This window comes from Populus trichocarpa, chromosome 1 (genome assembly GCF_000002775.5).
Source record: "Populus trichocarpa isolate Nisqually-1 chromosome 1, P.trichocarpa_v4.1, whole genome shotgun sequence".
Classification (NCBI taxonomy): domain Eukaryota; kingdom Viridiplantae; phylum Streptophyta; class Magnoliopsida; order Malpighiales; family Salicaceae; genus Populus; species Populus trichocarpa.
Window position 1 is genome coordinate 37239486 of NC_037285.2, and position 59147 is coordinate 37298632.

Genomic DNA, 59147 nt, shown 5'->3' on the forward strand with positions numbered 1-59147 from the left:
CTCTTAACAACTGATGCAGGACAACTTTGGCATCATGTCCTGCAAAGGGTTTGGTGAATTAGGGTTTGATAATTGTGGATTAGGGGATTGTTTTACAAGAATTAGGATTTGAATCGAGGCTGTAAATATTACCTGAGGCACTATAGCAATAAGAAAGAGAAGAAGAAAATAGCACACAGAAAAAAGAGAAGAACACTCAAGGCTGCAGCCCTCAAGCAAAACCAAAATACTCATAGTCGTGTTATCAAAATTCTTCCTATTACACTGAATATGTGCTACTTGTATATGCACCAAAGCGCTAATAGTTCTAACTTAAACAGTAAATAGAAAACCAAAAAAGAAAAGGAAATCACACTTAATAAAGAACTCCTAATTATTATTCTAATATCCTAAGAGAACAATATTCTTAAATATTACTAATACATTTTTAAAATAGAACTCTTGCTACAAGAAAATCTAAAATATTTGGGTTTTGAAGTAAAATGAAAATAAATTCTAAGCTTCTCTCTTGTTGATTGCATCAACAACGCTTCTTGAGGTACAGTTTGTTAAGCATGTTGTTTGCATTTAATTTGAGTGTGCTTAAATTACATGCTTGTTTCTTATCATAGGCTAACATTTGTTTGTTTCTCTAATTCTTAATTCTTTCAGAAGTCTATGATAGGTGTCTTTATGATTAGGAAAAGCAATAATTAATAACCATTTTAACCTGTAACTTAGTTAATCTTTTAAATTATTTTATGATTATTTGTGTTGTTGCCATCCTGATGCCCGAGTAAGAAATTAAGCTATCTTCCATGGATTAGCAATTCTTGATTCTGATTTTTTTTTTTGTCTATGGTGATCTGCGCTTGAATTTTGTAATGCGAAGTTTGCACTTGTGAACGAGTCTTTGATGCTTGAAGTGGTGTGTTGTGTGTATTATTCTTTAATTGCTCACCTTTATGCACTAAGATTGATGACGCAACTGATTTTTTCTCATATTCAGTGTCTTATAGTTATCTTCTGATGAGAAGTTCAGTTTTGCAATTTTGCAATTTTGCAAATCACTTGTTGTATGAAATTATGAATGTAACGTACAGGGTGGGGGGCCATATTACCTCATTGGTCGTGCCCTTGGTCCAGAGATTGGAGTGAGTATTGGATTATGTTTCTTCCTTGGGAATGCGGTTGCTGGAGCTCTGTGAGTAAATCTTGTCTTTTTTTCTGATGCCACCATGATATATATGCTTGATGCCCTTGACCTCAGGTTTTAGGAGTTGAGGCTCCAATTAGTTTTTATCTTTATAACCTTATTGATGTGTGCTAAGTATTTGTGTAACTTTTCGTTTGCCTTTTCTCATTTGTTTTAGTTATGTACTGGGAGCTGTTGAAACCTTTTTAAAAGCCGTGCCTGCTGCTGGGATGTTCAAAGGTAAAGATTCAGAATTTTCTGCTGGTATTATATATAATTGGTAGTTGGTAGCAATAGTGTAACCATAATCATCCCAAGATGTCAAAATGATTAATTGAACACTGCTGATTTATATGTTTGGCTGTTCATGTTTTCCCTGTAGAGACCATAACAAAAGTTAATGGCACAGACATTCCGCATCCCATACAAAGTCCAAGTTTACATGACCTCCAAATTTATGGAATTGTTGTTACAATCATCCTATGCTTTATTGTGTTCGGTGGAGTGAAGATGATCAATCGAGTTGCACCTGCTTTCCTCATTCCTGTTCTGTTCTCGCTGCTCTGCATATTTATTGGGATATTTTTGACGAAGAAGGATTACCCTGCCGGTGAGTGTTTAGTTTTATATAGATCCTTCTTCTTCTTCTTCTTCTTTTTTCAGAACATGGTCTCTCTCCCTGCAATGTTGTCCTATTACTTGTTATCGCCACTTGGGGTGATGTTATGAGCACTTAAATCTGAAAGAAGTCTGGCACTGGAATGGTGTATTTTAGTACATGTTCCAAAATCCATGACACTGCTCTTTGGACTGAATACATTCTTGGTGTTTTTTTAGATGACACATTTATCCGTTCTAACTTTGGAATAAAATAACTACATATGGTAGTTTTTTTTTTCAATTCACGGCTGTCTTTTTAAATCTAATTTTGATATATATGTGGCCCATTCAAACCCAAAATCAAAGCTTGGTACTATTAGAATCAGAAAAAAGACCTGCCATATCCATGATTTTTACCTAAATTGGTTTGAGTTTTGAATTGAACTGTTAAAGACATACCTAACAAGAAACTAAATTGGCCTGGGCAGACAGACCAATGAACCAGTCGAACTAGTGAACTATTGTTTTCCAAGTATTTTCAACTGTGTTTATGTTTTTAATAATTTGTGAAAGTGAATTTGACAATATAATATTCCATGTTTAAATGTACATATGATCTCAGTTAGTAATAGAGGTGACAAATAGGCGGGTATGAGTTAGATCAAAATGGGTATGGGTAATGTTTTACCCATTGCCATTTAATGACCCATTTATTTTTAAGATGGGTACCCACACACACTTAAACTCACCTTACCTTGCCCATCAACCCATTTAAATTGTTTAATCAAGTTTACTGTCTGATATGCAAGGACTTAATTATAATAAAAAAAATATGGGACTAAATTGTATTTAGTATAGATTATGAGGACATAAAAACTTCCAAATAAGGATGAGGACATAAAAACTTCCAAATAAGTACTTACTTGTTAAAAAAATGAAATAAATAAAAATCAATAAATCCATGGACTAAATGAACATTAACGAAAATTTCATTTACTCTCACAATGCTTTGAGCTATATCTTTGAATGGGTCACATGGGTAACCCTTACCCAACCCTGCCCAACCCATTTAACTTGGGGTATTTTTGGGTCAATCCATTAGTGACCCATTTAAATTATTTACTGACCCTTTTATGACCCATGCCCCTTTAAAATAGACAGATACAGGTTGGTTAATGGGTATGGTTGGATTTTTCCACCCATGGTTAGTAATTATGGAAAACATGTTAATAGTTCTACACGTACTTATGTGTTTTATCTGATTCACTGGTTCAAATAGTGACCTGTTATCTTGACAGCTTCACTATCTAGCTCAGTTTTGATAACTACGAAGTGTGGTCCTCAAAATTGTGTTTTGATATTAAAAACTTTCTTTAGAATTATCTACAGATAGGTGAAAACACTTGATGATTATTGAAAGTGATGGCATGAGATAGGGCTTTAGATCTTATGTGCATCTTTCACAAGGAGGAAATTGAATGCTTTAGTTATCAGCTCTGTGATTACCATAATGTATTTTTTTGTTCACTAAGGAGCTTTGTTTTGCTGGGATGTTCCACAACATTTAGTTGTCCGTCCATCTTTTGGATGTTTTTTTTGTGTTTTCACGGGAGGAATGAATTTTGTCTTGCCTAAAGGGGATTTACTGTGTCTGTGAAGTTGAAAGCATTTCTTATTTGTTCAGTTGTGCATCTTAATTATCAATCTAGAGGGCTTTGTATGGTATTGATTAACTCACTTAGAATGTTTCCATTAACCATCCTATTGGATCTTTCTTAAGACTCCTCCTACCTTGGGGTTTACCTATGTCTGCGAACATGAGGAGGAGGCCATTTTCATATCTTTGTTTCTCATATAGGGTGGTTTGCAACGAATCTTTATATAATGGATGGTGCTGCATTGTCAAAGAGTTGGAGATTTCTTTAGTGTTTACTGAGCCTTCTTCATATATATATCGCTTAGATACATTTAGTCCATGAATAAATTTTTATACTGACTAACAAAATTGTTTGAACTTGCATGATGAATGTTAGTGGTTTAGCTTTATAGGTTGGTGGCATTAGAGCTCTTTGGAACTTGATTATCCACTTGCATCTCTGCATAAAACATGGTGTAGCCAAGTATATTGCAGATTAAAGCTATCAAGGCATACAGTTTCTTTGATGGGCACCTCAGGATTCACTTTTAATCTTAACCTATATGCTAATCACGGTCAATTTTAGTTGTACATGTGTGCATGATGTTTTTATGGCCTTGCTTTCATTCTTGTTGCTTGTTCTTTCTTATTGTTTGGTGGAGGAATAAAACCAATTGCTTCTTTTTCCATGATTATAACAGATGGAGTCACAGGCTTGAGTTTGGAAAGTTTTAAAGAAAACTGGAGTTCTGATTATCAATTTACTAATAATGCTGGAATACCTGATCCTGAAGGAAAGGTCTTCTGGAATTTCAAGTAAGCCAGGGCAAGAATTTTCAATCTCATTAATATTTGTTTCTTGTTGAAGTTAATAACGTAAATGGATCTGATTGCAATATTATTAAGTGATATATCTCCCTTTTTATTGTCATACCAGAATACTAGGGGTCTCTGGTCCACATTAATTTCTAACTGTTGAATAAAGTTGCTGGAAGATGTTCCTTATAGTTTTGCAATCTGAACTTTGCTTTCTTTTGGGGGCACTTGCAACTGAATTTGAACAGATGATTTTTTTTGTACGTTGTTTGGATAGAGATATGCATGTTCCTTGTACAGTTCAAGGAATATAGAATAGAAAACCAAATTTGGAGCTTTATAACCATGGAGAAGAAGCTGGTACAATCGATTCTTCTACTTTACACTGGGTTTTTTTTCCATGTTCAAGTAACTAAACACAAAGTGTATTCCATCACTAGAAAAAGAGTAATGAACAACATCTAATGGTCCAGAAGTTGCCAATTAACATATCATTTTTTTGTCTAGTTTGTATCATCTTAGTTGCCATAGATAATGGATTTGAAAGTTCCTGGAATTAACTTTGAGCTTGATAGACTTTGCTTTTCTGCCACACCCACACCCTCCAAGTTAAACCCACCACTCTCTTTTTAATTACCATCATTGGAACCACTGGACATTATACAATCATGTATAGCTTTGAAGCATTTCGTAGTTTTCATGTTTCTGTTAGATAATACTTTGTCTAGATCTCAGTTCCTTGCCGAGAACACTTCTATTTCCTACAAAGTGTTCCTTTAAAGCATGTAATTGCATTTTCTTGAAATAGGGGGTGAGATGAAATCTTTGTTATACTTTTTCTATCTTTTTTCTTTACTTCTTTCAGTGCATTGGTTGGCCTATTTTTCCCTGCTGTAACGGGAATTATGGCAGGCTCTAATAGATCAGCATCACTTAAAGACACGCAGCGTTCAATTCCCATTGGTACACTGGCTGCAACTCTTACAACTACCGTTCTATATTTAGTTTCTGTGTTATTCTTTGGAGCACTTGCAACTAGAGACAAGCTCTTGACGGACAGGTATCTATCTGCATGGCCTTCTAAAAAGTTGCCTTCATACTTGTTGCAATTTTTTCTTCAACTATGGAATGAAATCTCTCAATATTTGCTTGAAACTGTATCACAAACTTCCTTTTTCTCTAGTACCTAACCATATTCATCCTTTAGTCAAGTGATAGGACATATACAAGGCCACCTATAGGTTATATACCAATACTAATAGCTGGCAAAGCATATCTGCAGAAATATATCATCACTTAACTGTCTACTGGAGTAATATTGTCATCTAGTTTCTGTTTATTATATCATTGACTCGCAGAGTGTTCTTCATTCATATGATGGGTTTTCTGACGGGATTGTAGGCTGTGTTCTCTATTTGTATTTTCTTTAGAGGCTTCCACCTATAGCCAGCTTGGATTGCATCTTTATGCTTTGACTCAGGATTCATTATATTTCTTATGTGTTACATGCAATAAATGCTTCTACTAAATGCTCTTAATGAATTGTTTGATTTCTAAAGTGTTACTTATCATATTTTAGTTTTAACTGTTTAGGTTTGATGCATTAAATATAGAAAGTGTTTCTAGTCCTATTTAGTTCTAAGCCTTTTATCACAAGTACATACTGATTATTCGATTGTTCAAATAGTATTACTGTAGCATTAATCTCTGTTTTAAAAACTTTACTCATTTATAGAATTGGGGCTGTTGTGAAAATTTAGAGAAAGATGTTGTTACCAATGTCTTAATGCAGATTATCTTTCATTATAATCCATTTTTTCCCATACTTGTATGATTAATAAAAATTGTAAAATGATGCTTGAAATTAATGATTTTATGAAAAAGTAAAGTTCATTTTTATAATTAAAGATTTTAAGAATTTTGAATCATACTGATTCATGGATTATGTTGTCATGCTAGAAAAAAAGAAGATATGATGTGAGAATGCATTGTTATGGTTTGGGAATTCCTCAATGCTTTCAAAATGACCAAGTAGCCTTTGTCTTCAATTGCGTTATTAGCAAGTCACTGTTGGTTCTTCTTGTACACTTCCAATAGCATCAATATACCCATGCATGCAGAACTTGTAATACCTTTTCCTTCATTCGGTGATGCTTTCATCCCAGTTCCTTACTGCCTCCTTTTTGCTTTGAATAAAGATTATGCATCATGGTCTACGCACACAATTGGGTGAAAATCTTGAATTAGATTGTGCTGATTTGAAATGCAGTGGTGTTTTTCATAGCAGTCCAAGGAGTTGGTTAGGACATGCCCCATTTGCCCTTCTCGCTGATGAATATGTGTAGCTAATATTCTGGTTTGAGTTGTAGAGTTTGAAGGACTACATCAAAGCCCTCTACTATACTTCTGAACTGTACTTTTTATGCAGGCTACTTACAGCTACAATTGCCTGGCCTTTCCCTGCCATCATCTACATTGGTATCATTCTTTCAACCTTGGGTGCTGCTCTTCAAAGCTTGACAGGAGCCCCACGCCTGCTTGCAGCCATAGCCAATGATGACATTCTGCCAATTCTTAACTATTTCAAAGTTGCAGATGGACACGAGCCTCACATTGCTACTCTCTTTACTGCATTTCTCTGTGTTGGGTGTGTCGTTATTGGGAATTTAGATCTTGTCACACCAACTGTAACTATGTTTTTACTTTTGTGTTATATGGGCGTGAACTTGTCTTGCTTCCTCCTGGATCTTCTAGATGCTCCCAGCTGGCGACCACGGTGGAAATTTCACCATTGGAGCCTTTCTCTTCTTGGAGCATTACTATGCATAGGTATGCCACTTACTTTTCCCTTTTAAGAAAATATCTATATAAGGTCAATACTGGTCTTAGCAACAGAGGACTTGGTGTTGCTGCACCTTATAGCTTCTCCTTTATGAGTTCTTAATAGTGTCCTGAAAGAACAAATATACAGTAATAAGCCCTGACATTAACACACTTATTTGATGCTTTTGGAAATGTGATATCCTTTCCAATAGGTGGAAAATGCAGAAAGAGTTCTTTTACAATCTTTTGGCTTTGTTTGTTAAAAGCTGAAATGCTGTCTGAATTAAATTCAGTTAATTTTCTGGAACGTCGTGCTAATCAGTGTAGTGTGTGAGGTTAATGCCCATGTGTATTAAAAATGGATTGCTTTAGGTGTATGCGCATATAAATGAACCTCAACGTCAATCCATGCTTTTGGCTGGCTTTGTCAAAATCGTGAATGCTTTGGGCTGGGACAGAACTACTTTGATTGATGGGGGGGCCATGGCACCCCCAATCTTTGAAAAAAATTACATTTTAGTCCTAAAAATTTGAAAATGTTTAATTATACCCTTCAATTTTACATTTTTTGCACCCCCAAAAATCAATTATTTTCTTACCCCCAATACTAAATTTCTAGCTCCACCCCTAGCATTGGGTGCACTAAATTAAGTGAGATATATGCTGGAATATTATGCTACTCGTTATGGTGTGCGATTATCATGCCCATGCCTATAAATAGTAGATTACTTTGACACATATATATGAACACTTGAACCTCAACTTGAAATTGATGGAGTTGCTATGTTATACTTAAAGAACTCTCTCCTCTTTGGAAACTGAGTGGTCCTTCATCAAGCAACAAATCGTTTTGGTCTAAGAATAATGTCTGTGGTGGATTTCTTCATTTGGACCTAGTTTTTTGAATCATGGATTATTCTATAAGCAGGGGGGAAATTGTATTTTGCACATTCGTGTAAAACAAGAGTATTTTGGTTATTTTGATATTTGGTAAAAGGTCTAGGAATTAGTGTGTTAGTCTTTAATTGTTTATTCCTATTTAGTTGCTTTCCTCGTCAAGTTGGGATTAGTTATGCCAAGTTTATTTTCATATTCCTATTTTCTAGCCGTAGTTTAGCTAGGAATTCTAAGCAAACACCCTTAGGGGAAAGATCATCATGATGTACTATAACTGTGGTTCACAGACTAGTTTGGTGTCCATAAACTAATTTGCATGCCTAATTTCTGCTCAGGCGCTTGGTTTTATACATTCAATATCATTTTGTATATGTATGCATGCATGCTTGCAAGTTGTTTGTGTTTGTTTCAGGATCTTACCTGCTGTCTTTGATTTGCTGCAGTCATCATGTTCTTGATTTCTTGGTCATTCACTGTTGTGTCTCTGGCACTAGCAAGCCTCATTTATTATTATGTCAGCATTAAAGGAAAGGCTGGGGACTGGGGTGATGGCTTCAAGAGTGCATATTTTCAACTAGCTCTCCGCAGTCTTCGATCACTGGGAGGTAGATTTCTGTACTATATTCGCTATACGACAACTTTTAGAGTTTTTGAGTTGTTGCATCTTACTGGTGAATATTGAAAGCATTGTGTGCTGTGTGGTTGGTGGCCTATTATGGCAATTTGCTATGAGCAGTGGTACTGCTTCTAGCAAACATCTTGCATCCAAGGAGTTCATTTAATATGTTTTTAGCTGGTTCCACTTCTCTTGTAATTCTTCTCATTACCTATTTGCCTATTTGTGTGCATGCATGCCTTGTCATTGTGATTGACATATCTCACCATTATTTACAGCTAACCAAGTGCACCCAAAGAATTGGTATCCAATCCCCCTTGTATTCTGCCGGCCATGGGGAAAGCTGCCAGAAAATGTTCCTTGCCATCCCAAGCTTGCTGACTTTGCAAACTGCATGAAGAAGAAAGGCCGTGGGATGTCCATATTTGTCTCTATATTAGATGGAGACTACCATGAGCATGCTGAAGATGCTAAGGCAGCTTGTAAGCAACTAAGTACCTACATTGATTACAAGCGTTGTGAAGGTGTCGCAGAGATAGTTGTAGCCCCCAATATGTCTGAAGGTTTTCGTGGAATTGTCCAGACTATGGGCCTTGGCAACCTGAAGCCCAACATTGTGGTGATGCGGTATCCTGAAATTTGGCGTCGTGAAAATCTAAAAGAAATACCAGCCACCTTTGTTGGAATAATCAATGACTGCGTTGTTGCAAACAAAGCAGTTGTTATTGTCAAGGGTCTTGATGAGTGGCCCAACGAGTATCAAATGCAGTATGGAACCATTGACTTGTATTGGATTGTAAGAGATGGTGGTCTAATGCTGCTTCTTTCCCAGCTCCTTCGTACAAAGAAGAGTTTTGAGAATTGTAAGATTCAGGTCTTCTGCATTGCAGAGGAGGATTCGGATGCAGAAGAACTCAAAGCTGATGTGAAGAAGTTTCTATATGATCTTCGGATGCAGGCTGAAGTGATTGTAATATCTATGAAATCCTGGGATGCACAAATAGAGGGTGGATCTCAACAAGATGAATGGTTGGAATCACTTACAGCTGCTCAGCAGCGCATTGCTGGTTATTTAGCTGAGAAGAGGTCGGTTCAGGGGGATGGGGATAAGCTGATGGCTGATGGGAAACCTGTAGTCGTGAACGAGCAACAGGTAGAGAAGTTTCTTTACACAACCCTGAAGCTAAATTCTACGATATTGAGATACTCAAGAATGGCTGCTGTTGTGCTGGTGAGTCTACCCCCGCCTCCAGTAAACCAACCTGCTTACTTTTACATGGAGTACATGGATCTATTAGTAGAGAATGTGCCAAGGCTTTTGATTGTAAGAGGTTACCGTAGAGATGTTGTAACTCTATTCACATAGTTGCCAGTGGTTTGCGTTCAGGATGGTAGATGCAGCATCCCTACTTGTTCATATCTTTATATCTTTCCAATTTTTGTAGTTTAAATGTCACATTCATTCTTTTTACGGCCATTCTTGCAGAAGTGGCAATTTTTCTGCCTGTGTAATAGTCACGGTAGAAACTTGGTAGTTTTTTCAACCCTTTGGGGACGTGCATTTTAAATATACAAGGTAAAATTGTGGGGTTGAGAGATCAATTTTTTTTATTTTTTTATTTTGTGAACAGAAAAAAGAAAAAGAAAAAGGGAGTAATCTCAATTTGCCCTTTTCATTTCTGAACTTTTACACGCGCGCGCGCACATATATATATATATATGCTTAAATCCATTCCTTAGCTAAAAGATATGATTGTATTGTAGGAGTGATGCCAAACAGAGCAAACAATCTCACCCTCATAAATTATAGCTTGAAACCCACGAACAACAGAGCAAACAACATAATCATTTCTCTCTCAAGTCTCATGAACTAGATCTGCCACTCTCCTTCTTTCTCATATCGAAACCATTATTTCGCCTGCTCCATAAAATATCAAGCTAGATTTTTATTTCATGGGGTGGGAAACTCTTGAAAATCTCATCGGTGCAGCGTGGCTAATAAAACTTTGATGGTGGAAATTCGTCGTTGCTTTCATCGGAGAGTCCAAAAACAGGTAATCTCTAAAAAAAAACTGCTTTGATAGCTATTGAAACTTTAATAATTAATTCCACCTGTTGATAAGGAAGAAAAGAGTGAAAAGATTCATCAATTATGATACTTTAGATTATATATATGGTATTGTACAGCTTCAGAATTTTATTGTTTTTTTTTCTTAGTGGAAAAATATTTTAACTTTGCTGAAAGTAAATGGATAGCTTTATGCATTTATGTAACCTGGGTATTAGAAAAATGCTTGCTTTATTTCCATCGCAAGGGAAAATCCTTAAATCTGTAATGTGACCCATTGTTTATTAACATGCTCTATAGGATTGATGCATGTTGTGCCTTTTTTTTTTTTTTTTTTGTGTCTAATCTTGCATTCATCCTCGTGGCCGAGGAACATCCTTAAAGCTAGATTTACTCATATTTTATTTGAAAATTATTTTTTTAATAAACCCTTATATCTTATCTTGCAAGTTGCAAAATGTCAAGTGTGGGTGATAATGTTGGTGCTTCTAGTATAGTTGTTGTTTGTGTTGAATTTAATAAACAAAATTGCTCCTGCGGTGAATGGCAAATGAACGACATACTTCGTAGACATATGGTGCCGTGTGCACATCATAAAAGAGAGTTGACATAGAAGATTTATGCCATTTATACTACATAGTTAAGAAAATTAAAGAAGATATGCTATGAAACTGTTCATTTTTTTACCAAGAGTAGACCTAGATTCTACAAAGAAAGATGTCATAGTTCTACCACCAGACCTCTAAAGAAGTGTGAGTAGAACAATAAAAAACAAACGTAGGGAAGAAGAAGAAGAAGAAGATCTATCTGGTAATGTAAGGGAAATGATTGTCACGCTCAGGTGCAACATTTGTATTCAAGAACATGTCATAGGGATATTGCTAAACAGATTGTTGGTTTTAGAGTATCTGTGGTAAAAAAGGATTAATAGCTTTTACAAGAGAAAAAAATATTTTTAGAAGATGATAAAAGGTGAAAAATCTAGCATGGGTGAAAGTAATGGTGCTGACACATCTCCTTTAAATACACAAGATAAACACGGGTGATTCATATAAATTCTTAAAGTGATTTACCTTTATTATTCAAAATTTTACATTGACTTATTAATTTTTTTTAAAAACTATAAATTGGTGTATCCTCTCAGCAATTAACCTAATCCGGTTGCATTCCGCGAGGAATATAAATGAACATTGTTGCATTTTAAAATTTAGAATTAATTTGTTGATACTTTATACTATTAAGGATTAAATGATTGTGGATTCTTATTGTCGATGTTTATTGTGTGCATGCTTATGATATTTACATGTCAATTGTAAATGATTATGCATGCTTTTATATGTCAAGAAGAGATGCTTTTATTCAATTTTAAATGCTTTTATAGTGTTTCATATGATATATTAGATGAATACATTGGAAATAGTGAGGGAAGTGGTTGGAATTTATTTCCCTAGAATTTGACAAGGGAAATGTATGTAAATTGTTTGTGATAGTGGCTGGAAAAGGTTTGGGAATGGATAAAATTTATTGGGAAAAAGGCTGGAAAAGGTATGGGAAATGGCTATAATTTTTTTACGACAGTGACTGGAATTGAAAGAATGTTTGTTGGTTATGGAAATGTGATGTTTGTTGTTGCTGGTAAAAGTGCGGGGGAGTTGGAGTGGAATTTTTGTTATCTTTTTTCTTCAAGGTTTTTTCAATTATTTTTCAAATAATAATGGAAATTTTATAAATATTTAGACAACTTTTTTTGACTATTTTTTTAGGATGATGTAAAATGTTATTCAGATAAGATGTAATTCATACTAAACCATAAAAAATTAAATATATTTTTTTAAAAAAAAAAATTTAAGCTTGGTTAGGGCGAGGCCCAACCAAGCTCCTTCTCTCTTTATGAAGAGAGAGATGGTGTTGAGGCTATTTATTACTATTCATAAAGAGTACTTTTTCAACCCAACCAAGTTCTGGTTGGACTCGATTTAGCTGAGTTACAAATATAGAATAATTTACTATTCTATCATATTTTTTAGCTAGAGCTACCGGTGGAAATTACCACAAAATAAAATTATCGCTTTGAGCAACTTCAAATATTTTTTTAGATATTTTTCAAGATTATATATTATCAGATTTACAGGGAAAGAAAGAAGGGAGATGATTCATCTTAATAACACTACACATGGAACTCATAATGAGACAAAAAACACACTTCATCATAACTTATGTAACTATATTTATATTTGAATAAAAAGAATACAAGTAAGATTATACTTTACTATAGATACAAAAACATGTGGGTGTTTTTTTTTTCATTTTAATCCTCAAATTTTTTTAAATATGATTTTATCTTTCTAAATTATAGAATGAGATTATTTTATTTTATTTTTCCATGTGCATAAAGTATTTAGAGATTTTTCAAATTGAATTGAAGACCAATTTTGTAAAATAAAAAAAATATTGAAAGTTAAAAATAGAAATTAAAAGAATAAGTACCAAAGTTAACAAAACAAACTGCATTTTGATATTGGCAAGGAAAATTGCTATTCTCTTTATACTTCCAACTTATCTATTATTTGTCTTTTGATTTTTAGCATTTCATATTTAGGTACAAAACTTTATTTTTCATACATTTCAGTCCTTAAAAGTTGAGAAGGGAGAGAGGAAGTGTTTGGTTGTCGACATTTAGACCACCAAAAAGAATAATCTTGATGTCAATAGGTTGAGCTTTGCAAAGTGAGTTCGATGGAGGTGGTTTTCCCCTCACACAATGCCAAAAAAGTAGACCAGGGTCGTTGAAGTTTTTTTTATTCGATTATTTTTTGTTTCTAAAAGTGATTTGAAGTCATTTTGTGATTGAAAATGAGTTTGTAGAGGTTCCAGGGTGTTTCTAGGTGTTTCTAGGTAAAATAAGTAGAAAAATAAGTTATTAGATCTCAAAACTTTGAACCTTGAGTTTTCAATCACTAGAGATGAATAAATCATCTGTTATAATAGATGACTTGTTGTCCATTGAAAAAAAAAACAAAAAAACAAAACAAAACAAAATAGAGTGGATGAAGCGCCATCCACTCCATCAATAGAAAAATAAATAAATAAAATCAACTCAAGCACACCCAGGCTCTTAGGCTGGCCAAACACGCGAGCTTGACTTTTCAAACCTAGTAGCGCCTGACAACGTTTTTTTAATTATGATTATTTTTTAAAAACCTTAATCAATACCCTACCTCTTTTATTTTTTTTTACTTTGCATAATATTTTTAGTTAAAACTTTCTAATGCTTTTAGAAATTGTTGTAATTAATCTTTCAATTTTTTTCCTTTGTATAAAAATAAATTGTATTTTCCTGATGTATTTATAATTTCATGTTAAAAAAAGTTGAAAATTAGAATTTTAAGCTCTTGAATCACAAACATCAATTTTCTGGTAACACAAGGTGGCAAGAAAATGTTGAAGGGGATGATAGATTGAGTGGTTAACGTTTAATAAAAAAATCAACCTAGACTCTCTAGATCGGCTTCCAAGCTCATCCACACTTAGATTTTTGGGTTGTTGACTAAATATGCGGCCTTAATTTGACAGGCCCCTCAATACCTAGCCTATTTTTATTTTTATTTTGATTATTTTTTAAAATATTTAATTAATATCATCCCTTTATTTATTCATTTATTTATTTTACTTTGCATTAGTTTCTTACTTTAATTTTTATTCATGCACTCTCTTTTATTTTTAAAAAATTATCCACTTCACCTTTTTAAATCATAGTTATTTTTTTAACAAAATTGTAATATTTGAAAAAGATTATAAAAATTTATATTTAATTTTTTTTCTTTGATAATTTAAATAAGTAAATTGTATTTACATGGTGTATTTATAAAAATAAAACACATTTCCTCTTGGTAAAAACATAACCTTTAACATAAAATAAAAAAATTGTTAAAATTAAAAATAAAATTTAGGGTTAAATATTTGAATATATACATGTCTTTTGCTTTTAAAAGAAAAAATAGATTTCTATTTTAGCTTTTAATTAGCATGAGAAATTATTTTTTGGTTTATTGGATTATATATATATATTAAGTGTAAAAACCATCTTTGTGTTTTTTAATTATAACAAATCATGATATTTGAAAACATATCTATATAACATTGGCCCAATTTTTTATTGCATTAAAAATTAACCTGAAATTTCACTTCCAGCGTAGCATGGGTAATAAGTCTAGTACAAACTAAAACCCTTCAAGGTCATACACTCCTTCTTCATTGTTCATGAACAGTGCAACAAGTTTCTATTTTTTCATTTATCTTTTTTCATTTTATCTTTTTTTTGTTAATTTTATCCTTAGACTTTTATTACCAGTCGTTCGGGTTGCTTTTGAGCCAATCAAGTCAACTAGATCACATTAAATAAAATCTCACGTGTGTTAATTTTAAACGTAGAATAGGAAAGGAGTTGGGTGGAGAGATTTTTTTATGTGAACCTAGAAGGTAAGAGCCCTTGAATCTCGAAAAGCTAAAATCAGATTTAAAGATACCAAAAAAACCTGACACGATGATTACTTGAACTAAGACATCAAATTTTTTGGATGAAAGAACTCGTGATATGATCCGTACAAAGGTTGGACAATTAAATTTGGTATTTAACTTAATGTTTTTTATTATGCAGTTTTACGCTAATAAGTATAACTCTAAATTTGACCATTGAAACATGCTGAAATTTTACTAAATATTTTTAAAGGTCTTTTTTATATTGGGCTAAAATCTTAAGTCACTCGAAGTTTGGGAAGGCATCTTGATATAGCCTATAAGTTCTTATATGGATTTTGCTATTTATTTCCTTATGATTTATGGACTTCTTATTTAGTAAGGATTTCATTTCTATAAGGAGAATATTTTGGCAAGGGTTCTCATGACAACAACTTGTTTTTTTCTTTTGTTTTATGGATTTTCTCATTGGAAAGGTTTTCTTTTCATTTAAAGACATTAGAGGTAGTTTTGGACTTATTTTTCTTAATACATAGTTTTACGTTGATAAATATAATTTTTTTATTTAGTTGTTGGATCAAGCTGACATTTCTTCATATGATTTTAAGGGCCTTGTTTTATACACAGTTAAATTTTTATAGCAATTGGACATCGAGAAGACCTTGTAAGACGATCTAGAAGCTATTGTGTGAGATTTGTATCAGTTTCCTAGTTGATTTAGAATTTATTTTATTTTATTTAGAACTCTTTTATTATTTTTCTAGACTTGTTTATGACCTTTTTATCTATTATAACTAGGGTTATTTAGCTTGCATTTAGTTTTTTTTAAAAAAAAAAACTTTAGTTTGTGAATAATATTTATGGGTGCGTGAGCAAAACTTATACTTTTTTTCTTCATTAAATTGATTTTGATTTATCGAATAATAATTGTCTTTGTTAGGTTGGTTCTTCATTGAACTACTCTTACTTATCAAAGAATTAACTAAGCTTTGTAGCGTCTTCTATACTTCTCGATTGCGTCTCTTTATAAGTGTTGGGTGGGGTTTAATTTTTATAGTCTCGGTGCCTTGATACAGGTTATAATTGTGTCAAGCTCAATAACAAGCATGAATTTAGCTTTTATAGGAAGGGTCAATTTGACTATCAGTTTCTGGATCTTTATAGTCACGAGGTTCACATCATTTGGTATCAGAGTAACGCTCTTAAATTAGATTATATCCCTTTATCTTTTAGTTTTTATGTTATTTCATCTTTGTCGTTGTCGCACCTGACATCGCGACGACCTTTAAAATATTCTTGTAAAAAGAACATATATTTAGCAACTTGTTCTTTAGAGGGGAAAATGTCTAGTTTAAGAAGTTATCACCTAGTATTATGATTACTAAGAACCCTAACTGGTCAACAGAAATTCTATGGTACATGACTAGTTACGCGAAATGGAAGATATCATCACCCCTTAAGAGTCCTACATGAAGTAGGATGCATTGCTGGTTTTGTCTCAAATATCTAAGGGTTTGTTTTATTTTGTTTTCAATTGTTTGTTTATAATATTCCTGACTCTGACACCAATGAATATTCGACTATAAATACTTCCAACTCTGGCGTTGATAAATATTACGTAATAAAAAAAATATGGTATTCTTGACTCTAGCGCCAATGAATAAATCAATAAAATTTGGATTTAAAAGAAAAACATATATTTTTTTTTAGAAAAAAAGGACAAATATTTATTGCATACTAGATTCGCATTTCACAGTAAAAGTCTACGACTCAAATACTCAGTAAAGTTATAAAAACAAAAGTGCGAGGGACCCATAAATAAATAAAAAAGGTCCCTGAATTTTTTTGGAATTTTCTGATATCTAAAAAATACTTGTTTGGCTAGATATCAATATAAATATAAAAAAAGGTGGAATAAAAGGGAAATGGCATAAAGGTGTGTTTTGCCTTAGCCCAAGGAAAATTAGGCCGGCTAGGACTAAGGCTCAACCTGATCTCAACTGTTGTCTTTTTGTTTTTAGGGTGGATCGAGCCAAGTCTTATGGGGTAGGCTGGATCCAGCCGACTCGGCCTAATTCAGTAATCCGGCTGGCCATTATCATTTATCAGCACGCGAATTGTTCATGCACGCTTCCTATAGGGTCAGGGTAATTAAAATGATAAGGGGCGAAACAAAAAGCTTACCTAGTGTAGCTGGACACAAAGCCAAAGACGATGGTGTATTGGCTGGACGATGCTCTCTCTATTCCTCTTTTCATGTGTTTTCTCTTTGGTTGTTCTTTTCTTTGGCTATGTTCTCTGGGTTTTTCTCTGTTTTTTTTTCTCATCCCCTAACTCTCTCTGTGTTTTTTAGTCTTATGTTCATCCTGGTCCCCCCTCTCTCTATTTTTGTTCCCCCCCTGGGTTCTCTGTTTTTGGGTTCTATCTCTGGTTTCCTGTGTGTGGAGTGTTAGTTTTTTGTTGGGACTAGGACACCAAAAGTCCTGCCATGGTCGGACTGTTGGTGATGGGTTTTAATCCGGACACCAGAGGTGTGTCACTGGTTGAAGGAGACAGGATTGGCTTGGGAATTGTGGTAGACCATTTGGTTTACATTCTGCATGGATTGAGATGATGGAGTCTTAGCTGGCCAGCATTTTCTCTTTTGTAGGTGGCTTCCTCTGTTCCAGGCGAGGAAAGGGATGAACAATAGGTTTGAAACTACACCGTTTTGAGATGGAAAGGGTCACATTTCAATTTGCCCCTTGATATTCTGACATTTAGCAATTGGGCCTTTATTAATGGAAATCTTTTTTTCGCCCTTGGATCAATTGCAATTAGACCCCTGGATTTTAGTGAAATTTACAAAATAGTCCTTGGTTTCCAATTTAATCAATTCAGTCCTTAATTAATTCTTCAACTTTTAATTCTTTCAAAATTACCCCTAGAAAAATCAATTAACCCCCTATAGCATCACCGCTTATTCACTTCGGTCCTTGGACTTTAATTTCTTGCAATTTTAACCCAAATCTCCCCCAAACTTTGATATTTCTTCAATTAAACCCTTGATTTCATTAATTAAACTAATTCAAAGTTTAATTAAGTTCTCAAACTTATCGATTCTTTCAATTTTTGACCAAATTGACTCTCAAATTTATAATTTCATCCTTATTAATCCTCAAACTTTCAATTTGTGTTGTCTTGACCCTAATTTCAATTTATTTTTCATCATTTCATTTTTATTATTATTTTACTTTATTTTTTATTAAAAATAAATAAATAATAAAAAATTGGATTACGACAATCACCATCTAGAATTTAGTTACGATAAAAAAAAATTTAAAAACAAAAGATTATTTGTGATCTAGTTGTCTACAATTAAAAAAACAAGAAGAAGAAATATCAAAGAAATCACAAAAAGAGAAAATAAGGTTTAGCCGCAAATTATGTTTCATCAAAATTTTAAATTCAGCAACTCTAGAAAAAAATTATAAATATAAAAGTTTTTTAGTTTTGGGATATATTAGTGTCAAGTCTTGATTTTGGGATTATTTAGAATTTTTTTTGGTAATTATGAAAATTTGACTTAATTCAAATTCAAGATTGTTTGCGTCAAAAATTCTTTTGTTTTTTATTTTGGGTTTTTACACAAAAATTGGTTCAAATAATGTCTTTTCTTATTTTAGGTTGCTTAATTCTTATTTTAATAGTTTTCTTATTTTAAAAAAAAAAAATTTATGTCTTTGTATCGTTCATATTTCACGTGAATTAGTTTTGTTGTTTGCTTTTTTTGTATTTGTAGTTTCGTGTTGATAGTTTTTATTTTTTATTGCTTCCTAAGTCTATATATTAATTTGAATTGCATTACCAAGTTGTTATTTTATTTAGATTAATTTCTTAAAGAATTGAAAAGGTGAGTACGAGAGGTAAAATGCAAAAAGGTAAGCGTATAATTGTGAAACGTTAAATTTGAGTGAAACATGAATGAAATGATATCTTACTGATTATAAATACATGAGGAAGTGTGTGAGGATATAATTTATTGCTACTAATATGATCTTTAGATTTTGATGATGGCTTCTGAAGGAGATACATCCCTACCGAAAAAAAGGGAAAACCAAGTTTTTATGGTACAAGCCATGAAACAACAACTTTAAAGGATGAATATAAGATTTGATGAGTTGTTCGAACATGCAAGTAAAAGAGATGTTAAATTACAAAAGAGACAATCCTAAAGGGTTTTTAATGCTAAAAGGTAAGAGAACTAAGGTTCCAAGCTCTAAAGGCCGAAGGTGAAAGAGCTTATATGAGCTCAGTAAAGAAGCATAAGAAAATTACAATGTTATTTATAGAAACAAGGAAAAACTTATTGATGATTGAGAAGCTTTTTATTATCACCAAAAGGATGCAAAATGAGAGAGAGAATCTATGCACCAAAAGGATGCAAAACAAGAGAGAGAAAAGTTGTTATATTCATAATTCAATTATTGGAGGTAAAAAAAAAGAACATCGAAAGCTTAAACGAGAGGCTAATGAAATTATATAATATACTAAAAGCACTTAGTGCTTCTTTCATTGTTTACCTAGACACATATTACTGTGGATTGGAGCAGTGTAATGATGGAGTTGTCTTTGCCAAAGAAACTTACTAAGCATGCAGTGAGGGGTGAGATTGTTTTTTACAAGAGATACATTCGGTATTGAAAGAATGATTGGGGATAAAATGATCAGTTTGGATTTTGCTGGGGCATGGTAAGGCTGTCAGGCCCCATACGGGGGGTATGGCATGATTGCCAGACACCTGGCACAGAGGTCAGCACTTGGGTCAGACAAGTTTATTATTATTATTATTAAATTTGAAAAAAATATTATTACTATCGAATAAAAACCATAAATTTTATTTAAAGAGATTAAAAACTATAAAAACTTGGATCAGACTGACCCAGGGCTTTTGGGTTTGACATTGCAGCCAGACCCAAATCCAAGGCTCTTGGATCTCACTTTACAAACAGACCCAATGCTCCTGGGTCTAATTTTTTTTTAATATTTTTTGTGCCAAAAAAAATTAACCCGCAACGTAGCATGGGCCACCTAACTAATGTGTGTTATGCTGCTCTGAATCTTAACATTGTTCATATTGGTTATTCGATGATAAATTCTTTTAAAGAGAGGGGAAATGATACGATCCATACAAGGGTTGAACAATGAAATTTGGTTTTTGGCTTAGGGTTTCTTAATGTATAATTTTATGCTAACAAGCATAATTTTTAATTTAACAATTTGATCAGGTTGGAATTTTATCATAAGTTTTTAGAGGTACTATTTTATATTGGATTAAAATTTTAAGTTAATAAAATAGGAAAGCATTGCGATAGAGGCCAATAATTATTATATGAGTTTTGGTATTAGCTGATGTTAAAAATAAAAATAATTTAAAAATAATTTTATTTTTAATTTAAAAATAATTTTAAAAAAATCTCCACACATTACAAAACACACCATCTCAATCCATTAGTCACGAGTCTTCGGTGGACCCTAAGCCAAATTGGGTCTTCACGTGTTCTCGTCCTTTCCATGCCAAATAATATTCCGAAATTTTGTCCTTCCTCCACTAAGACATTGTCTAGCATTAAATAAGTATATTTTGTGGAAATTTGACCATAAGCGATTGGCACTCCAAATAACATTATCCATTCCAACACATGACGATGGCGAGGAGAAAATATGGCAGCAATTACAAGTAAAATGCTATTTGGCAAGATATTATCAAATAAGCTCCATTTCCAACAAGAAACATAAAAAGAGTATGTTTGTTTTTAAAATAGTTTTTATGATTATGGTTTGAAAAAAATTAATTTTAAAAAAATATATTTAATTGTGGTTAGTTGGATTTAAATATACGTTTAGTAAAAGTTATGGTTAAAGTTTATGTGTAGTAAAAAGTATATTTGAGGTGTTTCGATAAAATTTTTGTCTAAATTGATGTTGTTAATTATATTACTAAAAAAACCATGTAATTATTTTTTAATTTTCAATTCATCCCAGGTTTCTCTCCAGGTTCGGAGCTTGAAGAAGGAAGTCATTTTTTGCCTTTCTTACAAACGGTAAAAAGGAGACCAACATGGACTTTTTGGTAACTTCGGACAAACATATCAAAAATATTTATGAACCCCGATTAAAAAAGCATGCAGAGACTGCTGCATGAGAACTATGTTTTAAAAGTTAATTTTTTAATGGGTCCCAAGCACAAAACTTAATTATTTTAAAAACCAAAATATTGTTTATTGTGGTTCACCGCTAACGTGTAAGCTACTGGAAAACAAACACAGTCAAACAAACATATTGACATTTTAATCCCTTGCTTTATAGGAATACAAACAATCACGTGATTAACAAGACAACTAATAATATCTTCTAACCATTGATTATCCCAAAAATTAAATGTTTTTATCATTGTATAAAGACCATCAAATCCTAGAAACTAAAAAAAACTAAACTAAAAGAGAAGGAGAAAACATTATTCATCTGGATACAATTTATTATGGATGGGAACAATGCTTTCTACTTTTTGGCCTTTTAAAAAAGCTCTTTGTCATTTGTTTAAGTGTAAAATAGTCTTTGCCTTGAGATAATTTTAGTGTTTTAAAATTGAATGGGGCACGACGAGGATTTTGTGTTTAGATTGTAAAGTGAATTTACAACACCACCTTTAAAAGAAAACAATTTTTAAACTTTTACCCAGGGTCAATTTTGTATTTTTAATTAAAAATGCACAATAAAATAACTTTTTTACCCTTGGAATAGAAAAAAAACTAACAACAAATTGAGGGTTTTTTTGTTATTTTCAATATTGTTGCATAGTAAAATGATCTTTGTGTCAAATAATTTAACTCTTAGGTTAAATGATATTTGTGTTATTTTGTTGTTGGGTTTTTCTATGATTAATTGGTCGAGGTGGGGTCATTTGAGTATTTTAATAATTAAAAAGGAATAAAAAAAAGGTTGACGGGTGGTGTCAATCACTCTACTGTTTTTTAACGGCACATGCAGCTGATTCCAACGATTAAAAAAGTCATTTCGGGATGGCTTCAGCTTCATCTCAACATCTTCTCTCTGGATATGGGGCGCGTGCACCAATTAAAGGTCTAGTTTGTCATCAGCAACCATTTTTTTCTTCTTTCTTTCCTCTATCTTCCTTGGTGTTTGAGCCCAGCCATCCGATTTTTCAAGTCAGCCCCTAAACTTCTATTTTTTTAGTCCCTATTTTATTTTTTATAATTGTTTTTTGAAATAATTCATGGAGTTAGATTTTTCTTTCGATTTCATCCTCATTTATTTTTTTATTTTGTAGAATTTGATCCCTATTTTTTTATTACTATTTTTTTATAATTTAAGATAATTTTTAGAGTTACTTTTTTTATTTCACCATCTGTAAATTTTTTTCAAAATTTTCAAGAGCGGTATTTTTTTCACCCAATTTAATTCTTCAATATTTAGTTAGTTTGGATTTAATCTTGTTTAAGCTTGTGTCTAAGATTTTACAAGTTGCAAACTTTGAAAATTAATCTACCTTCCTGAGGTTTGCCTTGGATTGCTTTAGTTTTTTTTAGCATTTTTTTTAAGTTAATGCTTTTTTATTATTTATCATTTAATATTTATTTAATTGGATATTGGGCTTTGTTTTTTTTTTTTCATGCTTTATATGAACTTGGTTTTATCATTTTTTTATTTAATTAGGTTATCTCAAGCATAATTATCATACCCGACCTGGCCTGAAAGGTTGACCCAGGCAACCTGAGGCCTTGACTGGGTTTGAAGAAGGCCAAATTCAAGCATGTAGTTAGCCCCGAGAGACCTGGGTGACCCAACATAACTGGTCAGAGACCTGAATTTTTTTTAAGAAAATAAAAAATTAATCTACAAATAACTAGCCTAACATATTGTGTTAGAGGTGGAAGATATTCGCTTGTGCGCGTGTTCCCTTAAAACAAATTATTTTTTTCCCTTAACAAATAAAAAAAACACAATTCACAAAACCTAGCCTCACATACTTTTATAGAGTTATAACACATGTGGTATTGCATATTTTTTTAGAGGTGAAAGATATTTGCTTGCGTGGATGTTCCCTAAAACAAAGTAATTTTTTTCTTAATAGATTAACAAATAAATTCAAAGCCTTACATATTTTTCTAGAGGTGGAACAAATTTTTTTTATGGGTGTTCCACATAACAAAGTAGTGTCTAATAGAATTTTCATGAAGAGGCTAAAATAGTGGTTTTAGTAAGGGCCAAAAACAAAAAGATCAAAAAGCATAGGTGTTGCCTCATGCACAAGAGGGGACCAGAGATTTTCCTCTTGCTTGATCCAAGCTCAGGCGCGCAAGCCTATCACCCTTTCCTTGTTGGTTGCTAGCCTATATCAAAATTCATTATATAAACACTAGAAGAATGTTTTATTTTTTTAATGTGGGATTGAAAATCCATTAGTATATATACTCTATGTTCACAAGAAGAAAGTTGCGTTTTTTCAATATGAAATAATTTTTTTTATTTAAATACTTCAACTTAAAATGAGAAAATAATATCTTTTCAATGTGGGATAAAAAAAACTTTTTGAAATAATAATTTAAAATTCATTATTTATAGCATATATAGCTTACATTCACATGGATTATTTCTTAACTTTTCATGTGAACTTCTTTTTATGTCATCGTCCAGAATTTTACGGTTGGGTTTGGACTCTCTTAGTAAGCTTTTTTTTATAATGGACGATGTCCACAGTGGATTGACAATGGTTTGCCAATAATCTTTTTTTCCCCTTTACTTTTAGGTATAATATCTATAGCTCATTTGTTTTGGTTGATTGTTGCCAAATGTTTTTTTTATGGCTCGTCTACCATCATTGTCTGTAGTTTAAATCAAATTATTAGACTATCTGATTTTATTGGGTCCACTATCATGGTTTTCTTGCTTTTTTATAAGCATTGTCATCTTCTAAACATCTCATTTGTATGCTCAAATTTTTTTGACCGGCTTGCAGCGCAGCACGTATCATCAACTAGTAAACCACTAAAAAGCATTAATTGAGGGATGAATTAACCTTTATGCTACCCTTTAGAATGATAGCATAAAAAAAGCCATAGTTATTTTCATAACACATGAACCCAAAGCTTATCTCTATCATCAATAAGACCTCAATTGAGCCTCATTCACAACTTTTAATTTTTTTTAATACATGCTCTACCAACAAATTTTAGTTAGCAAGTTTGCTTTCAACTCACTAAATTCACCTGACACTTATCAACTTTATCTTCCCCAAACCAAAATTCATTTACATGATCAATAGCCTCTCGCAAGTAGTCTCATGGTCTTTGTTGATTGCTCAGTATATAAATGAAGGGATGATCAAACAGATTGACAAAGAGTTAATCGACTTGCAAGATATGATTTATCAAATTAAAATAGTGTTGAATCCTTTTTCAATTAGATGATCATAGGTTGAATTTAAAAAATAAATAAATATTTTTCTTAGTTAATTTTATTTTTTTTCTATTTTAATTTCCTGCTTCTCTAGTTTTTTTTTATTTGAAGAAATGATTTTTCTATTTTATTTTTTTCATTTCAATATCATTAGGGTTTTCTAGTTTTGTATTTATTTATTGTAATAACTTTTTGGCAAGGAAAGATATGAATGAATAAAATAGGTATTTTGAGAGTCTCTTCATAGTTATAATGTTCTTAGTTTTTAAAGGTTTTGACTTGTAACAAACTTCATTATCCTTCAGCTGTGTCCATTAGTATCAGAGCCCAACAATTTCTTGTGGTTTTGGTTGGAGATCATAGAGGATGTGTATCAGAGTTCAATGATTCTTGGTGATTAATTATTATGTGTTGTTGAATAATCATGGCTAAAAAATATCATAGAACAAGATGTGCTCGTGTAGGAGGGGATGACGAGTTTCTCCCTGTACAATGAGATGTATTGGAAGCAATGTGTTGTTTTTGTCTATATCAGTTGCTGTTATTTGAAATCCTATTGATGTAATTCATGATAGAGTAACTCGCACAAAGATGTAGTGTTAGAGACCCATGATGAGTGGCTTAGAAAAAGGTGTTAGACACTCAAAATAGAATGATCCACATAAATAAGAATATTCGTGGTGGAGAAAGGTTCCGACTGAGGTCTGAACTCGAGGATGAGTTCTTTTCAACAAGAAAAGAATAATGCACGGGCTTTTTTTTAAAATTAAATATTTTCTTAGTTAATTTTTTTATATATAGTTTAGAAAATTAAATATTATTCATTAGAAAATTAAATAATATGCTTAATAATTTTATTTTTCCTATTTTGTTTAGGACTTTTATTGCGTTTTCTTTATTTTTAGGTTTGTTAGTTTTTGAGTTATTTAAGAAGTTGTAAAAAGAAGAAATATTTAGTAATGTGAATTAGATCAATATGTGATCCTTTCTTTTGAAAAATTTATGTTATTTCAGTCTGGGTTAATTGGTATCAAAGAATTGTTTTCTTTATTTTTTTTCAGTTTTTTTCTTGCTTTTCTAGTTTTTTTTTGAAAAGAATAATTTTTTTATTTAGTTTTTTTTGTAATGGCATTTTAACGAGCAAAGACATGAATAAATAAAATTAATTTTTATAATTATAATATTTTTAGTATATGAGAATTTTAAAGTGTAGCAAATCCGTTATACTTTTTCCAGCTATATCATTTTTATAATTAGACCATGACTTTATTGGCCATTGGACATTTAACTAGAGCCCAATTACGAGTAAACCCATTTTCTCTACACATATCGTGAGCTAACTTTCGAAAAACATTAGTAGAGAAGAAAATTTTCGTTTTAGCTGAGCTAACACATTGCTGTCCCAAATATGCATAAAATAAATTTAAATAATTAGTCACCACTTGAATTTGATTAACAGAGGACTAACCGTCTGGAAACGTGCTACAAACTATATTTTTAAAAAATTAAAATTTTTTTTATTAAAATTTAATATATTTTATATGTTTTGAATCATTTTAATATACTGATATTAAAAATAATTTTTAAAACATAAAAAAATATTATTTACATATATTTTAAAATAAAAAATTATTTAAAAAATAACTATAACTACCCCGCCAAACATATAAATTTATTCTCACCAAAGCAAAAGATTAGACACACCAGGACCCCATCTACTCACGAGTTAATGATTCCGCTTCTTGCATAAGATGAGAACGACGCTCATGGTACAAAACAAATAGGTACACGCTTTGTTATTGGAACACGTTTATTATTTCATAACAGCTAATTTTTTTATTTTTTTTATTTATAAATATATTAAAATAATATATTTTTTTAAAATTTATTTTTAATACCAACATATTAAAATAATCTAAAAATATAAAAAAATTAATTTAACATAAAAAAATTAAAATCTTTCAAGAACATTTTTGAAATACAGAAACAAATGAACTTTTATTTTAGTACTATAAACTATTTGTTTTTGTATTTAAAATTATATTTGAGTGCATTTTAAAAATATATTTAGTTCGAAAAATTATCAAATTAATATTTTTTAATAATTTTAATGTATTAATATTAAAAATAAAAAAATATAAAAAATTAATTTGATCAATTTTCAATGCTTTATAATACCACACATGAGCAACGGTGTAATTACATTTATGGGTATAATTTCAAGAGAAATTATTAGTCATAAACACAATTATTTTTTCTTTTCATTAAGAGAGATTGGGTAAGAGTTAGGTAGATGTTATTTTTTAAAATGATTTTTATATAAAAATATATAAAAATAATATTTTTTTAATTTTTTATATTATCATATTATAAAAAACATTAATTTAAAATAAAAAAATTAAAAATTCTAAAAGGCACGGTTGGATGCTAAACGAGATATTAGAACATAAGATCTACCGTCAAACAGCAGTAGCCAAACATACCCGCATTTTCAAACAAATAAACCATCTCTCCCCCCCCCTCCCTCTTCTCTCTCTTACTTTATTCTACTTTTTCAAGAACAAAAAAGACACAAAAAGAAAAAGCAGGAAGGCATTCGTCATTTGTTGTGGGGGGGTTTGTAAAGCACTCCACTCCATGTTTTTGAAACGCTGCAGCTGCAATTCCTTCACTAGCTAGATCTACTTGTTTGGCTTTGTACATTCCTTCCACTTGGATCCACAGAGAGGAGAGGAAGCTTGGAGTTTTGCTAAGGAAGTTGCATTTGTTTCTGGATCCAAGCTCCATCATTTGAATCCAAGGATACATGTTTCGCTTTATCTTCTTCTTCGCTTTTAGCATGTAAGTTTCTAGTTTGTCTTTGAGTTCTCTTTGTCGGTGTTTTTTTTTTGGTGTGGGAATATTGCGTTATTATTTTAAAGAGGAGTGAAAATGACTCCTTAACCGAAACAAATAATGGCATGACAGCAGGTTTTGCCTGAAATTTGTGATTTTCTCCTAACGTAGTTGTTTCTTTTTTAATTTGCTTACTTTTTGACATTTTCTCAACAACCCAATACAAAACCAATCAATAATTCATTGCCTTTTGTTTTCCTTTCCTTTCCGGGGTCTTAATAGTAGTTTCTTAATCCATGTTGTGTGTTTTTTTTATTTTTATATAAATTAAATTCGATCATTCTTACAGTATGATGCCTTGTTGTTGTGGTGGTTAATTGAGAAGCAGGCTTGTTTAGCTTAAAAATGGAGGAACCACTAGGTGACGAGGGGGCTAGAAAGGCCCCGACTTCAGAGAGACAGAAGCAGCAGTCCTCTGTTAGCTCAGTGGAAACTTCCATGAAGGTTTCCAAAACCACGAAACCTACCATTTCAGCCACCTCAAATCTCTCGGCACCAAAGAGGAGTAAACCGAAGAACACTTCGGATTCAATTTCAAATGTGACCACCACAACTGCATCCTCCCGCAAAACCAGTTCAGTTCCAGTCACAAGAAGAAACAGCACTGGAGGGGCTCCTGAGAAGCTATCCGTCTCTGCAACGAAACTCCAAAATACTACTACAGGTTCTGGCGGAAAGACGAATGCTGTTTCAGATCCAGTGAAACAGTCCCTTCCACAGCTTAGAAGGAGTTCCTTGCCTTCCGCAAAACCCACGATTCGAACTAGTAGTGTTTCCGAGGCTAGGAAGTCAGTTCCCATGGATAAGAGCTTGAGAACATCAATTGGGTCGGGTGTACGTAAGCCAGAGACAGTCAAGAAATCTTCAGTTAAGCCAGCATTGTCGGTCTCTTCTTCTTCTTCTTCGAGAAGACTTACTTCTTCATCACTGGACAGTACTGGCAGTAGCATGAGCAGGAAGACAATTTCTAAGCTTTCTTCACCATCTGCTCGCTCCCCTTCCAGTTCCAGTGGTTTGAGAGCCGGTTCCCTGTCAATTTCTCTGGACAGGAGTTCTAATTTGTCTGGTCGGAGAAGAGCAGGTACTCCTGAAAGCCGGGATTCTCGCTTCATTATTCTTCCACAGGTGGAGATTAATAAAGCTGGAGATGATGTGGTAAGCATACTATTACTATCACTCTCAAAAGAAAATAAAATGAAAAAGGCATCCATTGTCTATCATGTAAATCTCAAGCAACCCTCAATAAAGTGCAATAACAATATGAAAGCTAAAAGTTAATTAAGTTTAATATAATCTTAATCTAAAAATAATTTTATATTTAAAAATTAAAAATATTTTAAAAAAACTTGAATTAAAAGATAATCTTATATCTAACAATCTTATGTACGAATAATATTACAAAATTAGTTAATATATGTTCCTGCAGAGAAATTATTTTACCATAAATAAACAAAAAAAAAACACTTGTATTTATTTTTCAATTTCTTGCTTAAATTTGCAGCTAAAAAAATATAATATAGTTTCTTGTAACTAACCCTAATGAATTTCTTTTGAATTACAAGTTAGTGAGCCTAAACTTGTAATTATTTAATATAAGTTTAATAATGAAATAAATCCTTAAACAATGTCTAATAAACCAGAATAAACTCAAATTAAAAATAATTATTAAATATTAAATAAATAAATAAAATATGATAATAAAAATAAAGTTTTCATGCTAAAATTCTTCTACATAGCCTGAATCTTTAATTTTCGCGCATTTTGAACGGATTTTCAGTCCTAACTATAAATATATCGTTCTCTCTCGTCTGGATGAATTAATAGGCATACTATATATGGTTGAAAAGTTTGAGATGTTTAGTTTCTAGACTAACTTGAATTGTAGAAATATTTTAGCTGTAGCTCCAGATATGTCCCAAACAATATACAAAAATCTAGTCTGACAGATTTAACAAGATTTGTCTAGTAACTTCAACCCTCTAAAATAATATGTTTTTGAATTTTATTTGACTTGAAAATTTACTAGAATATAATTCCATGTGTCTAATATTTTTCTGTAAAATTTCAATTTATTCTGATGTACAGTTTGAAAAATATACCTGATCTTGTAATATTATTCAGCAAATATTTTAAGTTCAAATTCAAACTTGATTTAGTTTGAATCTTCTCTGTCACATTTATCCTGTATCATATTTGGAGACAGAGACATTTTTTTTTTTTCATTTTGTATTCTATTATTTTGATAGGAAATCAACATGCTTGATCCAGTATTCTATTATATGAAAATCGATCACATGTGAATTAGTTCCAGAAACGAGTCAACCCATTTTCTTATGTCTACTTTTTTACTTCATTTTTTCTCTTTTCTCAGTGAAGAAATGCACCGCCATCTTTTTGTATTTTTAGCTGAACAGAAGTGCAAAAAATAAAAAAAACTGGAATCATCAATTGTGAATTTTGTTCAACAGACATAAGAATTAATCACCCAGGTTTCATTTTTAGATGCCTGTCCAGGCATAACTGTTGAATTTCCTTTCAAGTTATGAGCTGGAATTATTCTTTTGACGTTATGACAATGCTGTTGTTATATTCTAAGGTGTTAAATATGCGTTTAGGATTGGAGGTGAGGCATTTCTGTTCGATAATTATGATTATTAACCAACATTATCTTAGTAGTGCCCCTTGTATCCCGAAAAGATAAGGGAAACTGAAAACACACTGTATTTCATAGCTGCAGGTTGCTATTAAAGGCAAATACACTACAGAACTCCAATCTCCTTTCTTGGTTTATAAATGCTTCTTCACAATATTCTAAAGTCTTGATAGTCATAGTAATCTTGAGAATGGATTTTGAGAAGAAATAAAAGTGTAAATTTGTAGAAAATGGACTGGTTACAGTTCTTTAGTGGAAAAAGAAACAACCATCTTTGGCTGTTCTTTTAATAAACAGTTCAAAACACATAGGGGCATAGTGATGCCAGAGGCTGAATAATTGTGTGACGTTCGAATATTGTTTCTTTAATGTTTTTTTTTTAATCATACGAAACTGGAGTTGTTTCATGTATTGTTAGAAAAAACTTTAGGGTGTTTTTTTTTTGTTGTTGTAAAAAATTTACCATTTTCTGGATTTTATTTTGTTTCTTTTGTGTAACATATTTTACAAAAACTTGACCAAGGTAAAATGTTTCATCGACAGCCTATATGCTTAGTTCAATTGCAAGAAAATATTTTCAATTCATTAAGTTCTATTATATGTCATATGAAGAATAATCAACCTATAATTTTCCACTTACAGTTTCATCCAGCTATTACAGTTTCATCCAGCTATTTCAATCTCATTGAAACATATCTTCAATGTAAAATATTTCAGTGAAAAAGATTTACATGTAAAATTTTAATTTGTAAAATGTTTTTGAGATAGGAAAATGCTATGCATACGAACAGATCATTTTAAAACTCCATGCAAACATATTGGCAAGTGATAAATGGTGAACTGTGGATCACATAAACATTAGATGATTGGTTAAACTTGAAAAAAAGTAATTGCCACATCAGTTGTATGAAAAACTATGTATGATTTGTTTGCATTAATGCCATTGCTCTTTGAGATATCAATTAGTCAGATAATTGTGTTTATGTCTTTGTTCTAAAGGTTCAGTAAATATTCGTGTGAAATAGTGGTGTAATGTGGCTGAATGACATTGAGAACTCTAGAATCTATGAGCATTAGGCATGCTTTTAATGATTCAATGCGTGCTTCACAACAAGTTTGACTATGGTTGCTTATTTTTCCTTTTCCCCACTTTTTTTGGTCCTTGCCAATTTCTTTGCGATTTTTTTTTGTTGCTTCAGAGATTGGATCTTAGGGGACACAAAGTTCGTAGTCTTAATGCGAGTGGGTTGAACTTAACACAAAATCTAGAGGTAAACATGCACTATCTGGATGCATTGGTGCTTATATTTGCTAACCTTAGTGACAGAGAATGTTTAACTGAAACTCCTGTTTGACAGTTTGTTTATCTCAGAGACAATCTCCTTCATACATTGGAAGGAATTGAGATACTGAAGCGTGTGAAGGTGTGTTTCATGTTTCATCATGATTCCATTTCTTATTACAACACTACATGGCCATTTTCTGTGCATACAACTTTTGAATTAGCAAAATTCAAAACTTGCCAAAGTTCTGCATTAGACATGTCTTTTTGCAAATAAAAGTAGCTTAGTTACTGATAGGCAATGCTGCTTTTGCAGGTCCTTGATTTGAGTTTCAATGAGTTCAAGGGGCCTGAGTTTGAACCTCTTGAGAATTGCCAGGCCCTTCAGGTTTGTTTCTCATGTCCATTCATCTCTTAAGTTTCATGATTAGATATACTATAGACTGTGATGGTTCATTTAATAAGGTGATGAAATATCTATTACCTGCAGCAACTCTATCTTGCTGGGAATCAAATCACGTCACTTGTAAGCCTTCCTCAGCTTCCTAACCTGGAGGTAAGCCTTTAAATTGTTTAAGTCTTGCTGCTCAGCTATTGTAATTCATGATTTACAATGGACTTCTATGTCTGCACTCAAAGTAATCAGTGGTTTGATATCTTTCTTTTTATTTCAAGTTTCTTTCGGTTGCTCAAAATAAGTTAAGGTCTCTGTCAATGGCTGGCCAACCTCGACTACAGGTGTGCATGTTGTCTAACAATCCTCCAGCATATTACAAAGTCATGATTGAATCATTTTCTTCAACTTTTTCACTTGTTTTTTTTCTCTCTAGGTATTAGCTGCCAGCAAAAACAAAATAACAACTCTGAAGAGCTTCCCACATCTACCAGTCCTTGAGGTTAGTTTTAAGTATTCTAATTCTGTTCTTTTAACTTTTGGAGCATGAGACAGGGTTGCTAAAATGGTCTTGTTTTTTCACATTCTTTACTGCCTTGCCAATCCTTCTGTTTCCTTCCATGTAGTTTTGTTTGGGTTCATACAACTGTAGCTAGTTTCAGAGTGCAATTAATTGATTAATACTGACACAAGTAAGTTTGTTTGACAGAAAAATTGATATGATTCTCTTGCTTGACAGAGATAATGCTTTAAATCACTCATGAATATTTCACACTAAGGTTTAGAAATCATGAAGTATTTTGCAACTATTCACGAGTTTGTCTCAAGGCTTTCTTGTGCAATGTGAATAAATATTGGATGATTGGAGGTATATCATTTTCATTGTTAAGATTTCTTTATCTTTTACTTCGTTAAAAAAAATAATTCCTCATGTTTAAGAATATTTAAGGTTAATATGGTGAGATGACAATGCCTAGGGTTATGGACTGTCATGGAATCTTTTGCAGTGGTATTTTGACTTGAGAGTGGTAGAAATTACTAAAATATTTTCATTTTTTTTCAGCTTTCTGCCATCAATGTCTGAATTCTTAAAGATCGAAATGCAGTTAATATATATATATTTTTCTTTATCTTCTGAACACTCATATTTATTTTCCAGTGGTATAAGAGTTGGAGAAAGATTTGATGCATTGATGACAGATGAATGGAAACATGTTGCTCATTTTCTTAAACCCACAAGCAAGAGTACATATGTAACATTCTCAATATTGTGTTGTGTTGCAGCATTTGCGAGTGGAGGAGAATCCTATACTTAAGATGCCCCATTTAGAAGCAGCCTCAATTTTGCTTGTTGGTCCTACCTTGAAAAAGTTTAATGATAGAGGTATTCTGTGTCATATTTCAAATGCCTTTATACAACATTGAATGATATATTTGTTCTTCATATACAGAACATGCATCTGCATTTGCTTTCAATTTCCTTTGTTTCTTATTTTTTTCTCCGCCTTAAAATAGGGTTTTTACTTTATTAGGTTTTCTTGCTTTGAAGATACTTTGTTACTTTTCTTCATTGTCTTCTAAACTTGGAAATTCTGATAGATCTTTCCCGAGAAGAGGTTGCAATTGCAAAACGTTACCCAGCATGCACAGCGTTGTGCATTAGATATGGTTGGGAGCTTTGTCGCCCTGAGAAAGCAGCAGGTATGTATTTTGCAAAACATTCTTTGTTGGTGCATGGTTGGGACTTCAGACACTACATCAAATAATCATCACATCTCTATTGATGTTGATTTTGTCTGGATCAGGGGAGAACCCCCTATGTTAGATACTTGATTTTTATGCACTATAATCATTTTATTGTGCTTAATTTGTTATAGGAGGGTGATTTTTCATACTGCACACATATGTTGTATGCAAGTATCAACTTCACGAGATATCTAATGGACAACTAGCTAGGTTTGCATAGTTTTATTAATTAATTGCATGTGTTTTTTGTTGGATATTAGAATTTTTATATTATTTTCTATTTGCTAGCTAATTTTTTTTATTCAATCACCTATTAGATGGTTTTGGTTTTGGTTTTGTTTTTTGTTTTTACCATTCTTTTGAGGTTGCCTTAGAGTTTGTTGTTCATATAAAAGCTCCCTGTTCTCCTTTTACTTCTTGGTTTCTTTCCTTTCTATGTGCTTTTTCTCTCCTCCTTTCTTCTATCATCTCTGCTCTGATTCTCCTATCATCTCTGCTCTGATTCTCCTATCATCTCTGCTCTGATTCTCCTATCTTCTTTCTCCATGACCGAATGCTTAATCACAGCAATGATGAAGTGCATGGCTCTGAAATCAATAACCTAAGGGCTTATTACCTGAATGTGGACGTGCTAACTCATGTGCGTTGTGCATGCCCCATGAATTTGTACATGATGAATAAAAGTAAACGGGATCTTTTAAATTAGTTATGAAAGGGGTAATCAATATTTCTAGGTTCAATTAGGTACATGCCATGGTACTTCATTCCACCTTCATCACATGTGAATTTCCAAACAAAATAAATATTCAATAAGGATTCAGTAATATTCCCCGCTAACAAAAGACTGTTCCACATGTCAATAGTGCATGGTATTGAAACAAATGGCATTCAAATAGGTGAGAGATGATAAATTTCCCTTAAATGCTCTTTCGTGGTGTTTCATCAGAGGAACAGAAAGTAGCTGATATGATACAATGCCAAACATCTTTTGCTTCCCTATATGGGAACAATACCTCTCACCATGCATTCATGCCCACCTCAATTATACCTGCAATAAATTTCACAGCTTCTTGCTCCAACTCCTTAAGCACTTATCTGACACACATGTTAAGCAACAGAAGGCAATTGACAAATGTGGCTGTTACTTTACACAACAAAGACCAGTCCACTCATTGTTGTATTATATTTGTATCAACATGCTGAGCAATCCTTCACTATGTCTGCCTCACTGTCACAAAATCAAGCATAAAAGAACTTATGTCTGATTAACACCTCTATCTAGCTCTTGTTTTGATTCTTTGATTGCTTTGCAAAGGCTACTGAGCAGGCAATGTAATCAGAATTAATACATAGTTAATGTGTTCACGTTGAGGACATAGCTGGACCTCTAAAGACTATGAAACATATACCAAGCTATAAGGCAACATAAGCAAGGGTGACTTTGTGGATCTCCACTGCCATGCTACATAACACTATGTGAATATTAGGCTGCTGTGACGTGTGAAGCTATCTTGCAACTAGTATTTATTGTTGATCATGCCAATTCATGAAGGTTCCTTTATGAAACTTTTTGAATTGAACTGTGGTCTGCTGAACAGATTCAACTTTTTGCTTTCTATATGAGCAATGGAAAGAGCATTTCCCTCCAGGCTATCTGCTCAAAGATGCGTTGGTAGATCAACCTTTTGAAGAAGACGCTTGCCACTGCCACTTTGTTTTTGTTCAAGACAACAATCTAAGTGCCGATCCACAGTTAGTCTTAAAGTATCAATGGTTTGTGGAAGAAAGAGCACTTTCAAGCTTTTCTGCTATCCCTGATGCCACTGGAGAGGTAATTGATTCCTGCCATATAATGAACTTTTGAGCAGACATCTTCATTTTTTGCCATGCTGATAACATCATATGATGACCAGGTATACTGGCCAAAGCATGAAGACATCGGTAAATTTCTGAAAGTGGAATGTACTCCCATAATGGGAGAAATAAAGTATCCTCCTGTTTTTGCCATATCTTCACAAGTTTCACCTGGTATGTTTTGTTCCTATTTTCTTTGTAAATGGATGGTTGATATTGGATAAATTGCATGTTAATTTAGCTTCCAATTTATTAACATGATGTTATTTATTTTTATCTGGATAATTTTGTAATTTGTACTTGTTGATTCACATCAAAGTGGCATCGCATATGCTATAGAGAAGCCCTTTTAAAAATGCAGAAACAGACAAACATACATGCAAACATTTGAGAAATTGTAGGTTCTGTTATTCTCAGTCAGAAAGAGTATGGTATAAAATACATGATAACTTTTCCTTTAATCTAACGTTTTTTCAATCTTTTCTTCGACCATGTAACTCGCATCATACTGTCTTTCTACCTCACTTTTCCACCTTAAGGAAATGGAATTCCAAAGGTTGTGAACCTTGAAGTGCAAGGAGAGTTGGTGGAAGGAAATGTTGTCAAAGGCTATGCTGAGATTGCATGGTGTGGGGGGACTCCGGGGAAAGGTGTTGCAAGGTAAGGTTGATAACATGGTTGCAGGACATACATACCCAAAGTCAAAATATGCAATTTAAGTATACTATTTCCATTTTTCAGTTGGCTGAGGAGAAGATGGAATAGCAGCCCGACGGTTATTGCTGGAGCAGAAGATGAGGGGTATCGTTTAACTCTAGATGACATTGATTCAAGTGTGGTTTTTATGTACACACCAGTCACAGAAGAAGGAGCCAAAGGGGAACCTCACTATAAATATACTGATTTTGTTAAAGCAGGTGTGTAGGGATATAGTTTTTGATTAGTTAGGTGCTTTCTGTTTTCTCTTCTTGTTCTTGTTCTTGTTCTTTTCTTTTCTTTTTTTAATTCTAGATTTTTATAAATTCCCTATTTGAATAGATGCTCGGTTCCCTTACCAGGGGAGGATCCCAAAGAAATATCCTAAGATAAAAGATTGACCCACTCCAAGACGTATATTGAATTTAATCAAAATGAGTTTCCTTTGGTCAACTATTTTTGGCATCCATGAGAATTGATATTCTTTGTTCTGAGAGTTTTTATTGGTGCATGTGAACTTTCTTTATGAAATAAAAATCATTTCAAACTTTCCATTTCAGATACATATCTCCTTGCTTAATGTAGGTACACTTAGTACGAGGGAGTATTCTCTCATTTATTCAAATTCATTGAATGGACCTGAAAATCGTACTTTTCGAATCAAGAGTGATGAAATATTCTGATATTTTGCATTACCAACTTTTTTTATGCTCAACAATTATAATTAGTTCAATAATGGAAGTGATTCCTCTAGCTTCAAACAGTTGACTTGAGAATTTATTTAGAATTTCATAGAAAACACAGAATGCTTGATCTCATCCTCATCCTCTGACTTTTGACTCTCTTGAGTAGTCATATCTATAATTGCTAAATAGTTTCTCCATTTATTTTTAAATGCAAATAGTATGGCGTTGGATACTAAAAGATTATGTTATGTTTCATTGTGATAGCTCCTCCATCAGTCAGTAATGTTCGAATTATTGGAGATGTTGTTGAAGGAAATATCGTGAAAGGAGTTGGGAATTACTTTGGGGGGAAAGAAGGTCCTAGCAAGTTTGAATGGTTACGTGAGAATAAGAACACTGGGTAAGTGTACTTATTATTTCATACTCTACTCTGCTATTCTTATTCTCTTGATGTTGTATTTTATTCTTGTCGTAAGAGCTTACACTTCAGTTGGTTTTATGCCCATAGCATTTCATATCCAAAGCCTTCTTTCCTCCTTGTCTGTTTCAACTTGGGTTTGGATTGTTTCTGTGTATTCTAAGGGATGCACCGCGGTTTCATTTCAAGTTTTGTTTTTTTGGTAGAGGTTATTTCAATCTTCTTGGCTGTTTTTTCTATTCCTAGAGATTTTGTATCCATATCAACTGGTACATCTGAGTATGCTTTGACCAATGAGGATGTTGGGGGACGCTTAGCTTTTGTGTATTCACCCATTAATTTTGAAGGTAGGTCCACTACCTTTTTTGTTGTTGAAGATATAACAAACATGTTTGCTCATCATCTGGATTTGTAATAGATTATATTAAAAAACTTAGCATAATAATTTGCACTCTTTGCAGGACAGGAAGGGGAATCTGTTACAATATTGTCTCTCCCAGTGAAGCGAGGTAGATTGAAATGATGCTCACAAATTTTGTCATGATTATTTTTATTGTTTTCTTCTGCTGGGGGGTGGGTTGGTCATTCATTCTTAGTGAAAAATGTCTGATAGATCTGAAGTTCATATCAGTTGGCAAGTAATGGGTCTTTTTCTAGAATAAATTCAATTTTGGACCTCTTTCAGTCTGTGGTACCCTAATTCAACATAACTGAAGCAAAAGTGCTAGTTCAAATAAATATAAAAAAGTAGATTCACTTTTACTCGTGAAAATGGGAACTAATCAATGTCTCAGCATAGTTCAATACAAATGTACGAGTAGTTCTTGATAAGTGTCCTTGGTAAGTATATACTCTTTGAGTATGGTATGGTTCTCTAGATTCTATTCTTGATAACAACGTTACAATGTGAATTAGCTTTAATGAAGTTCCATGTATAATAATTTTCTTCCATTGCTAGTAATATTTTTTACAGTATTTTGTTGTGGGTATCTTTGTTATGTTTTTGCAGTTTATAATGTTGCATAAAGGTTCTAACTTCCATATTCGTAGTGATGGTTTTCTTTTTTCTGATTTCAGCTCCTCCAAAAGTAAAGAATGTGAAGATAATTGGTCATTTACGAGAAAACAGTAAGGTCACTGTAACTGGAACTGTTACTGGAGGAACTGAAAGTTCTAGCAGAGTTCAGTGGTTTAAAACTAGTTCTTCGACGTTGGATGGTGAGAATAGTCTAGATGCATTGAGCACTGCAAAAATTGCAAAGGTGGGTAAATCTATATGCCTGTATATGCGCACATAAATAATGAATCAGTGTCTTTTTTGGCTTTATTTTTTACATGATTATAGTTGAACTTTTGCCTTAATTTAGGCATTCCGCATACCCTTAGGAGCAGTTGGCTATTACATTGTTGCGAAATATACTCCTATGACTCCAGATGGTGAATCTGGAGAACCAGCATATGCTATATCAGAAAAAGCAGTTGAGAGTAAGTAAATCTCTTTCCTCTGTCCTGTGAAAGAATGTTGAATATTGATTTGATACAAGTTAAAGTTCTGTTTCGAAATTAACATCTACTACATATAATTTATTCACTTCTTTCAGCTCTTCCTCCAAGCCTAAATTTCTTATCAATTTCGGGCGACTACATTGAAGGTGGACTATTGACGGCATCATATGGCTATGTAGGTGGTCATGAAGGAAAAAGTGAATATAATTGGTATCTTCATGAGGTAAACACTTAAATCTAAACCATGTGAGGTACAAGTCAATTGTTTTTGTAATGTTGATTTCTTTTTCACTTGTTTGGACCTGTGTTCCTAATGATGATTAGATGAGCTTGAAGTTTTGTTAACATGCTTGCTAGAAGAACTTTAGCATATAAGAGAAGTTGCTTTCGTAATAATGCAACTGAAATCATTCTTGTATTTGATGATCTCGTACCCATGTAGGAAAATCACTTCATGATATCCTTCTTTTATTTCCTTTAATGTATTCTTACATATAAACCAAAATGGAATCATTCATCAATTAAAAGAAAAAAAAGAACTTAGCTGATTTTTACAATTAAATTTTTGATCTTTAATTTTGTTCAAATAGGTGTCCATTCATTTTATTTCGGAGATGTATGTTAGTCAAATGTTGATACATTTGTTAAGTGATGACACGAACACCGCCATTTAAGATACCATTAGGGATGATGTCATTAACGAGATGCCACATCAGCAAGTAAATGGGAGGGAAAATTTCCTCTAAAACCTAACTGGAAATTAAAAAAAAAAAATTATTAAATATGTATGAATTAAAAAATTATTAAATATATATAAATTAGAAAATTTCCTTCCAAAATCTAGCATTTATAAAAAGATTGAACACCTATTTGAACAAAATTAAAAATTGGACACTCAATTGTGAAAATCAAATAAGTTCAAACACCCAAAATTGAATTATCCCATTAATTTTTTTTTTATTATCTACAGCTATACCTATATGTATCCCTTAGTATGTGCATATTTACATGTTGCAGCCTTGGTAGAATTTCAAATTTTTCTTTATTCATATTGACTGGCTGGTATTTTTATTATTTTCAGAAAACAAATGTAGCTATTTATTTTTTCCATGTTGTGTGGATTGCATTGCTTACTAGAAGAATGGGCATTAGAGGTTTCACAAGGCTTTTCTGAAGCTGGTTATAGGTTTTTTTTTCTACCCAGCTTGTAGGTTTACAGCTCATTTTGCAAGGTGTAGCATTTTTTTGTTTTGTTTTTAACTATGTGCTATTTGCGATACAAATTTTCAGTAGTCTTTTTTGCATCTCTAGAAAAATATCTAAGATATTTGAAATTTAACCATTTGAGTCTGAGCGAACCATGCTTCAATTACTGGTGTTCATTTTTGTTTTGTTTTTGTGCTTATGTGTTCTGGAATATGTATCTTGTAACGTTATCAGGTTTTATGTACTAAATGATTTTCTTGTCTCTTGTTTGCTTTCTTTGCTTTTTTTTTTTAATTTATTATTTCTTTAAATCCATTTTATTGCTTCGTCTGTTTTAAGAAAATTTAAGTATCCCTTTATTTAGTAACAACAACAATTGAGCCTTAATCCCAAACTAGTTGTGGTTAGCTATTTGGATTCTTTTGCGCCATTCCACACAATTATCCTTTTATTTAGAAACGTTGTTATAATGAGTTGAGCCTTTTGTCTTCTGTTTTTTTTTAGTTGTAAATTATAAAATTACTGAGCGTGTTTGATTCATTTTTTCCCTCAAGAATTACACTTATACTGACTTTAACTGTTGTTTGAAATTTTCAGTTTGAAAGTGATACCGGATCCTTGATACTCGAGGGTTCTGGAGTTCTTCAATGTCGTGTTACTAGAGATGCAATTGGTAAATTTATATCTTTTCAGTGCGTTCCAGTTCGTGATGATGGAATAGTAGGCGAGCCAAGAACTTGCATGGGGGTAGAACGTGTTCGACCAGGTAAGTTTCTTGTCTCAGGTTTTGACAATTTTGCATGCTTTGTCCAAGTCTGTGAACCAAGAAGATTAAGCAGAATAATTTTGCAATTAATGTAAATCACAATATGTAAATCAGAATTATTCAGTGAAGTTTTTCCATTAGCAATAAAACTAAAGTTTTTAGGTGAAGGCCAATGGTTTATTTTTATTTCTTACCCTGCACTCTCTCAAAGTTTATTGGCATTTAAGCACAATTCCGCTACTACTTTTTGTTGAAATTAATCTGTAAATAAATGGAGTTACTAGGATTTGAATTCTTGATATTTAGGTCAAATGAACTCCAATACCATATTAAAAATAATTTAACTTAAAAGTTTAAGCTGGGAAATGAGGTTAAAGATAAAATTTTGAATTTTAAGAAAATTGTATTGAAGGTATGTTAGTTTCTTTTGGTTCTAGTTCTATGGATTTAATTATCCGTTGAGAATACTAGCCAAGACTTATGTTTAAACTGATTTATTGTTTCTTTTTCAAACTTATTTCCTTAAGCCAAGTTTTCTTTGATGATTAGGAAGTCCAAGACTGCTTTCTCTACAAATAGTTGGAACTGCTATTGAAGGAACTATGCTAACTGTTGACAAAAAATATTGGGGAGGGCAAGAGGGGAATTCGGTTTTCCGTTGGTTTCGGGTACTTATTTCTTCATGCATGTATGAACTTTGTAAATTTCTCATATTTGAAGGGAAATTACCATATTTCCACGCGACATTGTGTAGCAAAAAGGAGGAACATCACGTCATGGTAGAATTGGCATTTTTCTGCTAGATCTGATTGTCGACTGCTGTATGCTTCATTCACCAAGCTATTGTTTTGCAGACTAGTTCAGATGGCACTCAAATTGAAATTCGAGGTGCCACTACTGCATCATACGTGCTTTTAGTTGATGACATTAGCTGCTTTGTCTCGGTTTCTTGTGAGCCTGTGAGAAGTGACTGGGCCCGTGGTCCTATAGTACTTTCTGAACAGATGGGACCTATTATACCTGGTGTGGGATTTATTTCCGTTGTTGCACCCTTTTTTTTTGGCAGCATTTTTATAAACTTGTAAAGTATTTAGTTTTTAGGTTTAATGTTCCTCCCCACTCTAATCCTATTTACTACTGAATGTCATGAGTGTAATAATTGACTCAACAAGGTCTAGTTTTGTGATTCTATCTTTAAAATCTTGTGCAGGTCCTCCAAATTGCCAATCATTGGAGTTTCTAGGATCAATGTTGGAAGGACAACGTTTGAGCTTTGTTGCATCTTACAGTGGAGGGTGAGACTTCTAGTGAATAATTTGTCCTTCTTTTTATTGACATTAGCAACCTATTTGTATTTGTTAGAGAGTAATATAAATCATATCTTAGGATCTTATCTAACAACTTATGCTTTTGAGTTAAGATAGTTCTTTGATATGATCTCAAAACCTTGTTCACCAAGCAATCATGAGTTTAAATCTCACTACTTCCATTTTATTTGATAAAATTAAACAAAAAGTAGTGGTGAGTCTGTGCAAGTTTCAAACTTAAAAGGTTTTCATCTGAGAGGATGTATTAAAGAATAATACAAATTATATCTTGAGGTCTCACCTAATAGCTGTCTAAAATTAAAGTCTTTTCTGTATTTCAGAGAGAGGGGGAACTGCTTCCACGAATGGTTTAGAGTGAAAAGTGGTGATATCAAGGAGAAATTAAGTGAAGATGGTAAGTTTTTGTCGAGCAATACTGAACATGTTTTTTTTTTTACCAATTTGATTTGTCTTCTTGAAATCACTCACTATATACTTAAATATCTTTTTAACATATTGCAGAGTTTCTTGATTTGACTTTAAAGGATGTCGGTAAACACATTGAACTTGTTTACACTCCAATTCGCAAAGATGGTGCAAAAGGAAGCTCTCAGACCATATTATCTAATGTGATTGCACCTGGTGAGTCATACTTTCATAATTTAGGATTTACAAGACACGTCTATAATCTATATATGGACTTCAACATCTTTGAAATTATTGCCTACAATAAAATAAAAATACTTGCAGTTTTTGTTCATCTAAAAAGGATCTTTGGACCTGATTGGACTGCCCAAATTGCTGTTATGATTGCTTGATAATTAGATTACATAAGGGGATGGTATATAATTCTCTAAAAGGGCTGCATCCTTACATCAAATTTTTACTTTGTGATCTAAATTAGTTTTGGAAAAGCTAATCTTGAGGGAAAGCTTTGCAAGGACTCATGGACTGAGTTTGAGTTGGGGACCATGGGGTTATTATAAATTATTGTTGCCATGTTTGCATGATATGTAGGGTACATAAAGGGCAATTCATAATTCTCAAGAAGGCATATACGTTCTACATTAATTTTTACTTGCATGAGTATAAATTAACATTGGAAAGGTGCTTTTGATGGAAAGCTTTGGAAGGGCATACATATTGAGTTGGTTGTTATCATACACCAACTTCTCTTCCTACTATCGGAGTAGCAAAAAACGATTGGAACTAATTTGATAATGTTTCAATCTGCAAACTGATCTGATCAGTTCTCTTGTTTCGCTCCACCCATTGTTCTTGCCACTTGCTTTGTTGATCAGCCATTGATTCATGAAATTCATCGTGAAGGCCTTGCATTCTTTCATCCAACCTCTTGCAATGTTCTTTAACATTTTTCAATTTGTGATTTTTCACCATCTTGATTGAATCTTACAGCTCCGATACCAATTGTTAGGCTTCAACCTTAACAAGTTACTACTAGAAAGGAATAAGGGAAAAGAAGAAGAGAAGAGTTGATACATAAATTGTTACTTCATTCATTGCCTGCCCTCACTAATCTCATACAGTCTTATTTATATATTGAAGCTAACTGACTTGCCTCTAACTTCCTGTAACTACCTTCCTAATTGCTACTAACTGAATCAGCTAATTTCAATTCACATGCTAATTTCAAGCCAATGTTATGCTATAACCAATCTTTTGCTGCAACCACTTCTTTCAAAGCCAAGGTTCGTAACAAATTAGTTCTTATTGGTTTTCAATGGCATACACTGCTTGGATTGTAGTTCACTTCTTTGTTCTTGTATTGCGACTTCACCTATCCTTATTAACGTTTTGATACAATAAAGGGCATTTGAAATATATACAAAAAAATTGTAAGTGTCTTTGCTTTTTATTAATGTATCTTTAGCCTCTGTCCTCTAACTTGGGCATGCTGCTTCATTACATTCCTGATTTAAGTTACTGAATCTAATTTGATATTTTAGTGTTTTCAGTACCGATTCTTTTTAGCAATTTTGTCATTCTATAAAAATGCTATTGTACTCAAATATATATCTTCTATGTTAATATTTTTAAACAGCTGATCCAGTGGGATTGGAACTTGTGATTCCTTCTTGCTACGAGGACAAGGAAGTTACCCCGCAAAAAACATACTTTGGTGGACAGGAAGGTGCTGGAGAGTATATTTGGTTCCGAACAAGGAACAAGCTAAATAAATCTGAATTGTTGGATATAGCAAATGCTGGTGATCATGTTCTTATATGTGGTAAAACCCTGTAAGTACATATATAATACACTTGGTTCCAAGAATTGAGAATGTTAGACCCATATTAACCATAAATTTCTGAGATTAATGTGCACTCGTGGTAGGGCATATACTCCATCAATTGAAGATGTGGGAGCTTATTTGGCTCTGTACTGGCTGCCTACTCGTGCAGATGGCAAGTGTGGAAAGCCTTTGGTCTCAATTTCCAACTCTCCAGTTAACCCTGGTACTCATTCATACTTTTAAATTCATATGTTCCTTGACAATGGTCAACACAAATACCTACCTTTTTATGCAAGGTTACAGATAGTCATAGACCTTCCATAAATTTCATCACAGGTGCATGCATTTTGGTTTTCTGTTAATCATGTGATGAACCTACCATATTTTGGCTACCTTTTGAACTGTAGTACAATTGATTAAATTTTGAATTACATACACTCCATTCATTATACCAATCCATGCTCTGGCCCAAGTTATGCCAAGATGTTGCTTTTATTTAGTTCTTTTCCTTAAATTTTGCTCTTTAACATGTGAAATTGATATCACATGGCAGCTCTTCCGGTAGTTTCTAATGTTCATGTGAAGAAGCTGCCTTCGGGTGTTTATGCTGGAGAAGGAAAGTATTTCGGTGGGCATGAGGGATTGAGCCTCTTCAGCTGGTATAGAGAGACAAACGATGGAGCTATCATTCTTATTGAGGGAGCAACCTATAGAACTTATGAGGTCACAGATTCAGATTACAATTGCCGTTTATTGTTTGGGTAACTGTTTTTTTTTTTTTTTAACCATGGTATCTGCTGGCAGAAAGTGCTTTAAAGTTTAAACTAATTATTTATTGATGTGCCAAACCTTTGAATATTTACTCTATAACACTTTTCCAATATTCCTTTGGTTATTAAGCCTATATAACAGTATATCCTTATGTGTCTCACTGTTTTTCTTAGATACACACCTGTTCGTTCAGATTCAGTTGTCGGTGAGCTTAAGTTGTCTGAGCCAACTGGCCTTGTTCTCCCAGGTGTGTATTTTGGGAAAGAATGGGTAACATCATTTTGCATTTACTTGGTAAATTGTGAGCACATTTTTTACTGCAGATGTTGACTAAGTTGGAATTGCTGACCTTATTACTAGTTCATGTGTTCCCCAACTCTTTAGTTGTGTTGTTGTGTTGATTCTGTTTTCTTGTAGATCAAAATGCTGCAAATTTTCCCTCAAAATTTTATGTTGCTTTTCAAACACTACATAGAAAATGAAGGTTGGTTATATTATATTATAGTTAACAAGGGTTAATATTGTCTCAATTTCCCTGTTTTTTTGTGTAAAAGAATGAGAAGTCTCCAAAAATAAATTGTAAATTTAAGGGAGTGAGTCTCCTAGATATATGGTGTTGTGCTCTTCTGATATTTTTTAAACTCAATTACATGGAGTTTATTGTAGAAAAATAGAGAATTTACTGTTCTTGAACAACAACCTTCAATAAGCAGGCTTTAGCCTTTGCCCTGTGCTATCATCATCTTGTAGTACTCACTTTTTTAGATGAGTACTATCATTGAATATATCATTTGTGAAAGTGTACTCTGAATGGATTTAATTCAATCGACCTAAACTCCGACCTAGCTAGAAAAGTTGGTGAAGTCTAGAAAAAGATACACGTCAAGGATTTGTACTTTGATCTAAATTAGAAAATGGGGAGATTATATCCTTTGGAATCTATTTCTAATTTGAGTTGGGAAATATGAATGTTGCATATTGTTAAAAGTTTGGATTTTATCCTTAATTTAATTAGAAAAAGCATGGATCGCATTTGCTTGAGTTCGTTAATTTCTATGTTGCTTGAGTTCCGGTTTTCACGAGAATACTACTTGCATTGAGGGTCATTATAAAGGGGGTCCACAAAAATGTTATTCACACTTCATAGTTTGTTGATCCCACTTTATAATTTACCTTTATCACATAGACCAAGATGCCGCAAATTATATTCTTTACAAATGATAATATTAAATGTTGATAATCTATAAAATATAGTTAATTGACAATCTTCTTTTTGTCTCTATCTCTTTTTTTTAATTATTATCTAGCATCAAATTTATTTTCTTTGAAAACAATTCACTCATACTACATTTTTTTTCCTTGTTAAAGAATTTTATTTTTATGTTTCCAAATAATATCCTCCAATTGAATATTTATTTCAAAAAATATAAGAGTAATTAAAATTTTGAAAATTTCAATTTTTATATACTTCTTGCTCTATTTGAATTAATTTTGATTGAAGTAATTGGAAAATAATATTTCAATAAAATTTGATTCTATCAAAATAAGATACTCCATAATATTAACAATTTATGAGTGGAAAAAACATCATAATACCTTTTCTTTTACATTTCTACTTTTTCATTCCTTGCTTGCTTTCTTAGGAGTAGGTGTAACTTAGTATCCTTCAAACCTTGCTCTTGTTCTCGGCAAGACCATTACAAATTTGTGATTCAACTTGTAATGACAATCAAGATTTATCACTATTGTTGTTCAAAAACTTTTGATGGTAACAATACAGAACCCAACTTTTATACATAGTAAAATCAATTGTCTTGCTAATTTCACGAGCTCTGGTTTCTCGTGAATTATTATTATGATTATTATTTTGCTAAATGGAATAATGAATTAATCTAGACAAAAATCTATGAGAAAGGCAGGACTAGCTCCTAAACCCTTGCAAGAGTAATCCATGTGCTTAAGTCATTCATCTTCCCAAAAATACTTATAAAGTTCTTAGTTCAAAGTAATTTTGGTGAATAAGGCCTCTAGTTCTCTTTTGTAGGCAAGTGGAACCTTAGTATCCTATCTGGAGCTCTGTTGATATACAGCTGCCTTTTTCCCTAATCATGTCCCCCATCTTTGATTATTTACTTTCCTTGTAGAATGACATTCTTCTCTTCCACTCTATTGCTGATATTGACATGGTTGCTGAACATTATTATATTATGCTCTCTTGGATACTGCATTGTGGCTTCATCTCATTGGGAGCATCATGCAAATTAAACTATATTTTGCCTATTTTCCCCAGAACTTCCAAAAGTGGAGATGGTTTCTCTCACTGGCAAGGCAATCGAAGGTGATGTACTTACTGCTGTTGAAGTGATCCCAAAGAGTGAAACCCAGCAATGTGTTTGGAGCAAGTACAAGAAAGAAGTCAGATATCAATGGTGAAATGCTAAATTCTCTTATCAGAGTTTTTCTTCTATGATTTTAGTTATTCTAACAATAACCCTTACTGTTAGGCATTTTTTCTCTAAATCATAAGCAAAAATATAGAAAAAATCATAGAAGTGTTTTAAACTTCTAACAATAATCAATAAAAGTTGGATTTTTATGAATGGTAAATACAATTGAAGTGTTTTAAACGTGTTCAACTTACATGAGCAACATGAATCTAATTCGATTTTTCTTTTTATTGGAACCAAAATTCTTATCTAGACATGTTTGAATCAAGTTATTTCTGTTGGGAATCTACGTAAATAGCTGCCAAAATTGCTATGGCATAATTTCTGGTTATTTGTGAAATGGCTTGCATAACAATTGATGGCTGGTTTCTGTTTCAGAATTTGGCATTTATGCAATGAAGTCACAAATGTTTCTAGTCTTTTGAATTTCATCATAGGTCCTTGTCTATTGTCATTCTCGTATTTGACACAGATGCTGCAGGTTCTGCTCATCAGTGTCAGGGGATAGCAACTCTTTTGAGCACTTGCCTGCACAACGCTCCTGCTCTTACAAGTTGCGGCTAGAGGACATTGGTAGATGCTTCAAATGTGAATGTGTTGTGACTGATGTCTTTGGAAGGTCAAGTGAGCCAGCATATGCTGAGATTGGTCCTGTATTGCCAGGTTTGAAGTGCAATCACTTGACTTGAAACTATGTTTTTTCTTAGTCAGTGGAAATAATTTTAATTTTTAATCTCTTGTCATTGATTTGATTTCAAACTTATGTTATCACTCCATGAGATGCGGGTACGTGCTTATTCTGATTGCTTGTGAATTTTAAGCAACACAATCCAATTTCTTGATTTAATTGCTCCAATTGTACTTTTTTGACAGTTTTGGCTAGGTAGTGAATGTCTACAAGAATTGACTATAAATCACACATATATATATATATATATATATATATATATATATATATTGCAATTATTTCAACATGCTTGGATGTCTTTCTATTCAGGTTAAAGTGCTATCGCTTAATTCAAACGCTGTAAAAGTAATGTTATTCATCTATCTCTGTGTTTAATTAAAAGTGAAATACTATCATATATATATATGTGTGTGTGTGTGTGTATTTCAAAATTCAAACTATCCTGTTATTTTGTAAAGCATTCACTCGTGAACCTTTTATGTCTTTTTATATCTTTCTTGGTTTTACAAGTAGTTTTTCTTGGATTTTTGTCACATGTAAGCTGGATATAATTCTAAATTTTCAATGCCAGATCTTTACTGGTGAAAGTTTCTGGTCTTTTTTTCTTGTTGATGTTTTCTTTGCTAAGATTTGATTGTACTGCTGTTGGCTATGTTCTCTGCATGCTAAAAACTTGATTGCATTCTTATATTTTGGATTATGAAGTATTTGTTGTTTAAGTTACTGAATTATTGTTTGATTTTAGGGATACCTAGAATAGCTAAGTTGGAGATTGAGGGAAGAGGTTTTCACACCAATTTATATGCTGTTCGAGGCGTTTACAGTGGAGGAAAAGAAGGAAAAAGTAGAATTCAATGGCTTAGATCGATGGTTGGTAGTCCTGATTTGATTTCCATTCCAGGTATGACAGCTGAAAAAGCATTAAATTGTTCAGTAAAATGATGGAATCTCACAAACAAAAATCTCATCATAAACATGTTCGTAGACAATATTCTCTTTTGTTTAGTTACATTACTGGTTTTGGGTTCCACTTGAGTACAAGTGATGATATTGACGTAAACATGTATTTGACTTGAAAAATTATTTGATCTTGTAGGGGAGGTGGGAAGGATGTACGAAGCTAATGTGGATGATGTGGGGTACAGGTTGGTGGCAATTTATACTCCTGTGAGAGAAGATGGTGTTGAGGGGCAACCTGTGTCTGCCTCAACAGAGGCAACTGCAGTTGGTAACCACGAATTCCATCTGCTACTTATTCTTTCCTTTTCACACTATTTATTTTAACCGTGTAAGCAAGTTATTTTTGATAATATATATATATATATATTCCAGGTCACTTATACAGGTTCAGCGAGATTTGAATTTTTTCAGTCGTATAATTCTTCTGATTCTAGCCTAAACCTTAGAAGGAACCGTGGAACAATGCATGACCAAAAAAATACTAGCGTATGTGTGAAACAATGTCTGATTAACTATTTGACTATATACTCTAATGAAATTTTGAGGAGAAAGGAAAATAGGAAGCCTTAGGTTTGTTGAATCTAGGATTTGGTTCTGGCTATATCTAGGCTTAATTTTTAGGATGGCTTAGATTTATTTTTATTATGATTGATGGAAAACTATTTCATATGAAATTATTCTGTTTCTCATAGTAAACATCAAGAGCAATAACAATCAATCTTTAGACTTGTGAAGGAAAAGAGAGGAAGTGGCATTGAGAAAAATGTCATAAGTAGAGAATATTATATGCACATATAGCTATTTTTCCATGTTTTTAAGGAGATTCTAAATAGGCAACTGATTAGTAGAATTATCATTGTTATAGGAGTTTGTGTTTACTAATAATAATAATAATAATAATTAACTTGATATTTATTTAAATACTAATTTGTTATTAATCTTCATATTATTATCAATTAAAAAAATAAAAAGTTACTTACATATCCTACATTGGAGCACCAGAATTGAGGATAAATACTTAAAGCTTATCCAAAAGCTTGAGATTTAATATAGATAGATAGATAGATATATAGATACTCTTCTAAATTTGTTAGAAAACAAAATTGACGTGCCTTGCTCTTTCGGAGAAAGATTTAGAAAGTGCCTTAATTAACAAAAAAAAAAACTGGTTGAACTCAGCTGGACACCCATCTCATAAAATTTCTGATTTGTTCCCTGGCATATCAATCATGTGCCATGAAATTGTGACCAAAGTTTAACTGAAACCTGCTAGGTTGTGGCTTGTTCTAGTCATTGCTGAATTAAAAAAAGAAAACTTTTTTATTTTGAACAAGAGGTCTGAAGGCTTTGGACTACACCATAGGAAGTGTCCCTCTCACATCCTTAAATCCACTGTCCCTCCCATTGCCTGGACTTAAGTACTCCAAGTAGAAATGGCTAGTCTTAACTGAGCGGTCCTCCAGGGATAAATTGCTGCAAGCTTTAAGATACTGAAATAATGTATTGATCAAGAAATGAGATGTGTGCATTGAATTTGATTTATGACCAGACAAGATTTGACTTGCCAATTCTTTTGTCCCACTCCAAGAGCGAAACCTATGACAAACTTTCTGTGTGGTGTTTCCTGTCCATGTCATACCATTGTTTTGCTTATATTTTTTCTCACATCTGTATAATCTCTCAATTCTGTGATAGTCTGTCTTCTATTTTTCTAATTTTGACATGACTAACTTTCAGAGCCTGATGTTTTAAAAGAAGTTAAGCAGAAGCTTGAACTTGGATCTGTGAAATTTGAGGTGTGTATATTTTGAGTATTATGCTGAATTTAATTCCTTCTAAACTAGTCGATTGTTGCTGCGTTTCTTGTACATCTACACTTCTGCATTTGGTAAAACATGTATCTAAGGACGGGTTAACTTCATGAAAAGAATAGTATCTCAAGAGTTTCTTGTATACTATGTTCTTTTATTGGAGATTTTTCTCCCTCTTTACTGTTGAGTTGCAAAGGCTTTGTAAAGGTGCATTTTAAGTTATGCCACACATCTCATGTGCTAGAACTCTTTTAATTTGAGGGGAGAAAGACAGGAGGATGAAATCTGGACAACTTTTTTTTGTTGGCGGGGGGTTGGGGTGGGGAGGTCGTTCTCTGTGAGAGAAAAAAAGGGGCATTGCCTGAATTACCATGTTTACTATTATTGTTTGGTTTTGATCAAATATATTATTGCTCATCATGAAAGGAGCACTTGAAGTGGACAGTTGCAATAGTCTCAACTGTGCAAAGCAGTTCTCTTACACACACACACACACACACACACTTCTTTTACTACATGGTTCCTGAACTGACTGCAAGTCTTTGAATACAGGTATTATTTAACAAAGACTGTTCTCCAAAAAAGGTCTCTCCATTTCATTGCAATTTTGTTATTAAAGTTGAGAATGGTAAAAAATAAACTAGCATTTTAATGTCATTGTTAATATTGCAGATTCTAGGAGAGGGTAGTCTTGAGAGAAGAATACTAGAAGTTAATAGAAAACGAGTGAAAGTTGTGAAGCCAGGTTCTAAGACTTCATTTCCAACAACTGAAATTCGTGGAAGTTATGCTCCTCCCTTTCATGTGAGTTTGTGTCAAAACTTCATTAGTTTTGTTACATCCTGCTTAGTTTGTTCCGTGGCACACAGTATTGTTCCAAACTTGTTCGCTATCATGGTTTGAAGGAGGAATTCATTTAAGTTTTTCATTCAGTCAAATTGGGTACAGATTATAGATGCAATATATAGATTGCATCTCCACACGTTTTGCAGATGATAGGATACAACCATTTCAGGTGGAGGTTTTTTTCCAATAAACCATACTTTCTTCTTGTTATTTATCAAAATAGGGTACTTCTAACCTAATCCAAGATAACTTTGTCATGTAGGGCTCACCTTGCCATATCATTTTTTTCTTTCAATAACTAATAATGTGTTAATAAAATAAATGGTATCTTGGAAATTCATCCACCCTTGTTGATCTTGATACTCGTGTGCTTTTGGATGTCTACTAGAAGATTTAGTTAAAGACTGCGTAGGCCTGTAGAGTACTAAGGAAGTTAATGATGGGATAGCTTTGAAGGTATGTGGTTCTATATCTAAAGTTCATGTAGGGACTTTCGGTTATAAGGATTGTTAGGAATTCCGGCACTGAATGATAGATGGAAGCAAGAGAGAATAATTTTTTAATGCAAAAAAAAAAAAAAAAATGTTTCCATGTTTATGTTAAGGTTACTGGAATTCAAGCACAAGCTAAGGGACAAAAAACATGTTTGGGAAGTATGAGGGCTGGGAATCCAAGATCTGGAAGCAGTGTGTGTGTGTGTGTAAAAGTTCTGTTGTTTAAAACAAGATGATTACCTAGTCATGTATATAAAAACCTAGGTTACAAACAAAATCAACTAGTCTAACGTAATGTTCATTGTATTATTTTTATTAATATCTTAGGAAAAAAAAAGATGACATGGATTGTCGAGGTAGAATCTACGTGCTTCAAAGTACCGCAGTTTGGTAAATAAATTTAGAAACACTTTATTATGGTAAAAAAATATTTAAAAAATTGCCCCTATTAAAAAAAAAAAAAAACTGATTCTAGGTGATGCATCTCATTTTATGTTGCCCTCTTCCCACATGACAAAAACAGTTTTTGCACTGAGTTTTAGCTTCATACACTTCTCCTTGCTATCTCAGTAATACAGAAAAGCTAAGGCTAAAAGAATTTGCAGGTGGATCTTTTCCGAAATGATCAACATCGGCTTAGGATTGTTGTGGATAGTGAGAATGAAGTAGACCTGATGGTCCCCTCCCGACATTTACGGGATGTCATCGTGCTTGTGATCCGAGGCTTTGCTCAACGATTCAATAGCACATCCCTCAATTCTCTGCTCAAAATAGAGACATAACTAATATGTAGAGTGACTGGGGTATTTATGCAGGCCTCCACTCTTATTCCTCCACGCTCATTTCTTCTTCCTATTTGTGGTGCTTTGGTTTCTTGGAGCCTCTTTGTGTGTAACTTGTGGTTTGCAGTAATGGAAGGATGAGGTGTTGAGAGATTTCATGCTTTAATCACAGTGTCAACTATGAAACCAAGCTATTTGAGAATACGATGTATGCTCTCTCTCTCTTTTTTTAACCCTTTTTGATATTAATCTATGGCTGGATGCGGGTAAGGCTTCACATATCTCCAGGGGAAAATTTTAGGTTGACACCCTCCCGCCATGAGCCTACTAACATGAAATATCTGGGATATCATATGAAGTAGGAGAAATCTCTTCCTAATTCACTGGTGTTTCATTGCTTGTTTGAGCTTCCAACTTTGAGCAGATTACTTGTGTTAGAATTTTGTATGTTGCACTAGGGTTATTTCGTGTGCTTTATGATGTATAGCGGAGAAAATTGTTCTGTAGCTTTCTTTCTCTCTTTCGTCTTCTTCTCTCCTCTTCCTTTTGTTTTTTGTTTTTTTAAATTCCTAGCACTTGCCAATTAGGTCTCTTTTGCAATAATAATGGCATGTTTGAAAATGCTATGTTATTTAGGTGTTAGCGGGTGTTTGGGAGCATTTTCATTGTAGTTTTTAAATTATTATTTTTTTATGTTTTTGTATTGTTTTGATTTGTTGATATTAAAGTAAATTTTAAAAAGTAAAAAAAAAATATTATTTTAATATATTTTTAAAAAATATTTTAAAACACAATCATCATATAAAATATCACACTCCCTTGAATGGCAACGTCTTGAATGATTCGAGATGGACTTGCATCTTTTATTATACTATTCTTGTGAATGCTTGTTATTTTCTAGAATGTCATTGAAAAAATGTTAAAGATGTCAAAATATAATATTATAATTACATAATAATTTTGTGATTAATACATTCATTATTAAAACATGCATAGATAGCTTTAGGGAAATTGTTGAATAAGGAGAAAATAACAAGGTAAAAGATTGTACCGCAATGCAAATTCTAAGGTTATGTATGCAAATTCTAAGGTTATGTTTTTTGTGTTCTCAGTTTAGTAACATGTTTATTAAACTTGAAATATTATGTCTGTTAATAGTATGAGTGTTAATGAAACTATATGACTGTTAATGAAACAATTATATTTTAAATTAAATTGAATAGCTGATATTTAGTTTTATTTCACTAATATTAAAATCAATTATGAAAATCAAAGAAATTAATTTAAAAACAAATTAATCTTACTGATATATTAAGTTTCAAGTGTTAAATGTTATTTTTTATATTATAAATATTCATACAATAACATTAGGAAGCCTACTAGGAGAGCTTGTTTACTATGATTTTTATTTAATTTACTACACAATAGAAACCCACACTTATAAATACTTAGGAGGGAGTGTTTCTTTTCAATGTGGGATATACATCTTTTTCTTGTTTATCCATTTACAAATTACACCAACAATCCCCCACTAGTTTGTAATGAATGTCTTTTCATTTGATAAAATTATGTTTACAAAAAGATATTTTGCAATTTAAACATTTATTAGTGTTATAACTTAAATCTTATTAAAGTTATTGATGTTCCTATATGAAACCAAAACTTTTGTTGTAGAATCAAATATATTACATACATAATACTCTCCAAACTCTTAAAAGGTTTACAACTGTTTAACAATATTATGACCATGTGTTAAAATCTTATTTTTATGAATATTTACAAGAAAAAAAACCTAACTCTTGTAAAAAAACAACACCATTTCTATATTTATATAAGTGGAATTATACATCTCTCTATTACATTAGATACGAACTTTAAATTTTATTAAGAGCTTACACTCATTCTCCTTTATGTAATAGAATGCACTGAATACTATCAGAATAAGGTCCAAAATTAATTATCAGTGTCCAATACATACTAAACAATAATTTTATTATTACCTATTAAACTTAGAGATAAGCTTCTTGCTAATTTGAAGTTGGGTTTCTATTACCGATATCTTTAATAAACGGGTTTCAACCTCATTCCACTAGTTGTTTTCCTTATCATATCTCTAGATAGTTTTTTTTATGAGTGAATTCACTAAATTATTCACAGATTTCATATAGATAATATGATTACCCCATTTATAATCAACTCTCGAATATATCCATACTGAATGCATACATGTCTTGATTTACTATTGTAAATCATACTGTAAGCTCGAGACATAGTTGCTTCACTATCATAGTATAAAGAAATAGCTTATATAGATTGTTACTACAACTTAATATCTAACAACATATTTCTTAACCATTTTGCTTCTTTACTTGTAGTAGCCATAGCAATAAATTTCACGGACTTAATCCATGATTGGCTTGTTGTCAATAATCTCATACTAAAAAACTTTTAAAGTAAAAAAACGATTAGAACTTGATTTTTCCTGCTTGTAGTGTGTCTCCAAGATAGCTAAATTTTTTTGGCGACTTTAATTTGGAGAAGATGTGATTCAAAATATGCCCTCGACAAAGCACTTTATTTTCCTCATGTTTCAGTCTTTCAGTTTTAACAGCAACAAATTCATCTTCTTGTAGTTCAGGTAGTGCAAACAAGTTTGGGTAAAAAATATAGTAAATCTTTAATAAAGAAAGCATGAATACCATCATATCCATCCACCTTCTGTAATTCATACCATCAAAACGATCTAGTTGAATTTAAAATCCATAGCAACCCTGACACTTGAATTTAGATTTGTCTTCATCATAAAAACAACTTAAAATTTTAAATAAATTGTTTAATATGAAACCAAATAAAAAGTTAGTTTAGAGGCATGAAAACACTGTCTTTGAGGTATCTATTTGTCTCACATAGAGACAACACCTCTAGTATACAACTAAACCCTCTAAACCTCTAAAATAATAAAAAGAGAAAACAAATGAAAGAAAATATGTTTTTTTTTTTTGTTTATGTGTTCTCTATGTAGTAACATATTTATTAGACTTGAAATATTATGTATGTTAATATTTTGACTATTAATGAAATAATTATGTTTTAAGTTAAACTGAATAGTTGTTATTCAGTTTGATCCAATAGTCATAAATATCAAAATTAATTATAAAAATCAAAGAAATTAATTCAAAAAAGCAAATTAATCTTACCGACATATCAAGTTTTACGTTTAAAGTGCTAATTTTATTAGTACTACACTTGTTAGAAAATTAAATTTGGACAATATTAAACATGAAAAACCTTATAGACTTTAATGGTTGAATGATTATGGAGAAATACGAGTTACTAAGCAGGTTTTGGTTTGGTTTGTTTTTCGTTGGAAAATATAAGGATGAGATGTTGTGTGATATTTAGTTTATGTATGCTATTCATTTATTGTTGGGGAGGCCTTGGCAATTTGATAGAAAATCTAAGCAAAATAGGTTTAATAACATGTATTCTCTTAAGATGGATAATAAGACACTCACACTTATACTATTGTCTCCTAAACAAGTGTGTGAAGACCAATTAAAATTGAAAGGAGAAAACAAAATTGAAGAAAAAGATCAACCATATGATGATGTGATAAAGAGTAAAAATAAAGTAAGTCAAGAGAGAAGAAGGTTAGTTTCGGCCAAAATAAGAATTAGTAAGGATTTAGATGAGAGAGGAGAGAAGAAAGAAAGGGAGAGAAAAAAATAGCGGAAGAAAAATAAAGAAACATGTTAGTTTTTATGCTAAAGGAAGTAAAATTAAGAATGCTTATTTTTCTAACTTATGATTTTACTTATGTATAAGAAGACATATTTTAACATCAATGACCTTGATCATTACCTTCCTAGTATTTGTGTTTCTTTATTACAAAATCTTAAGAACATCTTTTCTAATGAGATTTCTAGTGGGTTGCCACCTATTAGGAAAATTAAAAACCAAATTGATCTTGTACCTTAAGCATTTATACCTAATCGACTAGTCTATAGAAACAATTTTTAGGAGATAAAGAAACTTTAAAGGAAAGTGGAAGAATTAATGATAAAAGGGTACATAAGAAAAAACATAATTCCTTGTGCAATTCTAGTGTTGTTAATACCCAAAAAGGATGGGACTTGGAGGATGTGTATTGATTGTCATGCCATCAATAATATTACAAAAAAAAAAGCTCATAGTTTATTTTAGCGAAAAGCTCAATGTGGCAATATTGAATTATTTTACTTATGATAAAGAACTTTATGTTTTTGTAAAAACTTTGGAAATTTAGCAACATTGCTTATGATCTAAAGAGTTTGTGATCCATATCGATCATAAGTCATTAAAACATCTTAAAGGTCAAAGGAAGTTGAATCGTTGGTATTCTAAGAGGGTTAATCCTGATGACAATAGAAAAACATAAGTAGTAAAGGCTCTCAATGAGAATGTGAAGCGGTAAATACAAAAAAAAGAAGAAGCAATATACATCCAAAGCTAATAAAGGGGAAAATAAGGTTATTATTTAACCAGATGATTGAGTTTGAATGTGTATGCGAAAAAAGAGATTTACTGAAAAAAGAAGAAGATTTAAATCGATGTTGAGAGGAGATAGACCATTCTAAATCCTTGAAAGAATTAATGATAATACTTATAAAGTAGATCTATTAGGTGAGTATAGTGTTAGTGCTACTATTAATATTTCAAATCTCTTTTTGTTTGATGCAGGTGACAATTCATGGACAAATCATTTTGAAGAGAAATGAGATGATATGGTCAAGACTACCAAAAGATCCATTGAAGTTCTAATTTAGCCAATTACAAGATTAAGGGTAAAGAAGCTCAAATATGCATTTAATGAGTTTATTAGAGTATTTAGGCTAAAGTGAATTTTAATAAGATTACAACTTCAACAAGTGATGATTAAACCTTAGTTAATCTAGTCTATGTACAAGAGGGGACTGATTCATCTGCAATATAAGCCTAATTATTTCACAATGACAGGTAATTAATTTTGGTATTAGAGGTGGTTTCGGACTTATTTTTTTCAATGCATAATTTTAGTCTAACAAGTATATTTGTTTATCTGATCATTAGATCAGACTGAAATTTTACCAGATATTTTTAGAGGTCTTGTTTTATATTAGGTTAAACTTTCAGGCGATTAAACATCAGAAAGGCCTTGTAATAAATTCCATAAAATACTGTGCAAGAATTACATTAGTTTCCTAGTTAATTTATGATTATTTTTTCTATTTTATTTAAAACTCTTTTATTATTTTTCTAGCATTATTTGAGACTTTTTACTTATTATAAATAGGGTTATTTATCTTGTATTTATATTTTTAGGTACAAATTTATTTCAACAATTATTATTATGTGTGAGAGGTTTTACTCATATTTTTTTGTTCTTCATTAAACTACTCTGACTTTTCAAAGAATTAACCAGGCTTCGTGATATCTTATATACTTCTTGTTTGCATCTTTTTATATGCATTTAGGTGGGAGAGTTTGGTTACTTATAGTCTTGGTGTCTCGCTACAGGTTATTGTTGTGTCATACTCAATTCCAAATATGATTTTAGCTTTATTAGAAAGAATTAATTTCACTATGGGTTTCTGGATCTTTATATCCATGAAGTTCACATCACAAGGCTATCACAAAAGATTTACAAGCCAATATAAATAATAAAGCTTAATACCTAGCATATAGGCTTCTAAGGCCCATAAACCTAACTAGTTTCGTATTAGTCCAAATAGCTTAACCTATCAACCATGTCTCAGACTTTAGTTACACTTTGAGTCTTTTCAAGAGTCATAGTTTAACTAGGACTCATGGAATAAATCTTAATCTCATTAAGATTCTAGTTTTATGGACAAAGCTAGACATCTAGTGATAGTAGGATTTTAAACTCTAATCTCATTAAAACTAGTTTTGAGTCCAAATCTCATTAGCACTATTATAAAGTCCAAATCTTATTAGGACTTTTAGGAGAGTTCTAGTCTCATTAGGACTCTAATAAGAAGTATTTTATTCTTTGTATTACATTGATATTCAATTTCTTTTGTATGTGTGACCCTTTAGGCTTTCAATCATATTTGTAGTAAGTCTTTATTATAGTCCTAGTATAAG

At 32.3% G+C, this 59147-nt stretch overlaps 2 protein-coding genes across 4 annotated transcripts in view; both read left to right on the forward strand.

Annotated features, from left to right (window-relative positions):
• Nucleotides 1-10164, forward strand: part of LOC18095360 (cation-chloride cotransporter 1) — a 20474-nt gene extending 10310 nt beyond the window's left edge. The window contains exons 6-13 of the mRNA XM_006369916.3: nucleotides 1083-1183; nucleotides 1353-1414; nucleotides 1557-1784; nucleotides 4112-4226; nucleotides 5092-5286; nucleotides 6655-7055; nucleotides 8390-8551; nucleotides 8841-10164. Of these exons, the coding sequence (XP_006369978.3) occupies nucleotides 1083-1183; nucleotides 1353-1414; nucleotides 1557-1784; nucleotides 4112-4226; nucleotides 5092-5286; nucleotides 6655-7055; nucleotides 8390-8551; nucleotides 8841-9928 (2352 nt within the window). The 3' untranslated portion in view covers nucleotides 9929-10164. The remainder of the gene's footprint in view (nucleotides 1-1082; nucleotides 1184-1352; nucleotides 1415-1556; nucleotides 1785-4111; nucleotides 4227-5091; nucleotides 5287-6654; nucleotides 7056-8389; nucleotides 8552-8840) is intronic.
• A 16904-nt stretch (nucleotides 10165-27068) lies between these two features.
• On the forward strand, nucleotides 27069-53257 carry LOC7487513 (187-kDa microtubule-associated protein AIR9). Of its 3 annotated transcripts, none has more exons than XM_052455927.1 (38): nucleotides 27069-27406; nucleotides 27783-28615; nucleotides 31313-31384; nucleotides 31472-31537; nucleotides 31712-31783; nucleotides 31886-31951; nucleotides 32071-32133; nucleotides 32226-32291; nucleotides 33074-33173; nucleotides 33389-33490; nucleotides 35134-35366; nucleotides 35449-35563; nucleotides 35929-36049; nucleotides 36131-36306; nucleotides 37036-37171; nucleotides 37436-37536; nucleotides 37651-37698; nucleotides 38267-38451; nucleotides 38557-38674; nucleotides 38791-38918; nucleotides 40499-40667; nucleotides 41217-41335; nucleotides 41522-41690; nucleotides 41878-41962; nucleotides 42316-42389; nucleotides 42497-42616; nucleotides 44037-44232; nucleotides 44327-44448; nucleotides 44779-44986; nucleotides 45170-45243; nucleotides 47287-47425; nucleotides 47925-48106; nucleotides 48877-49032; nucleotides 49228-49359; nucleotides 50829-50887; nucleotides 51455-51487; nucleotides 51575-51706; nucleotides 52848-53257. In XM_052455927.1, the coding sequence occupies exons 2-38, from the start codon at nucleotides 27806-27808 to the stop codon at nucleotides 53022-53024; spliced, it is 5124 nt and encodes a 1707-aa protein (XP_052311887.1). In that variant the 5' UTR covers nucleotides 27069-27406; nucleotides 27783-27805; the 3' UTR covers nucleotides 53025-53257. The 3 variants fall into 3 exon arrangements, with proteins under 3 accessions (XP_052311887.1, XP_024457201.2, XP_002298837.4); XM_024601433.2 differs by having other exon boundaries at nucleotides 27786-28615; XM_002298801.4 differs by having other exon boundaries at nucleotides 27789-28615.
• The last annotated feature ends 5890 nt before the right edge of the window (nucleotides 53258-59147 follow it).

What these genes read in the sequence shown, in the direction of transcription:
- LOC7487513 (XM_052455927.1), top strand. Translation starts at nt 27,806, where the DNA reads ATGGAGGAACCACTAGGTGACGAGGGGGCTAGAAAGGCCCCGACTTCA. An exon ending in AGATACTGAAGCGTGTGAAG is followed by an intron (nt 31,538 to 31,711) that starts GTGTGTTTCATG and finishes CTGCTTTTGCAG; the next exon opens with GTCCTTGATTTGAGTTTCAA. An exon ending in AAAGAAGTCAGATATCAATG is followed by an intron (nt 47,426 to 47,924) that starts GTGAAATGCTAA and finishes CAGATGCTGCAG; the next exon opens with GTTCTGCTCATCAGTGTCAG.